Below are 72,089 nucleotides of genomic sequence, written 5' to 3'. Positions count from 1 at the left end.
GATTCATGTTTCAATTCATGATTCATGATTTATGATTCATGATTCATATCATGATTCATGATTCAATTCATGATTTATGATTCGATTCATGATTCTTGATTCATGATTCATGATTTAATTCATGATTCATAATTCATGATTCATGATTCAATTCAATATTCATGATTCATGATTCAATTCATGATTCATAATTCATGATTCATGAATATATTCATGATTCATAATTCATGATTCAATTCATTATTCATGATTCATGATTCATGATCAGATTCATGATTCATGATTCAATTCATGATTCATAATTCATGATTCATGATTCAATTCATGATTCATGATTCGATTCATGATTCGATTCATGATTCAATTCATGATTCAATTCATGATTCATGATTCATGATTCGATTCATGATTCATAATTCATGATTCATGATTCAATTCATGATTCATGATTCAATTAATGATTCATGATTCAATTAATGATTCATGATTCATGATTCATGATTCAATATATGATTCATGATTCAATATATGATTCATGATTCATGATTCAATTCATGATTCATAATTCATGATTCATGATTCAATTCATGATTCATGATTCATGATTCATGATTCAATATATGATTCATGATTCAATATATGATTCATGATTCATGATTCAATTCATGATTTATAATTCATGATTCATGATTCAATTCATGATTCATGATTCATGATTCAATTCATGATTCATGATTCATGATTCAATTAATGATTCAATTCATGATTCATGATTCAATTCATGATTCATGATTCGATTTATAATTCTTGATTCATGATTCGATTCATGATTCATGATTCATGTTTCAATTCATGATTCATGATTTATGATTCATGATTCATATCATGATTCATGATTCATGATTCATGATTCAATTCATGATTTATGATTCGATTCATGATTCTTGATTCATGATTCATGATTCAATTCATGAGTCATGATTCATGATTCAATTCATGATTCATGATTCATGATTCAATTTATGATTCATGATTCATGATTCGATTCATGATTCATGATTCAATTCATAATTCATGATTCAATTCATAATTCATGATTCATGATTCGATTTATGATTCATGATTCAATTCATGATTCAATTCATGATTCATGATTCAATTCATGATTCATGATTTATGATTCATGATTCAATTCATGATTCATGATTCAATTCATGATTCATGATTTATAATTCATGATTCAATTCATGATTCATGAATCATGATTCGATTCATGATTCATGATTCATGAATCATGATTCATTATTCATGATTCAATTCATGATTCATGATTTATGATTCATGATTCAATTCATAAATCATGAATCATGATTCGATTCATGATTCATGATTCATGAATCATGATTCATGATTCATGATTCAATTCATGATTCATGATTTATGATTCATGATTCAATTCATGATTCATGAATCATGATTGGATTCATGATTCATGATTCATGATTTAATTCATGATTCATGATTCATGATTTGATTCATGATTCATGAATCATGATTCTATTCATGATTTATGATTCATAAATCATGGTTCGATTCATGATTCATGATTCGATTCATGATTCAATTCATGATTCAATTCATGAATCAAGATTTGATTAATGATTCATAATTCATTTCATGATTCATGATTCAGTTCATGATTCAATTCATGATTTATGATTCAATTCATGATTCATGATTCAAATTATGATTCATGAATTATGATTCATGATTCAATTCATGATTCATGAATCATGATTCGATTCATGATTCATGATTCATAAATCATGATTCATGATTCATGATTCAATTCATGATTCATGATTTATGATTCATGATTCAATTCATGATTCATGAATCATGATTTGATTCATGAATCATGATTTGATTCATGATTCATGATTCATGATTTAATTCATGATTCATGATTCATGATTTGATTCATGATTCATGAATCATGATTTGATTCATGATTCATGATTCATAAATCATGGTTCGATTCATGATTCATGAATCATGATTCAATTCATGATTCATGATTCATGATTTAATTCATGATTCATGATTCAATTCATGATTCATGAATCAATTCATGATTCATGATTCAATTCATGATTCATGAATCAATTCATGATTCATGATTCAATTCATGATTCATGATTCATTTCATGATTCATGATTTATGATTCAATTCATGATTTATGATTCGATTCAAGATTCATGATTCATGATTCATGATTTGATTCATGATTCATGATTCATTATTCAATTAATGATTCAATTCATGATTCATGATTTAATTCATGATTCATGATTCAATTCATGATTCAATTCATGATTCATGATTCAATTCATGATTCATGATTCATGATTCAATTCATGATTCATGATTTATGATTTAATTCACGATTCAATTCATGATTCATGATTCAATTCATGATTCATGATTCATGATTCAATTCATGATTCATGATTTATGATTCAATTCATGACTCATGATTCATGATTCATGATTTAATTCATGATTCATGATTCACTTCATGATTCATTTCATGATTCATGATTTATGATTCAATTCATGATTTATGATTCGATTCAAGATTCATGATTCATGATTTGATTCATGATTCATGATTCATGAATCATGATTAAATTCATGATTCATGATTCATGATTCAATTCATGATTCAATTCATGATTCATGATTCAATTCATGATTCATGATTCATGATTCAATTCATGATTCATGATTCATGATTCAATTCATGATTCATGATTCAATTCATGATTCAATATATGATTTAATTCATGATTAATGACTCAATTCATGATTCATGATTCAATTCATGATTCATAAATTCAATATATGATTCAATTCATGATTCAAATCATGATTCATGATTTAATTCATGATTCATGATTTAATTCATGATTTATGATTCACTTCATGATTCATGATTCAATTCATGATTCATGATTCATGATTCATGATTCAATATATGATTCATGATTCAATATATGATTCATGATTCATGATTCAATTCATGATTCATAATTCATGATTCAATTCATGATTCATGATTCATGATTCATGATTCAATTCATGATTCATGATTCATGATTCAATTCATGATTCAATTCATGATTCATGATTCATGATTCAATTCATGATTCATGATTCGATTTATAATTCTTGATTCATGATTCGATTCATGATTCATGTTTCAATTCATGATTCATGATTTATGATTCATGATTCATATCATGATTCATGATTCAATTCATGATTTATGATTCGATTCATGATTCTTGATTCATGATTCATGATTTAATTCATGATTCATAATTCATGATTCATGATTCAATTCATAATTCATGATTCAATTCATGATTCATAATTCATGATTCATGAATATATTCATGATTCATAATTCATGATTCAATTCATTATTCATGATTCATGATTCATGATCAGATTCATGATTCATGATTCAATTCATGATTCATAATTCATGATTCATGATTCAATTCATGATTCATGATTCGATTCATGATTCGATTCATGATTCAATTCATGATTCAATTCATGATTCATAATTCATGATTCAATTCATGATTCATGATTCGATTCATGATTCATGATTCAATTCATGATTCATGATTCATGATTCAATTCATGATTCATGATTCATGATTCAATTAATGATTCATGATTCATGATTCATGATTCATGATTCAATATATGATTCATGATTCAATATATGATTCATGATTCATGATTCAATTCATGATTCATAATTCATGATTCATGATTCAATTCATGATTCATGATTCATGATTCATGATTCAATATATGATTCATGATTCAATATATGATTCATGATTCATGATTCAATATATGATTCATGATTCATGATTCAATTCATGATTCATAATTCATGATTCATGATTCAATTCATGATTCATGATTCATGATTCATGATTCAATTCATGATTCATGATTCATGATTCAATTAATGATTCAATTCATGATTCATGATTCAATTCATGATTCATGATTCGATTTATAATTCTTGATTCATGATTCGATTCATGTTTCAATTCATGATTCATGATTTATGATTCATGATTCATATCATGATTCATGATTCATGATTCATGATTCAATTCATGATTTATGATTCGATTCATGATTCTTGATTCATGATTCATGATTCAATTCATGAGTCATGATTCATGATTCAATTCATGATTCATGATTCATGATTCAATTTATGATTCATGATTCATGATTCGATTCATGATTCATGATTCAATTCATAATTCATGATTCAATTCATAATTCATGATTCATGATTCGATTTATGATTCATGATTCAATTCATGATTTATGATTCATGATTCAATTCATGATTCTTGATTCATGATTCAATTCATGATTCAATTCATGATTCATGATTCAATTCATGATTCATGATTCATGATTCGATTCATGATTCATAATTCATGATTCATGATTCAATTCATGATTCATGATTCAATTCATGATTCATGATTCATAATTCGATTCATGATTCATAATTCATGATTCATGATTCAATTCATGATTCATGATTCAATTCATGATTCATGATTCATGATTCAATTCATGATTCATGATTCATGATTCATGATTCAATATATGATTTATGATTCAATATATGATTCATGATTCATGATTCAATTCATGATTCATAATTCATGATTCATGATTCAATTCATGATTCATGATTCATGATTCATGATTCAGTTCATGATTCATGATTCATGATTCAATTCATGATTCAATTCATGATTCATGATTCATGATTCAATTCATGATTCATGATTCGATTTATAATTCTTGATTCATGATTCGATTCATGATTCATGATTCATGATTCAATTCATGATTCATGATTTATGATTCATGATTCATATCATGATTCATGATTCATGATTCATGATTCAATTCATGATTTATGATTCGATTCATGATTCTTGATTCATGATTCATGATTCAATTCATGATTCATGATTCATGATTCAATTCATGATTCAATTCATGAATCATGATTCATGATTCAATTCATGATTCATGATTCGATTTATAATTCTTGATTCATGATTCGATTCATGATTCTTGATTCATGATTCATGATTCAATTCATGATTCATGATTCATGATTCAATTCATGTTTCATGAATCATGTTTCGATTCATGATTCAATTCATGATTCATGATTCATGATTCGATTCATGATTCATGACTCAATTCATGATTCATGATTCAATTCATGATTCATGATTCATGATTCAATTCATGATTCAATTCATGATTCATGATTCATGATTCAATTTATGATTCATGATTCATGATTCAATTCATGATTCAATTCCTGATTCATGATTCATGATTCATGATTCAATTCATGATTCATGATTCATGATTCAATTCATGATTCAATTCACGATTCATGATTCATGATTCAATTCATGATTCATGATTCATGATTCATGATTTATAATTTAATTCATGATTCATGATTCATGATTCAATTCATGATTCAATTCACGATTCATGATTCATGATTCAATTCATGATTCAATTTATGATTCTTAATTCATGATTCAATTTGTGATTCATAATTCATGATTCATGATTCAATTCATGATTCATGATTCATGATTCATGATTCATGATTCATGATTTAATTCATGATTCATGATTCAATTCATGATTCGATTCATGATTCATGATTCAATTCATGATTCATGATTCATGATTCAATTTATGATTCAATTCATGATTCATGATCCATGATTCAATTTATGATTCATGATTCATGATTCAATTCATGATTCAATTTATGATTCATGATTCATGATTCAATTCATGATTCAATTTATGATTCTTAATTCATGATTCAATTTGTGATTCATAATTCATGATTCATGATTCAATTCATGATTCATGATTCATGATTCATGATTCATGATTCATGATTTAATTCATGATTCATGATTCAATTCATGTTTCGATTCATGATTCAATTCATGATTCGATTCATGATTCATGATTTATGATTCGATTCATGATCCATAATTCATGATTCATGATTCAATTCATGATTCATGATTCAATTCATGATTCATGATTCATGATTCAATTCATGATTCAATTCATGATTCATGATTCATGATTCATGATTCAATTCATGATTCATGATTCATGATTCAATTCATGATTCATAATTCATGATTCCTGATTCAATTCATAATTCATGATTCAAGATTCATGATTCAATTCACGATTCATGATTCTTGATTCAATTCATGATTCATGATTCATGATTCGATTCATGATTCATGTTTCAAATTATGATTCATGATTCATAATTCAATTCATGATTCATGATTCATGATTCAATTTATGATTCAATTCATGATTCATAATTCATGATTCATTTCATGATTCATGATCCATGATTCATGATTCAATTCATGATTTATGATTCATGATTCAATTCATGATTCAATTCATGATTCAATTCATGATTCATAATTTATGATTCAATTCATGATTCCTGATTCGATTCATAATTCTTGATTCATGATTCGATTCATGATTCATGATTCATGATTCAATTCATGATTCATGATTTATAATTCATGATTCAATTCATGATTCATGATTCATGATTCAATGCATGATTCATGATTCGATTCATGATTCTTGATTCATGAATCATGTTTCGATTCATGATTCATGATTCAATTAATGATTCATGATTCAATTCATGATTCATGAATCATGATTTGATTCATGATTCATGATTCAATTCATGATTCATGATTCAATTCATGATTCAATTCATGATTCATGATTCATGATTCATGATTAAATTCATGATTCATGATTCATGATTCAATTCATGATTCATAATTCATGATTCCTGATTCAATTCATGATTCATGATTCAAGATTCATGATTCATGATTCAATTCACGATTCATGATTCTTGATTCAATTCATGATTCATGATTCATGATTCATGATTCGATTCATGATTCATGATTCAATTCATGATTCATGATTCATGATTCATGATTCGATTCATGATTCATGATTCATGTTTCAAATTATGATTCATGATTCATGATTCGATTCATGATTCAATTTATGATTCATAATTCATGATTCATTTCATGATTCATGATCCATGATTCATGATTCAATTCATGATTCAATTCATGATTCATAATTCATGATTCATTTCATGATTCATGATCCATGATTCATGATTCAATTCATGATTTATGATTCATGATTCAATTCATGATTCAATTCATGATTCATGATTTATGATTCAATTCATGATTCCTGATTCGATTCATAATTCTTGATTCATGATTCGATTCATGATTCATGATTCATGATTCAATTCATGATTCATGATTTATGATTCATGATTCAATTCATGATTCATGATTCATAATTCATGATTCAATGAATGATTCATGATTCGATTCATGATTCTTGATTCATGAATCATGATTCGATTCATGATTCATGATTCAATTAATGATTCATGATTCAATTCATGATTCATGAATCATGATTTGATTCATGATTCATGATTAAATTCATGATTCATGATTCATGATTCGATTCATGATTCATGATTCAATTCATGATTCAATTCATGATTCATGATTCAATTTATGATTCTTGATTTATGATTCAATTCATGATTCAATTCATGATTCATGATTCATGATTCAATTCATGATTCATGATTCGATTCATAATTCTTGATTCCTGATTCGATTCATGATTCATGATTCAATTCATGATTCATGATTTATGATTCATGATTCAATTCATGATTCATGATTCATGATTCAATTCATGATTCATTATTTGATTCATGATTCTTGATTCATGATTCATGATTTGATTCATGATTCATGATTCAATTCATGATTCATGATTCATGATTCAATTTATGATTCATGATTCATGATTCAATTCATGATTCAATACATTATTCATGATTCAATTTATGATTCATGATTCATGATTCATGATTCATGATTCAATTCATGATTCATAATTGATGATTCATGATTCAATTCATGATTCATGATTCATGATTCAATTCATGATTCATGATTCGATTCATGATTCATGATTCATGATTCAATTCATGATTCAATTCATGATTCATAATTCATGATTCATGATTTAATTCATGATTCATAATTCATGATTCATGATTCAATTCATGATTCAATTCATGATTCATAATTCATGATTCATGAATATATTCATGATTCATAATTGATGATTCATGATTCAATTCATGATTCATGATTCATGATTCAATTCATGATTCATGATTCGATTCATGATTCATGATTCATGATTCAATTCATGATTCAATTCATGATTCATAATTCATGATTCATGATTTAATTCATGATTCATAATTCATGATTTATGATTCAATTCATGATTCATGATTCATAATTCATGATTCATGATTCAATTCATGATTCATAATTGATGATTCATGATTCAATTCATGATTCATGATTCATGATTCAATTCATGATTCATGATTCAATTCATGATTCATGATTCATGATTCAATTCATGATTCAATTCATGATTCATAATTCATGATTCATGATTTAATTCATGATTCATAATTCATGATTCATGATTCAATTCATGATTCAATTCATGATTCATAATTCATGATTCATGAATATATTCATGATTCATAATTCATGATTCAATTCATTATTCATGATTCATGATTCATGATCAGATTCATGATTCATGATTCAATTCATGATTCATGATTTATGATTCAATTCATGATTCAATTCATGATTCATGATTCATGATTCAATTCATGATTCATGATTCGATTCATAATTCTTGATTCCTGATTCGATTCATGATTCATGATTCAATTCATGATTCATGATTTATGATTCATGATTCAATTCATGATTCATGATTCATGATTCATGATTCAATTCATGATTCATTATTTGATTCATGATTCTTGATTCATGATTCATGATTCGATTCATGATTCATGATTCAATTCATGATTCATGATTCATGATTCAATTTATGATTCATGATTCATGATTCAATTCATGATTCAATACATGATTCATGATTCAATTTATGATTCATGATTCATGATTCATGATTCATGATTCAATTCATGATTCATGATTCATGATTCAATTCATGATTCAATTCATGATTCATGATTCATGATTCACGATTCATGATTCATGATTTATGATTCAATTCATGATTCATGATTCATAATTCATGATTCATGATTCATGATTCAATTCATGATTCATAATTGATGATTCATGATTCAATTCATGATTCATGATTCATGATTCAATTCATGATTCATGATTCGATTCATGATTTATGATTCATGATTCAATTCATGATTCAATTCATGATTCATAATTCATGATTCATGATTTAATTCATGATTCATAATTCATGATTCATGATTCAATTCATGATTCAATTCATGATTCATAATTCATGATTCATGAATATATTCATGATTCATAATTCATGATTCAATTCATTATTCATGATTCATGATTCATGATCAGATTCATGATTCATGATTCAATTCATGATTCATAATTCATGATTCATGATTCAATTCATGATTCATGATTCATGATTCAATTCATGATTCATGATTCGATTCATGATTCGATTCATGATTCAATTCATGATTCAATTCATGATTCATGATTCATGATTCAATTCATGATTCATGATTCGATTCATGATTCGATTCATGATTCAATTCATGATTTAATTCATGATTCATGATTCATGATTCGATTCATGATTCATAATTCATGATTCATGATTCAATTCATGATTCATGATTCAATTCATGATTCATGATTCATGATTCAATTCATGATTCATGATTCATGATTCATGATTCAATATATGATTCATGGTTCAATATATGATTCATGATTCATGATTCAATTCATGATTCATAATTCATGATTCATGATTCAATTCATGATTCATGATTCATGATTCATGATTCAATTCATGATTCATGATTCATGATTCAATTAATGATTCAATTCATGATTCATGATTCATGATTCAATTCATGATTCATGATTCGATTTATAATTCTTGATTCATGATTCGATTCATGATTCATGATTCATGTTTCAATTCATGATTCATGATTTATGATTCATGATTCATATCATGATTCATGATTCATGATTCATGATTCAATTCATGATTTATGATTCGATTCATGATTCTTGATTCATGATTCATGATTCAATACATGAGTCATGATTCATGATTCAATTCATGATTCATGATTCATGATTCATGATTCAATTCATGATTCATGATTCATGATTCGATTCATGATTCATGATTCAATTCATAATTCATGATTCAATTCATAATTCATGATTCATGATTCGATTCATGATTCATGATTCAATTCATGATTTATGATTCATGATTCAATTCATGATTCTTGATTCATGATTCAATTCATGATTCAATTCATGATTCATGATTCAATTCATGATTCATAAATCATGATTCGATTCATGATTCATAATTCATGATTCATGATTCAATTCATGATTCATGATTCAATTCATGATTCATGATTCATGATTCAATTCATGATTCATGATTCATGATTCATGATTCATGATTCAATTCATGATTCATGATTTATGATTTAATTCACGATTCAATTCATGATTCATGATTCAATTCATGATTCATGATTCATGATTCAATTCATGATTCATGATTTATGATTCAATTCATGACTCATGATTCATGATTCATGATTCATGATTTAATTCATGATTCATGATTCACTTCATGATTCATTTCATGATTCATGATTTATGATTCAATTCATGATTTATGATTTGATTCAAGATTCATGATTCATGATTCGATTCATGATTCATGATTCATGAATCATGATTAAATTCATGATTCATGATTCATGATTCAATTCATGATTCAATTCATAATTCATGATTCAATTCATTATTCATGATTCATGATTCATGATCAGATTCATGATTCATGATTCAATTCATGATTCATAATTCATGATTCATGATTCAATTCATGATTCATGATTCATGATTCAATTCATGATTCATGATTCGATTCATGATTCGATTCATGATTCAATTCATGATTCAATTCATGATTCATGATTCATGATTCAATTCATGATTCATGATTCGATTCATGATTCGATTCATGATTCAATTCATGATTTAATTCATGATTCATGATTCATGATTCGATTCATGATTCATAATTCATGATTCATGATTCAATTCATGATTCATGATTCAATTCATGATTCATGATTCATGATTCAATTCATGATTCATGATTCATGATTCATGATTCAATATATGATTCATGATTCAATATATGATTCATGATTCATGATTCAATTCATGATTCATAATTCATGATTCATGATTCAATTCATGATTCATGATTCATGATTCATGATTCAATTCATGATTCATGATTCATGATTCAATTAATGATTCAATTCATGATTCATGATTCATGATTCAATTCATGATTCATGATTCGATTTATAATTCTTGATTCATGATTCGATTCATGATTCATGATTCATGTTTCAATTCATGATTCATGATTTATGATTCATGATTCATATCATGATTCATGATTCATGATTCATGATTCAATTCATGATTTATGATTCGATTCATGATTCTTGATTCATGATTCATGATTCAATACATGAGTCATGATTCATGATTCAATTCATGATTCATGATTCATGATTCATGATTCAATTCATGATTCATGATTCATGATTCGATTCATGATTCATGATTCAATTCATAATTCATGATTCAATTCATAATTCATGATTCATGATTCGATTCATGATTCATGATTCAATTCATGATTTATGATTCATGATTCAATTCATGATTCTTGATTCATGATTCAATTCATGATTCAATTCATGATTCATGATTCAATTCATGATTCATAAATCATGATTCGATTCATGATTCATAATTCATGATTCATGATTCAATTCATGATTCATGATTCAATTCATGATTCATGATTCATGATTCAATTCATGATTCATGATTCATGATTCATGATTCAATTCATGATTCATGATTTATGATTTAATTCACGATTCAATTCATGATTCATAATTCAATTCATGATTCATGATTCATGATTCAATTCATGATTCATGATTTATGATTCAATTCATGACTCATGATTCATGATTCATGATTCATGATTTAATTCATGATTCATGATTCACTTCATGATTCATTTCATGATTCATGATTTATGATTCAATTCATGATTTATGATTCGATTCAAGATTCATGATTCATGATTTGATTCATGATTCATGATTCATGAATCATGATTAAATTCATGATTCATGATTCATGATTCAATTCATGATTCAATTCATGATTCATGATTCAATTCATGATTCATGATTCAATTCATGATTCATGATTCATGATTCAATTCATGATTCATGATTCAATTCATGATTCAATATATGATTTAATTCATGATTAATGACTCAATTCATGATTCATGATTCAATTCATGATTCATAAATTCAATATATGATTCAATTCATGATTCAAATCATGATTCATGATTTAATTCATGATTCATGATTTAATTCATGATTTATGATTCACTTCATGATTCATGATTCAATTCATGATTCATGATTCATGATTCAATATGTGATTCATGATTCAATATATGATTCATGATTCATGATTCAATTCATGATTCATAATTCATGATTCATGATTCAATTCATGATTCATGATTCATGATTCATGATTCAATTCATGATTCATGATTCATGATTCAATTCATGATTCAATTCATGATTCATGATTCATGATTCAATTCATGATTCATGATTCGATTTATAATTCTTGATTCATGATTCGATTCATGATTCATGATTCATGTTTCAATTCATGATTCATGATTTATGATTCATGATTCATATCATGATTCATGATTCAATTCATGATTTATGATTCGATTCATGATTCTTGATTCATGATTTATGATTTAATTCATGATTCATAATTCATGATTCATGATTCAATTCATAATTCATGATTCATGATTCAATTCATGATTCATAATTCATGATTCATGAATATATTCATGATTCATAATTCATGATTCAATTCATTATTCATGATTCATGATCAGATTCATGATTCATGATTCAATTCATGATTCATAATTCATGATTCATGATTCAATTCATGATTCATGATTCGATTCATGATTCGATTCATGATTCAATTCATGATTCAATTCATGATTCATGATTCATGATTCGATTCATGATTCATAATTCATGATTCATGATTCAATTCATGATTCATGATTCAATTAATGATTCATGATTCAATTAATGATTCATGATTCATGATTCATGATTCAATATATGATTCATGATTCAATATATGATTCATGATTCATGATTCAATTCATGATTCATAATTCATGATTCATGATTCAATTCATGATTAATGATTCATGATTCATGATTCAATATATGATTCATGATTCAATATATGATTCATGATTCATGATTCAATTCATGATTTATAATTCATGATTCATGATTCAATTCATGATTCATGATTCATGATTCATGATTCAATTCATGATTCATGATTCATGATTCAATTAATGATTCAATTCATGATTCATGATTCAATTCATGATTCATGATTCGATTTATAATTCTTGATTCATGATTCGATTCATGATTCATGATTCATGTTTCAATTCATGATTCATGATTTATGATTCATGATTCATATCATGATTCATGATTCATGATTCATGATTCAATTCATGATTTATGATTCGATTCATGATTCTTGATTCATGATTCATGATTCAATTCATGAGTCATGATTCATGATTCAATTCATGATTCATGATTCATGATTCAATTTATGATTCATGATTCATGATTCGATTCATGATTCATGATTCAATTCATAATTCATGATTCAATTCATAATTCATGATTCATGATTCGATTTATGATTCATGATTCAATTCATGATTTATGATTCATGATTCAATTCATGATTCTTGATTCATGATTCAATTCATGATTCATGATTCAATTCATGATTCATGATTCGATTCATGATTCATAATTCATGATTCATGATTCAATTCATGATTCATGATTCAATTCATGATTCATGATTCATAATTCGATTCATGATTCATAATTCATGATTCATGATTCAATTCATGATTCATGATTCAATTCATGATTCAATTCATGATTCATGATTCAATTCATGATTCATGATTTATGATTCATGATTCAATTCATGATTCATGATTCAATTCATGATTCATGATTTATGATTCATGATTCAATTCATGATTCATGAATCATGATTCGATTCATGATTCATGATTCATGAATCATGATTCATTATTCATGATTCAATTCATGATTCATGATTTATGATTCATGATTCAATTCATAAATCATGAATCATGATTCAATTCATGATTCATGATTTATGATTCATGATTCAATTCATGATTCATGAATCATGATTGGATTCATGATTCATGATTCATGATTTAATTCATGATTCATGATTCATGATTTGATTCATGATTCATGAATCATGATTCTATTCATGATTTATGATTCATAAATCATGGTTCGATTCATGATTCATGATTCGATTCATGATTCAATTCATGATTCAATTCATGAATCAAGATTTGATTAATGATTCATAATTCATTTCATGATTCATGATTCAGTTCATGATTCAATTCATGATTTATGATTCAATTCATGATTCATGATTCAAATTATGATTCATGAATTATGATTCATGATTCAATTCATGATTCATGAATCATGATTCGATTCATGATTCATGATTCATAAATCATGATTCATGATTCATGATTCAATTCATGATTCATGATTTATGATTCATGATTCAATTCATGATTCATGAATCATGATTTGATTCATGAATCATGATTTGATTCATGATTCATGATTCATGATTTAATTCATGATTCATGATTCATGATTTGATTCATGATTCATGAATCATGATTCGATTCATGATTCATGATTCATAAATCATGGTTCGATTCATGATTCATGAATCATGATTCAATTCATGATTCATGATTCATGATTTAATTCATGATTCATGATTCAATTCATGATTCATGAATCAATTCATGATTCATGATTCAATTCATGATTCATGAATCAATTCATGATTCATGATTCAATTCATGATTCATGATTCATTTCATGATTCATGATTTATGATTCAATTCATGATTTATGATTCGATTCAAGATTCATGATTCATGATTCATGATTTGATTCATGATTCATGATTCATTATTCAATTAATGATTCAATTCATGATTCATGATTTAATTCATGATTCATGATTCAATTCATGATTCAATTCATGATTCATGATTCAATTCATGATTCATGATTCATGATTCATGATTCAATTCATGATTCATGATTTATGATTTAATTCACGATTCAATTCATGATTCATGATTCAATTCATGATTCATGATTCATGATTCAATTCATGATTCATGATTTATGATTCAATTCATGACTCATGATTCATGATTTAATTCATGATTCATGATTCACTTCATGATTCATTTCATGATTCATGATTTATGATTCAATTCATGATTTATGATTCGATTCAAGATTCATGATTCATGATTCGATTCATGATTCATGATTCATGAATCATGATTAAATTCATGATTCATGATTCATGATTCAATTCATGATTCAATTCATGATTCATGATTCAATTCATGATTCATGATTCATGATTCAATTCATGATTCATGATTCATGATTCAATTCATGATTCATGATTCAATTCATGATTCAATATATGATTTAATTCATGATTAATGACTCAATTCATGATTCATGATTCAATTCATGATTCATAAATTCAATATATGATTCAATTCATGATTCAAATCATGATTCATGATTTAATTCATGATTCATGATTTAATTCATGATTTATGATTCATTTCATGATTCATGATTCAATTCATGATTCATGATTCATGATTCATGATTCAATATATGATTCATGATTCAATATATGATTCATGATTCATGATTCAATTCATGATTCATAATTCATGATTCAATTCATGATTCATGATTCATGATTCATGATTCAATTCATGATTCATGATTCAATTCATGATTCAATTCATGATTCATGATTCAATTCATGATTCATGATTTATGATTCATGATTCAATTCATGATTCATGATTCAATTCATGATTCATGATTTATGATTCATGATTCAATTCATGATTCATGAATCATGATTCGATTCATGATTCATGATTCATGAATCATGATTCATTATTCATGATTCAATTCATGATTCATGATTTATGATTCATGATTCAATTCATAAATCATGAATCATGATTCAATTCATGATTCATGATTTATGATTCATGATTCAATTCATGATTCATGAATCATGATTGGATTCATGATTCATGATTCATGATTTAATTCATGATTCATGATTCATGATTTGATTCATGATTCATGAATCATGATTCTATTCATGATTTATGATTCATAAATCATGGTTCGATTCATGATTCATGATTCGATTCATGATTCAATTCATGATTCAATTCATGAATCAAGATTTGATTAATGATTCATAATTCATTTCATGATTCATGATTCAGTTCATGATTCAATTCATGATTTATGATTCAATTCATGATTCATGATTCAAATTATGATTCATGAATTATGATTCATGATTCAATTCATGATTCATGAATCATGATTCGATTCATGATTCATGATTCATAAATCATGATTCATGATTCATGATTCAATTCATGATTCATGATTTATGATTCATGATTCAATTCATGATTCATGAATCATGATTTGATTCATGAATCATGATTTGATTCATGATTCATGATTCATGATTTAATTCATGATTCATGATTCATGATTTGATTCATGATTCATGAATCATGATTCGATTCATGATTCATGATTCATAAATCATGGTTCGATTCATGATTCATGAATCATGATTCAATTCATGATTCATGATTCATGATTTAATTCATGATTCATGATTCAATTCATGATTCATGAATCAATTCATGATTCATGATTCAATTCATGATTCATGAATCAATTCATGATTCATGATTCAATTCATGATTCATGATTCATTTCATGATTCATGATTTATGATTCAATTCATGATTTATGATTCGATTCAAGATTCATGATTCATGATTCATGATTTGATTCATGATTCATGATTCATTATTCAATTAATGATTCAATTCATGATTCATGATTTAATTCATGATTCATGATTCAATTCATGATTCAATTCATGATTCATGATTCAATTCATGATTCATGATTCATGATTCATGATTCAATTCATGATTCATGATTTATGATTTAATTCACGATTCAATTCATGATTCATGATTCAATTCATGATTCATGATTCATGATTCAATTCATGATTCATGATTTATGATTCAATTCATGACTCATGATTCATGATTTAATTCATGATTCATGATTCACTTCATGATTCATTTCATGATTCATGATTTATGATTCAATTCATGATTTATGATTCGATTCAAGATTCATGATTCATGATTCGATTCATGATTCATGATTCATGAATCATGATTAAATTCATGATTCATGATTCATGATTCAATTCATGATTCAATTCATGATTCATGATTCAATTCATGATTCATGATTCATGATTCAATTCATGATTCATGATTCATGATTCAATTCATGATTCATGATTCAATTCATGATTCAATATATGATTTAATTCATGATTAATGACTCAATTCATGATTCATGATTCAATTCATGATTCATAAATTCAATATATGATTCAATTCATGATTCAAATCATGATTCATGATTTAATTCATGATTCATGATTTAATTCATGATTTATGATTCATTTCATGATTCATGATTCAATTCATGATTCATGATTCATGATTCATGATTCAATATATGATTCATGATTCAATATATGATTCATGATTCATGATTCAATTCATGATTCATAATTCATGATTCAATTCATGATTCATGATTCATGATTCATGATTCAATTCATGATTCATGATTCATGATTCAATTCATGATTCAATTCATGATTCATGATTCATGATTCAATTCATGATTCATGATTCGATTTATAATTCTTGATTCATGATTCGATTCATGATTCATGTTTCAATTCATGATTCATGATTTATGATTCATGATTCATATCATGATTCATGATTCAATTCATGATTTATGATTCGATTCATGATTCTTGATTCATGATTCATGATTTAATTCATGATTCATAATTCATGATTCATGATTCAATTCATAATTCATGATTCAATTCATGATTCATAATTCATGATTCATGAATATATTCATGATTCATAATTCATGATTCAATTCATTATTCATGATTCATGATTCATGATCAGATTCATGATTCATGATTCAATTCATGATTCATAATTCATGATTCATGATTCAATTCATGATTCATGATTCGATTCATGATTCGATTCATGATTCAATTCATGATTCAATTCATGATTCATAATTCATGATTCAATTCATGATTCATGATTCGATTCATGATTCATGATTCAATTCATGATTCATGATTCATGATTCAATTCATGATTCATGATTCATGATTCAATTAATGATTCATGATTCATGATTCATGATTCATGATTCAATATATGATTCATGATTCAATATATGATTCATGATTCATGATTCAATTCATGATTCATAATTCATGATTCATGATTCAATTCATGATTCATGATTCATGATTCATGATTCAATATATGATTCATGATTCAATATATGATTCATGATTCATGATTCAATTCATGATTCATAATTCATGATTCATGATTCAATTCATGATTCATGATTCATGATTCATGATTCAATTCATGATTCATGATTCATGATTCAATTAATGATTCAATTCATGATTCATGATTCAATTCATGATTCATGATTCGATTTATAATTCTTGATTCATGATTCGATTCATGTTTCAATTCATGATTCATGATTTATGATTCATGATTCATATCATGATTCATGATTCATGATTCATGATTCAATTCATGATTTATGATTCGATTCATGATTCTTGATTCATGATTCATGATTCAATTCATGAGTCATGATTCATGATTCAATTCATGATTCATGATTCATGATTCAATTTATGATTCATGATTCATGATTCGATTCATGATTCATGATTCAATTCATAATTCATGATTCAATTCATAATTCATGATTCATGATTCGATTTATGATTCATGATTGAATTCATGATTTATGATTCATGATTCAATTCATGATTCTTGATTCATGATTCAATTCATGATTCAATTCATGATTCATGATTCAATTCATGATTCATGATTCGATTCATGATTCATAATTCATGATTCATGATTCAATTCATGATTCATGATTCAATTCATGATTCATGATTCATAATTCGATTCATGATTCATAATTCATGATTCATGATTCAATTCATGATTCATGATTCAATTCATGATTCATGATTCAATTCATGATTCATGATTCATGATTCATGATTCAATATATGATTTATGATTCAATATATGATTCATGATTCATGATTCAATTCATGATTCATAATTCATGATTCATGATTCAATTCATGATTCATGATTCATGATTCATGATTCAATTCATGATTCATGATTCATGATTCAATTCATGATTCAATTCATGATTCATGATTCATGATTCAATTCATGATTCATGATTCGATTTATAATTCTTGATTCATGATTCGATTCATGATTCATGATTCATGATTCAATTCATGATTCATGATTTATGATTCATGATTCATATCATGATTCATGATTCATGATTCATGATTCAATTCATGATTTATGATTCGATTCATGATTCTTGATTCATGATTCATGATTCAATTCATGATTCATGATTCATGATTCAATTCATGATTCAATTCATGAATCATGATTCATGATTCAATTCATGATTCATGATTCGATTTATAATTCTTGATTCATGATTCGATTCATGATTCTTGATTCATGATTCAATTCATGATTCATGATTCATGATTCAATTCATGTTTCATGAATCATGTTTCGATTCATGATTCAATTCATGATTCATGATTCATGATTCGATTCATGATTCATGACTCAATTCATGATTCATGATTCAATTCATGATTCATGATTCATGATTCAATTCATGATTCAATTCATGATTCATGATTCATGATTCAATTTATGATTCATGATTCATGATTCAATTCATGATTCAATTCCTGATTCATGATTCATGATTCATGATTCAATTCATGATTCATGATTCATGATTCAATTCATGATTCAATTCACGATTCATGATTCATGATTCAATTCATGATTCATGATTCATGATTCATGATTTATAATTTAATTCATGATTCATGATTCATGATTCAATTCATGATTCAATTCACGATTCATGATTCATGATTCAATTCATGATTCAATTTATGATTCTTAATTCATGATTCAATTTGTGATTCATAATTCATGATTCATGATTCAATTCATGATTCATGATTCATGATTCATGATTCATGATTTAATTCATGATTCATGATTCAATTCATGTGTCACTCACCGGACTGTGAGTGCTTCTTCCCGGACATTTAGGAACCGTGGCCGTCCTCCATCCTAGGGACTGCGCATGCGCAGCCCTTTCCAAACCTTCAGTGTATGTTCCTTTAACTTAATTGGCAGATCAGGCAACCTCCCTATATTAAGCACCTGTGGTCAACACCACGTTGCCTGATCTTGGAGTCTCATTCCCCATGAGTCTCTGAAGGTGTTCCTGTGTTTCCTCATTTATTCAGCCCAGCTGATTCCTGTGGTTTCCAAACCACTTCTACCTCTGTGGTTTCCAAACCACTTCTACTACTGTGGTTCCCATACCACTTCTACCATCTACTGTATCATCGTGACTGTGAGCTGATTCCTATCCGCTGCCTCCGTGCACTACAGTCTTCTAACCACTTCTACTCTACCATGTATTATTGGGACTGTTAGCTGATGCCTATCCGCTGCCTCCGTGCACTACAGTCTTTCATTCACTTCCATTCACCTGTTCATGATTGTGACTGCCAGCTGATTCCTACCCGCTGCCTCCGTGCACTACAGTCTGCAATCTGCAACTCGTCTGTGTTTCATCATCGTGACTGCTAGCTGATTCCTATCCGCTGCCTCCGTGCACTACAGTCTTCAACCTGCAACTCGTCTGTGTTTCATCATCGTGACTGCTAGCTGATTCCTATCCGCTGCCTCCGTGCACTACAGTCTTCAACCTGCAACTCGTCTGTGTTTCATCATCGTGACTGCTAGCTGATTCCTATCCGCTGCCTCCGTGCACTACAGTCTTCAACCTGCAACCCGTCTGTGTTTCATCGTGACTGTTTGGCTGATTCCTATCCGCTGCCTCTGTGCGCTTCAGTCTTCAGTCCTTGTCAACGCTCCCGTGTTTCCTTGAGTCTGCCTCCACTATTGCTACCCGCTATTCTCCGTGATCAACAGTGCCAGTTCAACTCTGCTCTCCCGTGTCCCATCGTTACTGCACCTGCTGGTTGCTATTGGCTACCTCCGTGTTCCCGCAGAGACCCGCTGCTGCTACTCCTCAGCACTACTCATCCATCTACTGCTGATCCGCTCTCCACGCTTTCCTGTGTTCCCTGCTGGTCTACCTACCTGTGCGCTGCACCTACTAGACCACCGCTTCACCCATCCAGGGACTTCGCATCCTGCCGGCCTCCTGCCGTTCAGGTATCTCTGCACTCCTGTCTGACTGCCTCCTGAACCACGGTATGCATACTTCTCATTGACTGTGCTGTGTATTGCATACCTTGCTGGACTGTGTTGGTTCTCCTCTGGAGTGTGCTATCCGCTGAGTCTATTGCCATCATTGACTGTGTTATCTTATGCTGGACTACTTCAAGAGACTTTCCATATTGGCAGTGTTGTTCAGTCATCTATACATTTATATTGTGCATATTACTGTGGTTCAAAGTCAAGGTGCCCGTGTATATCTTGTGTTGCAGTCTCTCCCCGTGCACCTCCTCACATATATATTCAGTGGTACAACTTGCTGAAGGCAGACCACTGATCCCTGTTTCCTGTATCACCTGTTCCAGTATCCTCTCACATAGCAGTGGTACAACTTGCTATCGCAGACCACTGACTACCCGGATACCTCCACTTGGATTCCATTCCTTCACTCAGACAGCGGTACAACTTGCTATCTGCAGACCGCTGACACTCATCACCCCCTCGTTTCTGTTGGACATTCCTCCTCACTATAGCAGTGGTACAACTTGCTACCGCAGACCACTGACTACCTTCACGTGTCCTTTGTCCATACAGTTCCTCGTGTATTACTACCTCCATATTGCCAGTGCTGCTAGTCATAGACTTTCCTAAGCATCTCATCATCTGCTATTTCCTGTTCCGTGATCACCCTGCTACCAGAGTACCATATTACCACCTATACTGCTCTGGTAAGCCTATCACCTGGTGATCCCTGGGTAAAGACTCCTAGTGCCCGTGACATCATGATTCGATTCATGATTCATGATTCAATTCATGATTCATGATTCATGATTCAATTTATGATTCAATTCATGATTCATGATCCATGATTCAATTTATGATTCATGATTCATGATTCAATTCATGATTCAATTTATGATTCATGATTCATGATTCAATTCATGATTCAATTTATGATTCTTAATTCATGATTCAATTTGTGATTCATAATTCATGATTCATGATTCAATTCATGATTCATGATTCATGATTCATGATTCATGATTCATGATTTAATTCATGATTCATGATTCAATTCATGTTTCGATTCATGATTCAATTCATGATTCGATTCATGATTCATGATTTATGATTCGATTCATGATCCATAATTCATGATTCATGATTCAATTCATGATTCATGATTCAATTCATGATTCATGATTCATGATTCAATTCATGATTCAATTCATGATTCATGATTCATGATTCAATTCATGATTCATGATTCATGATTCAATTCATGATTCATAATTCATGATTCCTGATTCAATTCATAATTCATGATTCAAGATTCATGATTCATGATTCAATTCACGATTCATGATTCTTGATTCAATTCATGATTCATGATTCGATTCATGATTCATGTTTCAAATTATGATTCATGATTCATAATTCAATTCATGATTCATGATTCATGATTCAATTTATGATTCAATTCATGATTCATAATTCATGATTCATTTCATGATTCATGATCCATGATTCATGATTCAATTCATGATTTATGATTCATGATTCAATTCATGATTCAATTCATGATTCAATTCATGATTCATAATTTATGATTCAATTCATGATTCCTGATTCGATTCATAATTCTTGATTCATGATTCGATTCATGATTCATGATTCATGATTCAATTCATGATTCATGATTTATAATTCATGATTCAATTCATGATTCATGATTCATGATTCATGATTCAATGCATGATTCATGATTCGATTCATGATTCTTGATTCATGAATCATGTTTCGATTCATGATTCATGATTCAATTAATGATTCATGATTCAATTCATGATTCATGAATCATGATTTGATTCATGATTCATGATTCAATTCATGATTCATGATTCAATTCATGATTCATGATTCATGATTCAATTCATGATTCATAATTCATGATTCCTGATTCAATTCATGATTCATGATTCAAGATTCATGATTCATGATTCAATTCACGATTCATGATTCTTGATTCAATTCATGATTCATGATTCATGATTCGATTCATGATTCATGATTCAATTCATGATTCATGATTCATGATTCATGATTCGATTCATGATTCATGATTCATGTTTCAAATTATGATTCATGATTCATGATTCGATTCATGATTCAATTTATGATTCATAATTCATGATTCATTTCATGATTCATGATCCATGATTCATGATTCAATTCATGATTCAATTCATGATTCATAATTCATGATTCATTTCATGATTCATGATCCATGATTCATGATTCAATTCATGATTTATGATTCATGATTCAATTCATGATTCAATTCATGATTCATGATTTATGATTCAATTCATGATTCCTGATTCGATTCATAATTCTTGATTCATGATTCGATTCATGATTCATGATTCATGATTCAATTCATGATTCATGATTTATGATTCATGATTCAATTCATGATTCATGATTCATAATTCATGATTCAATGAATGATTCATGATTCGATTCATGATTCTTGATTCATGAATCATGATTCGATTCATGATTCATGATTCAATTAATGATTCATGATTCAATTCATGATTCATGAATCATGATTTGATTCATGATTCATGATTAAATTCATGATTCATGATTCATGATTCGATTCATGATTCATGATTCAATTCATGATTCATGATTCATGATTCAATTTATGATTCAATTCATGATTCATGATCCATGATTCAATTTATGATTCATGATTCATGATTCAATTCATGATTCAATTTATGATTCATGATTCATGATTCAATTCATGATTCAATTTATGATTCTTAATTCATGATTCAATTTGTGATTCATAATTCATGATTCATGATTCAATTCATGATTCATGATTCATGATTCATGATTCATGATTTAATTCATGATTCATGATTCAATTCATGTTTCGATTCATGATTCAATTCATGATTCGATTCATGATTCATGATTTATGATTCGATTCATGATCCATAATTCATGATTCATGATTCAATTCATGATTCATGATTCAATTCATGATTCATGATTCATGATTCAATTCATGATTCAATTCATGATTCATGATTCATGATTCAATTCATGATTCATGATTCATGATTCAATTCATGATTCATAATTCATGATTCCTGATTCAATTCATAATTCATGATTCAAGATTCATGATTCATGATTCAATTCACGATTCATGATTCTTGATTCAATTCATGATTCATGATTCATGAGTCATGATTCGATTCATGATTCATGTTTCAAATTATGATTCATGATTCATAATTCAATTCATGATTCATGATTCATGATTCAATTTATGATTCAATTCATGATTCATAATTCATGATTCATTTCATGATTCATGATCCATGATTCATGATTCAATTCATGATTTATGATTCATGATTCAATTCATGATTCAATTCATGATTCATAATTTATGATTCAATTCATGATTCCTGATTCGATTCATAATTCTTGATTCATGATTCGATTCATGATTCATGATTCATGATTCAATTCATGATTCATGATTTATAATTCATGATTCAATTCATGATTCATGATTCATGATTCATGATTCAATGCATGATTCATGATTCGATTCATGATTCTTGATTCATGAATCATGTTTCGATTCATGATTCATGATTCAATTAATGATTCATGATTCAATTCATGATTCATGAATCATGATTTGATTCATGATTCATGATTCAATTCATGATTCATGATTCAATTCATGATTCATGATTCATGATTCAATTCATGATTCATAATTCATGATTCCTGATTCAATTCATGATTCATGATTCAAGATTCATGATTCATGATTCAATTCACGATTCATGATTCTTGATTCAATTCATGATTCATGATTCATGATTCGATTCATGATTCATGATTCAATTCATGATTCATGATTCATGATTCATGATTCGATTCATGATTCATGATTCATGTTTCAAATTATGATTCATGATTCATGATTCGATTCATGATTCAATTTATGATTCATAATTCATGATTCATTTCATGATTCATGATCCATGATTCATGATTCAATTCATGATTCAATTCATGATTCATAATTCATGATTCATTTCATGATTCATGATCCATGATTCATGATTCAATTCATGATTTATGATTCATGATTCAATTCATGATTCAATTCATGATTCATGATTTATGATTCAATTCATGATTCCTGATTCGATTCATAATTCTTGATTCATGATTCGATTCATGATTCATGATTCATGATTCAATTCATGATTCATGATTTATGATTCATGATTCAATTCATGATTCATGATTCATAATTCATGATTCAATGAATGATTCATGATTCGATTCATGATTCTTGATTCATGAATCATGATTCGATTCATGATTCATGATTCAATTAATGATTCATGATTCAATTCATGATTCATGAATCATGATTTGATTCATGATTCATGATTAAATTCATGATTCATGATTCATGATTCGATTCATGATTCATGATTCAATTCATGATTCAATTCATGATTCATGATTCAATTTATGATTCTTGATTCATGATTCATGATTCAATTCATGATTCATGATTCATGATTCAATTCATGATTCATAATTCATGATTCATGATTCAATTCATGATTCACGATCCATGATTCATGATTCAATTCATGATTCATGATTTATGATTCAATTCATGATTCAATTCATGATTCATGATTCATGATTCAATTCATGATTCATGATTCGATTCATAATTCTTGATTCCTGATTCGATTCATGATTCATGATTCAATTCATGATTCATGATTTATGATTCATGATTCAATTCATGATTCATAATTCATGATTCAATTCATGATTCATTATTTGATTCATGATTCTTGATTCATGATTCATGATTTGATTCATGATTCATGATTCAATTCATGATTCATGATTCATGATTCAATTTATGATTCATGATTCATGATTCAATTCATGATTCAATACATTATTCATGATTCAATTTATGATTCATGATTCATGATTCATGATTCAATTCATGATTCATGATTCATGATTCAATTCATGATTCAATTCATGATTCATGATTCATGATTCATGATTCACGATTCATGATTCATGATTTATGATTCAATTCATGATTCATGATTCATAATTCATGATTCATGATTCAATTCATGATTCATAATTGATGATTCATGATTCAATTCATGATTCATGATTCATGATTCAATTCATGATTCATTATTTGATTCATGATTCTTGATTCATGATTCATGATTTGATTCATGATTCATGATTCAATTCATGATTCATGATTCATGATTCAATTTATGATTCATGATTCATGATTCAATTCATGATTCAATACATTATTCATGATTCAATTTATGATTCATGATTCATGATTCATGATTCATGATTCAATTCATGATTCATGATTCATGATTCAATTCATGATTCAATTCATGATTCATGATTCATGATTCACGATTCATGATTCATGATTTATGATTCAATTCATGATTCATGATTCATAATTCATGATTCATGATTCAATTCATGATTCATAATTGATGATTCATGATTCAATTCATGATTCATGATTCAATTCATGATTCAATTCATGATTCATGATTCATGATTCATGATTAAATTCATGATTCATGATTCATGATTCAATTCATGATTCATAATTCATGATTCCTGATTCAATTCATGATTCATGATTCAAGATTCATGATTCATGATTCAATTCACGATTCATGATTCTTGATTCAATTCATGATTCATGATTCATGATTCATGATTCGATTCATGATTCATGATTCAATTCATGATTCATGATTCATGATTCATGATTCAATTCATGATTCATGATTCATGTTTCAAATTATGATTCATGATTCATGATTCGATTCATGATTCAATTTATGATTCATAATTCATGATTCATTTCATGATTCATGATCCATGATTCATGATTCAATTCATGATTCAATTCATGATTCATAATTCATGATTCATTTCATGATTCATGATCCATGATTCATGATTCAATTCATGATTTATGATTCATGATTCAATTCATGATTCAATTCATGATTCATGATTTATGATTCAATTCATGATTCCTGATTCGATTCATAATTCTTGATTCATGATTCGATTCATGATTCATGATTCAATTCATGATTCATGATTTATGATTCATGATTCAATTCATGATTCATGATTCATAATTCATGATTCAATGAATGATTCATGATTCGATTCATGATTCTTGATTCATGAATCATGATTCGATTCATGATTCATGATTCAATTAATGATTCATGATTCAATTCATGATTCATGAATCATGATTTGATTCATGATTCATGATTAAATTCATGATTCATGATTCATGATTCGATTCATGATTCATGATTCAATTCATAATTCAATTCATGATTCATGATTCAATTTATGATTCTTGATTCATGATTCATGATTCAATTCATGATTCATGATTCATGATTCAATTCATGATTCATAATTCATGATTCATGATTCAATTCATGATTCACGATCCATGATTCATGATTCAATTCATGATTCATGATTTATGATTCAATTCATGATTCATGATTCATGATTCAATTCATGATTCATGATTCGATTCATAATTCTTGATTCCTGATTCGATTCATGATTCATGATTCAATTCATGATTCATGATTTATGATTCATGATTCAATTCATGATTCATGATTCATGATTCAATTCATGATTCATTATTTGATTCATGATTCTTGATTCATGATTTATGATTTGATTCATGATTCATGATTCAATTCATGATTCATGATTCATGATTCAATTTATGATTCATGATTCATGATTCAATTCATGATTCAATACATTATTCATGATTCAATTTATGATTCATGATTCATGATTCATGATTCATGATTCAATTCATGATTCATGATTCATGATTCAATTCATGATTCAATTCATGATTCATGATTCATGATTCATGATTCACGATTCATGATTCATGATTTATGATTCAATTCATGATTCATGATTCATAATTCATGATTCATGATTCAATTCATGATTCATAATTGATGATTCATGATTCAATTCATGATTCATGATTCATGATTCAATTCATGATTCATGATTCGATTCATGATTCATGATTCATGATTCAATTCATGATTCAATTCATGATTAATAATTCATGATTCATGATTTAATTCATGATTCATAATTCATGATTCATGATTCAATTCATGATTCAATTCATGATTCATAATTCATGATTCATGAATATATTCATGATTCATAATTCATGATTCAATTCATTATTCATGATTCATGATTCATGATCAGATTCATGATTCATGATTCAATTCATGATTCATGATTTATGATTCAATTCATGATTCAATTCATGATTCATGATTCATGATTCAATTCATGATTCATGATTCGATTCATAATTCTTGATTCCTGATTCGATTCATGATTCATGATTCAATTCATGATTCATGATTTATGATTCATGATTCAATTCATGATTCATGATTCATGATTCATGATTCAATTCATGATTCATTATTTGATTCATGATTCTTGATTCATGATTCATGATTCGATTCATGATTCATGATTCAATTCATGATTCATGATTCATGATTCAATTTATGATTCATGATTCATGATTCAATTCATGATTCAATACATGATTCATGATTCAATTTATGATTCATGATTCATGATTCATGATTCAATTTATGATTCATGATTCATGATTCAATTCATGATTCAATTCATGATTCATGATTCATGATTCACGATTCATGATTCATGATTTATGATTCAATTCATGATTCATGATTCATAATTCATGATTCATGATTCAATTCATGATTCATAATTGATGATTCATGATTCAATTCATGATTCATGATTCATGATTCAATTCATGATTCATGATTCGATTCATGATTTATGATTCATGATTCAATTCATGATTCAATTCATGATTCATAATTCATGATTCATGATTTAATTCATGATTCATAATTCATGATTCATGATTCAATTCATGATTCAATTCATGATTCATAATTCATGATTCATGAATATATTCATGATTCATAATTCATGATTCAATTCATTATTCATGATTCATGATTCATGATCAGATTCATGATTCATGATTCAATTCATGATTCATAATTCATGATTCATGATTCAATTCATGATTCATGATTCATGATTCAATTCATGATTCATGATTCATGATTCAATTCATGATTCATGATTCGATTCATAATTCTTGATTCCTGATTCGATTCATGATTCATGATTCAATTCATGATTCATGATTTATGATTCATGATTCAATTCATGATTCATGATTCATGATTCAATTCATGATTCATTATTTGATTCATGATTCTTGATTCATGATTTATGATTTGATTCATGATTCATGATTCAATTCATGATTCATGATTCATGATTCAATTTATGATTCATGATTCATGATTCAATTCATGATTCAATACATTATTCATGATTCAATTTATGATTCATGATTCATGATTCATGATTCAATTCATGATTCATGATTCATGATTCAATTCATGATTCAATTCATGATTCATGATTCATGATTCATGATTCACGATTCATGATTCATGATTTATGATTCAATTCATGATTCATGATTCATAATTCATGATTCATGATTCAATTCATGATTCATAATTGATGATTCATGATTCAATTCATGATTCATGATTCATGATTCAATTCATGATTCATGATTCGATTCATGATTCATGATTCATGATTCAATTCATGATTCAATTCATGATTCATAATTCATGATTCATGATTTAATTCATGATTCATAATTCATGATTCATGATTCAATTCATGATTCAATTCATGATTCATAATTCATGATTCATGAATATATTCATGATTCATAATTCATGATTCAATTCATTATTCATGATTCATGATTCATGATCAGATTCATGATTCATGATTCAATTCATGATTCATGATTTATGATTCAATTCATGATTCAATTCATGATTCATGATTCATGATTCAATTCATGATTCATGATTCGATTCATAATTCTTGATTCCTGATTCGATTCATGATTCATGATTCAATTCATGATTCATGATTTATGATTCATGATTCAATTCATGATTCATGATTCATGATTCATGATTCAATTCATGATTCATTATTTGATTCATGATTCTTGATTCATGATTCATGATTCGATTCATGATTCATGATTCAATTCATGATTCATGATTCATGATTCAATTTATGATTCATGATTCATGATTCAATTCATGATTCAATACATGATTCATGATTCAATTTATGATTCATGATTCATGATTCATGATTCAATTTATGATTCATGATTCATGATTCAATTCATGATTCAATTCATGATTCATGATTCATGATTCACGATTCATGATTCATGATTTATGATTCAATTCATGATTCATGATTCATAATTCATGATTCATGATTCAATTCATGATTCATAATTGATGATTCATGATTCAATTCATGATTCATGATTCATGATTCAATTCATGATTCATGATTCGATTCATGATTTATGATTCATGATTCAATTCATGATTCAATTCATGATTCATAATTCATGATTCATGATTTAATTCATGATTCATAATTCATGATTCATGATTCAATTCATGATTCAATTCATGATTCATAATTCATGATTCATGAATATATTCATGATTCATAATTCATGATTCAATTCATTATTCATGATTCATGATTCATGATCAGATTCATGATTCATGATTCAATTCATGATTCATAATTCATGATTCATGATTCAATTCATGATTCATGATTCATGATTCAATTCATGATTCATGATTCGATTCATGATTCGATTCATGATTCAATTCATGATTCAATTCATGATTCATGATTCATGATTCAATTCATGATTCATGATTCGATTCATGATTCGATTCATGATTCAATTCAATTCATGATTCATGATTCATGATTCGATTCATGATTCATAATTCATGATTCATGATTCAATTCATGATTCATGATTCAATTCATGATTCATGATTCATGATTCAATTCATGATTCATGATTCATGATTCATGATTCAATATATGATTCATGATTCAATATATGATTCATGATTCATGATTCATAATTCATGATTCATGATTCAATTCATGATTCATGATTCATGATTCATGATTCAATTCATGATTCATGATTCATGATTCAATTAATGATTCAATTCATGATTCATGATTCAATTCATGATTCATGATTCGATTTATAATTCTTGATTCATGATTCGATTCATGATTCATGATTCATGTTTCAATTCATGATTCATGATTTATGATTCATGATTCATATCATGATTCATGATTCATGATTCATGATTCAATTCATGATTTATGATTCGATTCATGATTCTTGATTCATGATTCATGATTCAATTCATGATTTATGATTCGATTCATGATTCATAATTCATGATTCATGATTCAATTCATGATTCATGATTCAATTCATGATTCATGATTCATGATTCAATTCATGATTCATGATTCATGATTCATGATTCAATATATGATTCATGATTCAATATATGATTCATGATTCATGATTCAATTCATGATTCATAATTCATGATTCATGATTCAATTCATGATTCATGATTCATGATTCATAATTTAATTCATGATTCACGATTCATGATTCAATTCATGATTCAATTCATGATTCATGATTCATGATTCAATTCATGATTCATGATTCGATTTATAATTCTTGATTCATGATTCGATTCATGATTCATGATTCATGTTTCAATTCATGATTTATGATTCGATTCATGATTCTTGATTCATGATTCATGATTCTATTCATGATTCATGATTCATGATTCAATTCATGATTCAATTCATGATTCATGATTCATGATTCAATTCATGATTCATGATTCGATTTATAATTCTTGATTCATGATTCGATTCATGATTCATGATTCATGTTTCAATTCATGATTCATGATTTATGATTCATGATTCATATCATGATTCATGATTCATGATTCATAATTCAATTCATGATTTATGATTTGATTCATGATTCTTGATTCATGATTCATGATTCAATTCATGAGTCATGATTCATGATTCAATTCATGATTCATGATTCATGATTCATGATTCAATTTATGATTCATGATTCATGATTTGATTCATGATTCATGATTCAATTCATAATTCATGATTCAATTCATAATTCATGATTCATGATTCGATTCATGATTCAATTCATGATTCAATTCATGATTCATGATTCAATTTATGATTCATGATTCATGATTCATGATTCATAATTCATGAATCAATTCGTGATTCATGATACATGATTCAATTCATGATTCATGACTCAATTCATGATTTGATTAATGATTCAATTCATGATTCATAATTCATGATTCATGAATCAATTCGTGATTCATGATACATGATTCATGATTCAATTCATGATTCATGACTCAATTCATGATTTGATTCATGATTCAATTCATGATTCATGAATCAATTCAAGATTCATGATACATGATTCATGATTCAATTCATAATTCATGATTGAATTCATGATTGAATTCATGATTCATGATTCAATTCATGATTCATGATTCGATTCATAATTCTTGATTCATGATTCGATTCATGATTCATGATTCATGATTCAATTCATGATTCATGATTCGATTTATAATTCTTGATTCATGATTCGATTCATGATTCTTGATTCATAATTCATGATTCGATTCATGATTCATGATTCATGATTCAATTCATGATTCATGATTCATGATTCAATTCATGTTTCATGAATCATGTTTCGATTCATGATTCAATTCATGATTCATGATTCATGATTCGATTCATGATTCATGACTCAATTCATGATTCATGAATCAATTCATGATTCATGATTCATGATTCAATTCATGATTCAATTCATGATTCATGACTCATGATTCAATTTATGATTCATGATTCATGATTCAATTCATGATTCAATTACTGATTCATGATTCATGATTCAATTTATGATTCATGATTCATGATTCATGATTCATGATTCAATTCATGATTCATGATTCAATTCATGATTCAATTCACGATTCATGAATTATGATTCATGATTTATAATTCAATTCATGATTCAATTCACGATTCATGATTCATGATTCAATTCATGATTCATGATTAATGATTCATGATTTATGATTCAATTCATGATTTATGATTCATGATTCATGATTCTTGATTCAATTCATGATTCATATTTCATGATTCATGAATATAATCATGATTCATAATTCATGATTCATGAATATAATCATGATTCATAATTCATGATTCAATTCATTATTCATGATTCATGATTAGATTCATGATTCATGATTTATGATTCAATTCATGATTCAATTCATGATTCATGATTCAATTCATGATTCATGATTTATGATTCATGATTCAATTCATGATTCATGATTCATGATTCATGATTCAATTCATGATTCATTATTCGATTCTTGATTCTTGATTAATGATTCATGATTCGATTCATGATTCATGATTCATGATTCATGATTCAATTCATGATTCATGATTCATGATTCAATTTATGATTCATGATTCATGATTCAATTCATGATTCAATACATGATTCATGATTCAATTTATGATTCATGATTCATGATTCATGATTCATGATTCAATTCATGATTCATGATTCATGATTCAATTCATGATTCAATTCATGATTCATGATTCATGATTCACGATTCATGATTCATGATTTATGATTCAATTCATGATTCATGATTCATAATTCATGATTCATGATTCAATTCATGATTCATAATTGATGATTCATGATTCAATTCATGATTCATGATTCATGATTCAATTCATGATTCATGATTCATGATTCATGATTCAATTCATGATTCATAATTCATGATTCATGATTTAATTCATGATTCATAATTCATGATTCATGATTCAATTCATGATTCAATTCATGATTCATAATTCATGATTCATGAATATATTCATGATTCATAATTCATGATTCAATTCATTATTCATGATTCATGATCAGATTCATGATTCAATTCATGATTCATGATTCGATTCATGATTCGATTCATGATACAATTCATGATTCAATTCATGATTCATGATTCATGATTCAATTCATGATTCATGATTCGATTCATGATTCATAATTCATGATTCATGATTCAATTCATGATTCATGATTCAATTCATGATTCATGATTCAATTCATGATTCATGATTCATGATTCATGATTCAATATATGATTCATGATTCAATATATGATTCATGATTCATGATTCATGATTCATGATTCAATTCATGATTCATGATTCATGATTCAATTCATGATTCATGATTCATGATTCAATTAATGATTCAATTCATGATTCATGATTCATGATTCAATTCATGATTCATGATTCGATTTATAATTCTTGATTCATGATTCGATTCATGATTCATGATTCATGTTTCAATTCATGATTCATGATTTATGATTCATGATTCATATCATGATTCATGATTCATGATTCAATTCATGATTTATGATTCGATTCATGATTCTTGATTCATGATTCATGATTCAATACATGAGTCATGATTCATGATTCAATTCATGATTCATGATTCATGATTCATGATTCAATTCATGATTCATGATTCATGATTCGATTCATGATTCATGATTCAATTCATAATTCATGATTCAATTCATAATTCATGATTCATGATTCGATTCATGATTCATGATTCAATTCATGATTTATGATTCATGATTCAATTCATGATTCTTGATTCATGATTCAATTCATGATTCAATTCATGATTCATGATTCAATTCATGATTCATGATTCATGATTCGATTCATGATTCATAATTCATGATTTATGATTCAATTCATGATTCATGATTCAATTCATGATTCATGATTCATGATTCAATTCATGATTCATGATTCATGATTCATGATTCAATATATGATTCATGATTCAATATATGATTCATGATTCATGATTCAATTCTTGATTCATAATTCATGATTCATGATTCAATTCATGATTCATGATTCATGATTCATAATTTAATTCATGATTCACGATTCATGATTCAATTCATGATTCAATTCATGATTCATGATTCATGATTCAATTCATGATTCATGATTCGATTTATAATTCTTGATTCATGATTCGATTCATGATTCATGATTCATGTTTCAATTCATGATTCATGATTTATGATTCATGATTCATATCATGATTCATGATTCATGATTCATAATTCAATTCATGATTTATGATTCGATTCATGATTCTTGATTCATGATTCATGATTCAATTCATGATTCATGATTCATGATTCAATTCATGATTCAATTCATGATTCATGATTCATGATTCAATTCATGATTCATGATTCGATTTATAATTCTTGATTCATGATTCGATTCATGATTCATGATTCATGTTTCAATTCATGATTCATGATTTATGATTCATGATTCATATCATGATTCATGATTCATGATTCATAATTCAATTCATGATTTATGATTTGATTTATGATTCTTGATTCATGATTCATGATTCAATTCATGAGTCATGATTCATGATTCAATTTATGATTCATGATTCATGATTTGATTCATGATTCATGATTCAATTCATAATTCATGATTCAATTCATAATTCATGATTCATGATTCGATTCATGATTCATGATTTAATTCATGATTCAATTCATGATTCATGATTCAATTTATGATTCATGATTCATGATTCATGATTCATAATTCATGAATCAATTCGTGATTCATGATACATGATTCATGATTCAATTCATGATTCATGACTCAATTCATGATTTGATTAATGATTCAATTCATGATTCATAATTCATGATTCATGAATCAATTCGTGATTCATGATACATGATTCATGATTCAATTCATGATTCATGACTCAATTCATGATTTGATTCATGATTCAATTCATGATTCATGAATCAATTCGTGATTCATGATAAATGATTCATGATTCAATTCATAATTCATGATTGAATTCATGATTGAATTTATGATTCATGATTGAATTCATGATTCAATTCATGATTCATGATTCAATTCATGATTCATGATTCGATTCATAATTCTTGATTCATGATTCGATTCATGATTCATGATTCATGATTCAATTCATGATTCATGATTCGATTCATAATTCTTGATTCATGATTCGATTCATGATTCTTGATTCATAATTCATGATTCGATTCATGATTCATGATTCATGATTCAATTCATGATTCATGATTCATGATTCAATTCATGTTTCATGAATCATGTTTCGATTCATGATTCAATTCATGATTCATGATTCATGATTCGATTCATGATTCATGACTCAATTCATGATTCATGAATCAATTCATGATTCATGATTCATGATTCAATTCATGATTCAATTCATGATTCATGATTCATGATTCAATTTATGATTCATGATTCATGATTCAATTCATGATTCAATTACTGATTCATGATTCATGATTCAATTTATGATTCATGATTCATGATTCATGATTCAATTCATGATTCATGATTCAATTCATGATTCAATTCATGATTCATGATTCAATTCATGATTCAATTCACGATTCATGATTCATGATTCATGATTTATAATTCAATTCATGATTCAATTCACGATTCATGATTCATGATTCAATTCATGATTCATGATTAATGATTCATGATTTATGATTCAATTCATGATTTATGATTCATGATTCATGATTCTTGATTCAATTCATGATTCATATTTCATGATTCGTGAATATAATCATGATTCATAATTCATGATTCATGAATATAATCATGATTCATAATTCATGATTCAATTCATTATTCATGATTCATGATTAGATTCATGATTCATGATTTATGATTCAATTCATGATTTATGATTCATAATTCATGATTCATGATTCAATTCATGATTCATGATTCAATTCATGATTCATAGTTCATGATTCATGATTCAATTCATGATTCATGATTCATGATTCATGATTCAATTCATGATTCATGATTCAATTCATGATTCATAATTCATGATTCATGAATCAATTCGTGATTCATGATACATGATTCATGATTCAATTCATGATTCATGACTCAATTCATGATTTGATTCATGATTCAATTCATGATTCATGAATCAATTCGTGATTCATGATACATGATTCATGATTCAATTCATGATTCATGATTCATTATTCAATTCATAATTCATGATTGAATTCATGATTGAATTCATGATTCATGATTGAATTCATGATTCAATTCATGATTCATGATTCAATTCATGATTCATGATTCGATTCATAATTCTTGATTCATGATTCGATTCATGATTCATGATTCATGATTCAATTCATGATTCATGATTCGATTCATAATTCTTGATTCATGATTCGATTCATGATTCTTGATTCATGATTCATGATTCGATTCATGATTCATGATTCATGATTCAATTCATGATTCATGACTCAATTCATGATTCAATTCATGATTCATGATTCATGATTCAATTCATATTTCATGAATCATGTTTCGATTCATGATTCAATTCATGATTCATGATTCATGATTCGATTCATGATTCATGACTCAATTCATGATTCAATTCATGATTCATGATTCATGATTCAATTCATGATTCAATTCATGATTCATGATTCATGATTCAATTTATGATTCATGATTCATGATTCAATTCATGATTCAATTCCTGATTCATGATTCATGATTCAATTTATGATTCATGATTCATGATTCATGATTCAATTCATGATTCATGATTCATGATTCAATTCATGATTCATGATTCATGATTCATGATTCAATTCATGATTCATGATTCATGATTCATGATTCATGATTTATAATTCAATTCATGATTCAATTCACAATTCATGATTCATGATTCAATTCATGATTCATGATTCATGATTTATGATTCAATTCATGATTTATGATTCATGATTCATGATTCAATTCATGATTCATAATTCATGATTCATGAATATAATCATGATTCATAATTCAAGATTCATGAATATAATCATGATTCATAATTCATGATTCAATTCATTATTCATGATTCATGATTAGATTCATGATTCATGATTTATGATTCAATTCATTATTCATGATTCATAATTCATGATTCATGATTCAATTCATGATTCATGATTCAATTCATGATTCATAATTCATGATTCATGATTCAATTCATGATTCATGATTCAATTCATGATTCATGATTCATGATTCAATTCATGATTCATGATTCATGATTCATGATTTATGATTCGATTCATGATTCATGATTCATGATTCAATTCATGATTCGATTCATGGTTCATGATTCAATTCATGATTCATGATTCATGATTCAATTCATGATTTATGATTCATGATTCATGATTCAATTCATGATTCATGATTCATGATTCAATTCATGATTCAATTCATGATTCATGATCCATGATTCAATTTATGATTCATGATTCATGATTCATGATTCAATTCATGATTTAATTTATGATTCATGATTCATGATTCAATTCATGATTAAATTTATGATTCTTAATTCATGATTCAATTTGTGATTCATAATTCATGATTCATGATTCATGATTTAATTCATGATTCATGATTCAATTCATGATTTGATTCATGATTCAATTCATGATTCGATTCATGATTCATGATCCATGATTCGATTCATGATCCATAATTCATGATTCATGATTCAATTCATGATTCATGATTCAATTCATGATTCATGATTCATGATTCAATTCATGATTCAATTCATGATTCATGATTCATGATTCATGATTCAATTCATGATTCATGATTTATGATTCAATTCATGATTCATATTTCATGATTCCTGATTCAATTCATGATTCATGATTCAAGATTCATGATTCATGATTCAATTCACGATTCATGATTCTTGATTAAATTCATGATTCATGATTCATGATTCGATTCATGATTCATGATTCATGTTTCAATTCATGATTCATGATTTATGATTCATGATTCATATCATGATTCATGATTCATGATTCAATTCATGATTTATGATTCGATTCATGATTCTTGATTCATGATTCATGATTCAATTCATGAGTCATGATTCATGATTCAATTTATGATTCATGATTCATGATTCGATTCATGATTCATGATTCAATTCATAATTCATGATTCATGATTCGATTCATGATTCATGATTCAATTCATGATTTATGATTCATGATTCAATTCATGATTCTTGATTCATGATTCAATTCATGATTCATGATTCAATTTATGATTCATGATTCATGATTCATGATTCAATTCATGATTCATGATTTATGATTCAATCCATGATTCAATTCATGATTCAATTCATGATTCATAATTCATGATTCATGAATCAATTCGTGATTCATGATACATGATTCATGATTCAATTCATGATTCATGACTCAATTCATAATTTGATTCATGATTCAATTCATTATTCATGAATCAATTCGTGATTCATGATACATGATTCATGATTCAATTCATGATTCATGATTCATTATTCAATTCATAATTCATGATTGAATTCATGATTGAATTCATGATTCATGATTGAATTCATGATTCAATTCATGATTCATGATTCAATTCATGATTCATGATTCGATTCATAATTCTTGATTCATGATTCGATTCATGATTCATGATTCAATTCATGATTCATGATTCGATTCATAATTCTTGATTCATGATTCGATTCATGATTCTTGATTCATGATTCATGATTCGATTCATGATTCATGATTCATGATTCAATTCATGATTCATGATTCATGATTCAATTCATATTTCATGAATCATGTTTCGATTCATGATTCAATTCATGATTCATGATTCATGATTCGATTCATGATTCATGACTCAATTCATGATTCAATTCATGATTCATGATTCAATTCATGATTCAATTCATGATTCATGATTCATGATTCAATTTATGATTCATGATTCATGATTCAATTCATGATTCAATTCCTGATTCATGATTCATGATTCAATTTATGATTCATGATTCATGATTCATGATTCAATTCATGATTCATGATTCATGATTCAATTCATGATTCATGATTCATGATTCATGATTCAATTCATGATTCATGATTCATGATTCATGATTCATGATTTATAATTCAATTCATGATTCAATTCACAATTCATGATTCATGATTCAATTCATGATTCATGATTCATGATTTATGATTCAATTCATGATTTATGATTCATGATTCATGATTCATGATTCAATTCATGATTCATAATTCATGATTCATGAATATAATCATGATTCATAATTCAAGATTCATGAATATAATCATGATTCATAATTCATGATTCAATTCATTATTCATGATTCATGATTAGATTCATGATTCATGATTTATGATTCAATTCATTATTCATGATTCATAATTCATGATTCATGATTCAATTCATGATTCATGATTCAATTCATGATTCATAATTCATGATTCATGATTCAATTCATGATTCATGATTCAATTCATGATTCATGATTCAATTCATGATTCATGATTCATGATTCATGATTCATGATTCGATTCATGATTCATGATTCATGATTCAATTCATGATTCGATTCATGGTTCATGATTCAATTCATGATTCATGATTCATGATTCAATTCATGATTTATGATTCATGATTCATGATTCAATTCATGATTCATGATTCATGATTCAATTCATGATTCAATTCATGATTCATGATCCATGATTCAATTTATGATTCATGATTCATGATTCATGATTCAATTCATGATTTAATTTATGATTCATGATTCATGATTCAATTCATGATTAAATTTATGATTCTTAATTCATGATTCAATTTGTGATTCATAATTCATGATTCATGATTCATGATTCATGATTCATGATTCATGATTTAATTCATGATTCATGATTCAATTCATGATTTGATTCATGATTCAATTCATGATTCGATTCATGATTCATGATCCATGATTCGATTCATGATCCATAATTCATGATTCATGATTCAATTCATGATTCATGATTCAATTCATGATTCATGATTCATGATTCAATTCATGATTCAATTCATGATTCATGATTCATGATTCATGATTCAATTCATGATTCATGATTTATGATTCAATTCATGATTCATATTTCATGATTCCTGATTCAATTCATGATTCATGATTCAAGATTCATGATTCATGATTCAATTCACGATTCATGATTCTTGATTAAATTCATGATTCATGATTCATGATTCGATTCATGATTCATGATTCATGTTTCAATTCATGATTCATGATTTATGATTCATGATTCATATCATGATTCATGATTCATGATTCAATTCATGATTTATGATTCGATTCATGATTCTTGATTCATGATTCATGATTCAATTCATGAGTCATGATTCATGATTCAATTTATGATTCATGATTCATGATTCGATTCATGATTCATGATTCAATTCATAATTCATGATTCATGATTCGATTCATGATTCATGATTCAATTCATGATTTATGATTCATGATTCAATTCATGATTCTTGATTCATGATTCAATTCATGATTCATGATTCAATTTATGATTCATGATTCATGATTCATGATTCAATTCATGATTCATGATTTATGATTCAATCCATGATTCAATTCATGATTCAATTCATGATTCATAATTCATGATTCATGAATCAATTCGTGATTCATGATACATGATTCATGATTCAATTCATGATTCATGACTCAATTCATAATTTGATTCATGATTCAATTCATTATTCATGAATCAATTCGTGATTCATGATACATGATTCATGATTCAATTCATGATTCATGATTCATTATTCAATTCATAACTCATGATTGAATTCATGATTGAATTCATGATTCATGATTGAATTCATGATTCATGATTGAATTCATGATTCAATTCATGATTCATGATTCATGATTCGATTCATGATTCATGATTTATGATTCATGATTCAATTCATGATTCGATTCATGATTATTGATTCATGATTCATGATTCGATTCATGATTCATGATTCATGATTCAATTCATGTTTCATGAATCATGTTTCGATTCATGATTCAATTCATGATTCATGATTCATGATTCAATTTATGATTCATGATTCATGATTCAATTCATGATTCAATTACTGATTCATGATTCATGATTCAATTTATGATTCATGATTCATGATTCATGATTCAATTCATGATTCATGATTCAATTCATGATTCAATTCACGATTCATGATTCATGATTCATGATTTATAATTCAATTCATGATTCAATTCACGATTCATGATTCATGATTCAATTCATGATTCATGATTAATGATTCATGATTTATGATTCAATTCATGATTTATGATTCATGATTCATGATTCTTGATTCAATTCATGATTCATATTTCATGATTCGTGAATATAATCATGATTCATAATTCATGATTCATGAATATAATCATGATTCATAATTCATGATTCAATTCATTATTCATGATTCATGATTAGATTCATGATTCATGATTTATGATTCAATTCATGATTTATGATTCATAATTCATGATTCATGATTCAATTCATGATTCATGATTCAATTCATGATTCATAGTTCATGATTCATGATTCAATTCATGATTCATGATTCATGATTCATGATTCAATTCATGATTCATGATTCAATTCATGATTCATAATTCATGATTCATGAATCAATTCGTGATTCATGATACATGATTCATGATTCAATTCATGATTCATGACTCAATTCATGATTTGATTCATGATTCAATTCATGATTCATGAATCAATTCGTGATTCATGATACATGATTCATGATTCAATTCATGATTCATGATTCATTATTCAATTCATAATTCATGATTGAATTCATGATTGAATTCATGATTCATGATTGAATTCATGATTCAATTCATGATTCATGATTCAATTCATGATTCATGATTCGATTCATAATTCTTGATTCATGATTCGATTCATGATTCATGATTCATGATTCAATTCATGATTCATGATTCGATTCATAATTCTTGATTCATGATTCGATTCATGATTCTTGATTCATGATTCATGATTCGATTCATGATTCATGATTCATGATTCAATTCATGATTCATGATTCATGATTCAATTCATATTTCATGAATCATGTTTCGATTCATGATTCAATTCATGATTCATGATTCATGATTCGATTCATGATTCATGACTCAATTCATGATTCAATTCATGATTCATGATTCATGATTCAATTCATGATTCAATTCATGATTCATGATTCATGATTCAATTTATGATTCATGATTCATGATTCAATTCATGATTCAATTCCTGATTCATGATTCATGATTCAATTTATGATTCATGATTCATGATTCATGATTCAATTCATGATTCATGATTCATGATTCAATTCATGATTCATGATTCATGATTCATGATTCAATTCATGATTCATGATTCATGATTCATGATTCATGATTTATAATTCAATTCATGATTCAATTCACAATTCATGATTCATGATTCAATTCATGATTCATGATTCATGATTTATGATTCAATTCATGATTTATGATTCATGATTCATGATTCATGATTCAATTCATGATTCATAATTCATGATTCATGAATATAATCATGATTCATAATTCAAGATTCATGAATATAATCATGATTCATAATTCATGATTCAATTCATTATTCATGATTCATGATTAGATTCATGATTCATGATTTATGATTCAATTCATTATTCATGATTCATAATTCATGATTCATGATTCAATTCATGATTCATGATTCAATTCATGATTCATAATTCATGATTCATGATTCAATTCATGATTCATGATTCAATTCATGATTCATGATTCAATTCATGATTCATGATTCATGATTCATGATTCATGATTCGATTCATGATTCATGATTCATGATTCAATTCATGATTCGATTCATGGTTCATGATTCAATTCATGATTCATGATTCATGATTCAATTCATGATTTATGATTCATGATTCATGATTCATGATTCAATTCATGATTCATGATTCATGATTCAATTCATGATTCAATTCATGATTCATGATCCATGATTCAATTTATGATTCATGATTCATGATTCATGATTCAATTCATGATTTAATTTATGATTCATGATTCATGATTCAATTCATGATTAAATTTATGATTCTTAATTCATGATTCAATTTGTGATTCATAATTCATGATTCATGATTCATGATTCATGATTCATGATTTAATTCATGATTCATGATTCAATTCATGATTTGATTCATGATTCAATTCATGATTCGATTCATGATTCATGATCCATGATTCGATTCATGATCCATAATTCATGATTCATGATTCAATTCATGATTCATGATTCAATTCATGATTCATGATTCATGATTCAATTCATGATTCAATTCATGATTCATGATTCATGATTCATGATTCATGATTCAATTCATGATTCATGATTTATGATTCAATTCATGATTCATATTTCATGATTCCTGATTCAATTCATGATTCATGATTCAAGATTCATGATTCATGATTCAATTCACGATTCATGATTCTTGATTAAATTCATGATTCATGATTCATGATTCGATTCATGATTCATGATTCATGTTTCAATTCATGATTCATGATTTATGATTCATGATTCATATCATGATTCATGATTCATGATTCAATTCATGATTTATGATTCGATTCATGATTCTTGATTCATGATTCATGATTCAATTCATGAGTCATGATTCATGATTCAATTTATGATTCATGATTCATGATTCGATTCATGATTCATGATTCAATTCATAATTCATGATTCATGATTCGATTCATGATTCATGATTCAATTCATGATTTATGATTCATGATTCAATTCATGATTCTTGATTCATGATTCAATTCATGATTCATGATTCAATTTATGATTCATGATTCATGATTCAATTCATGATTCATGATTTATGATTCAATCCATGATTCAATTCATGATTCAATTCATGATTCATAATTCATGATTCATGAATCAATTCGTGATTCATGATACATGATTCATGATTCAATTCATGATTCATGACTCAATTCATGATTTGATTCATGATTCAATTCATTATTCATGAATCAATTCGTGATTCATGATACATGATTCATGATTCAATTCATGATTCATGATTCATTATTCAATTCATAACTCATGATTGAATTCATGATTGAATTCATGATTCATGATTGAATTCATGATTCATGATTGAATTCATGATTCAATTCATGATTCATGATTCATGATTCGATTCATGATTCATGATTTATGATTCATGATTCAATTCATGATTCGATTCATGATTATTGATTCATGATTCATGATTCGATTCATGATTCATGATTCATGATTCAATTCATGTTTCATGAATCATGTTTCGATTCATGATTCAATTCATGATTCATGATTCATGATTCGATTCATGACTCAATTCATGATTCATGATTCAATTCATGATTCATGATTCATGATTCAATTCATGATTCAATTCATGATTCATGATTCATGATTCAATTTATGATTCATGATTCAATTCATGATTCAATTCCTGATTCATGATTCATGATTCAATTTATGATTCATGATTCATGATTCATGATTCATGATTCAATTCATGATTCATGATTCATGATTCAATTCATGATTCAATTCACGATTCATAATTCATGATTCATGATTCAATTCATGATTCATGATTCAATTCATGATTCATGATTCATGATTCAATTCATGATTCATGATTCATGATTCATGATTCAATATATGATTCATGATTCAATATATGATTCATGATTCATGATTCAATTCATGATTCATAATTCATGATTCATGATTCAATTCATGATTCATGATTCATGATTCAATTCATGATTCATGATTCATGATTCAATTCATGATTCATGATTCATGATTCATGATTCGATTTATAATTCTTGATTCATGATTTGATTCATGATTCATGATTCATGTTTCAATTCATGATTCATGATTTATGATTCATGATTCATATCATGATTCATGATTCATGATTCAATTCATGATTTATGATTCGATTCATGATTCTTGATTCATGATTCATGATTCAATTCATGATTCATGATTCATGATTCAATTCATGATTCAATTCATGATTCATGATTCATGATTCAATTCATATTTCATGAATCATGTTTCGATTCATGATTCAATTCATGATTCATGATTCATGATTCGATTCATGATTCATGACTCAATTCATGATTCAATTCATGATTCATGATTCATGATTCAATTCATGATTCAATTCATGATTCATGATTCATGATTCAATTTATGATTCATGATTCATGATTCAATTCATGATTCAATTCCTGATTCATGATTCATGATTCAATTTATGATTCATGATTCATGATTCATGATTCAATTCATGATTCATGATTCATGATTCAATTCATGATTCATGATTCATGATTCATGATTCAATTCATGATTCATGATTCATGATTCATGATTCATGATTTATAATTCAATTCATGATTCAATTCACAATTCATGATTCATGATTCAATTCATGATTCATGATTCATGATTTATGATTCAATTCATGATTTATGATTCATGATTCATGATTCATGATTCAATTCATGATTCATAATTCATGATTCATGAATATAATCATGATTCATAATTCAAGATTCATGAATATAATCATGATTCATAATTCATGATTCAATTCATTATTCATGATTCATGATTAGATTCATGATTCATGATTTATGATTCAATTCATTATTCATGATTCATAATTCATGATTCATGATTCAATTCATGATTCATGATTCAATTCATGATTCATAATTCATGATTCATGATTCAATTCATGATTCATGATTCAATTCATGATTCATGATTCATGATTCAATTCATGATTCATGATTCATGATTCATGATTCATGATTCGATTCATGATTCATGATTCATGATTCAATTCATGATTCGATTCATGGTTCATGATTCAATTCATGATTCATGATTCATGATTCAATTCATGATTTATGATTCATGATTCATGATTCATGATTCAATTCATGATTCATGATTCATGATTCAATTCATGATTCAATTCATGATTCATGATCCATGATTCAATTTATGATTCATGATTCATGATTCATGATTCAATTCATGATTTAATTTATGATTCATGATTCATGATTCAATTCATGATTAAATTTATGATTCTTAATTCATGATTCAATTTGTGATTCATAATTCATGATTCATGATTCATGATTCATGATTCATGATTTAATTCATGATTCATGATTCAATTCATGATTTGATTCATGATTCAATTCATGATTCGATTCATGATTCATGATCCATGATTCGATTCATGATCCATAATTCATGATTCATGATTCAATTCATGATTCATGATTCAATTCATGATTCATGATTCATGATTCAATTCATGATTCAATTCATGATTCATGATTCATGATTCATGATTCAATTCATGATTCATGATTTATGATTCAATTCATGATTCATATTTCATGATTCCTGATTCAATTCATGATTCATGATTCAAGATTCATGATTCATGATTCAATTCACGATTCATGATTCTTGATTAAATTCATGATTCATGATTCATGATTCGATTCATGATTCATGATTCATGTTTCAATTCATGATTCATGATTTATGATTCATGATTCATATCATGATTCATGATTCATGATTCAATTCATGATTTATGATTCGATTCATGATTCTTGATTCATGATTCATGATTCAATTCATGAGTCATGATTCATGATTCAATTTATGATTCATGATTCATGATTCGATTCATGATTCATGATTCAATTCATAATTCATGATTCATGATTCGATTCATGATTCATGATTCAATTCATGATTTATGATTCATGATTCAATTCATGATTCTTGATTCATGATTCAATTCATGATTCATGATTCAATTTATGATTCATGATTCATGATTCATGATTCAATTCATGATTCATGATTTATGATTCAATCCATGATTCAATTCATGATTCAATTCATGATTCATAATTCATGATTCATGAATCAATTCGTGATTCATGATACATGATTCATGATTCAATTCATGATTCATGACTCAATTCATGATTTGATTCATGATTCAATTCATTATTCATGAATCAATTCGTGATTCATGATACATGATTCATGATTCAATTCATGATTCATGATTCATTATTCAATTCATAACTCATGATTGAATTCATGATTGAATTCATGATTCATGATTGAATTCATGATTCATGATTGAATTCATGATTCAATTCATGATTCATGATTCATGATTCGATTCATGATTCATGATTTATGATTCATGATTCAATTCATGATTCGATTCATGATTATTGATTCATGATTCATGATTCGATTCATGATTCATGATTCATGATTCAATTCATGTTTCATGAATCATGTTTCGATTCATGATTCAATTCATGATTCATGATTCATGATTCGATTCATGACTCAATTCATGATTCATGATTCAATTCATGATTCATGATTCATGATTCAATTCATGATTCAATTCATGATTCATGATTCATGATTCAATTTATGATTCATGATTCAATTCATGATTCAATTCCTGATTCATGATTCATGATTCAATTTATGATTCATGATTCATGATTCATGATTCATGATTCAATTCATGATTCATGATTCATGATTCAATTCATGATTCAATTCACGATTCATAATTCATGATTCATGATTCAATTCATGATTCATGATTCAATTCATGATTCATGATTCATGATTCAATTCATGATTCATGATTCATGATTCATGATTCAATATATGATTCATGATTCAATATATGATTCATGATTCATGATTCAATTCATGATTCATAATTCATGATTCATGATTCAATTCATGATTCATGATTCATGATTCAATTCATGATTCATGATTCATGATTCAATTCATGATTCATGATTCATGATTCATGATTCGATTTATAATTCTTGATTCATGATTTGATTCATGATTCATGTTTCAATTCATGATTCATGATTTATGATTCATGATTCATATCATGATTCATGATTCATGATTCAATTCATGATTTATGATTCGATTCATGATTCTTGATTCATGATTCATGATTCAATTCATGATTCATGATTCATGATTCAATTCATGATTCAATTCATGATTCATGATTCATGATTCAATTCATGATTCATGATTCGATTTATAATTCTTGATTCATGATTCGATTCATGATTCATGATTCATGTTTCAATTCATGATTCATGATTCATGATTCATGATTCAATTTATGATTCATGATTCATGATTCGATTCATGATTCATAATTCAATTCATAATTCATGATTCAATTCATAATTCATGATTCATGATTCGATTCATGATTCATGATTCAATTCATGATTTATGATTCATGATTCAATTCATGATTCTTGATTCATGATTCAATTCATGATTCAATTCATGATTCATGATTCATGTATACGCATCAAGCTTTGATGCATAGAAACAAACAAATACTGAAAAAGCTAACACTGAAAATGAACTTTATAAAAACATCCCTACAAAGGCAATTGTACACAACCATAAGCAAAGCACACAAAGCTAAATCAATTTTTTTTATCCGCCACATATATAAAGGAAATGTAATAGCACAATTTTAAATTTGTAAAAAAATCTTAGAACATCTATATAATAGAAAGACATCACATAGCAAATCCAACTTAACCATACTTGCCAACTCTCCCTGAATGTCAGGGAGACTCCCTGAAACAGGGGTGATCTCCCTCACTCCTTGAAGAACCTGGCATTCTCCCTGATGCTGAGCCAGTACAAGACGTGGTTGGCCTTGCTATCTGTGGCATGATGACACAGTTAAGAAATTGTATCCTATGTCCATGTATTGATGGCTATGGAGGTGGCCATTTTCATTGAGACCAAGATTTAATTAAAGACTGACAGGTAAGACAACATGACTTCAGTAATAGAAACAGAAATGTAAAAGACACTTCAGTCTCTAGAGATTCAGTCTCTAGCTGCTTTTCTTTAACGCATAGTTGCCTACTCTCCTGGAATGTCTGGTAGACTCCCGCATTTCTGGGAGACCTCCCAGGCTCCCTGAGAGCAAGGCAACCTCCCGGTTCCCACCCCCGCAATAGATAAGTGGCGGGGGTGGGGCTTAAGGACTCAAATGGCATGTCATCTTAGCCCCGCCCCCTGCTGTAATTGGCCAAAGGTGTGACAATCCATTAGGGGGCAGTGCCAAAATGATGTGAATCATCAAGCCCTAGCCCCCGCAAGCCCACCTCGCCCGGGAACTCCCTGAAGCCAACGAGGGAAAGTTGGCAAGTATGAACTTAACCAATGAAGAATGCTAATCAAAACACGAAGGGTGGAACAAAAGCGTAAGTGTAACTTGCAATTGAAAAAGTAGCACGCAAGTGTATGTGTATGTATGCCATATTCACAGTTATAGATACGTTTAGGTCTGAATGAGTAGCAGTTGCGCCCGCTTGACTACAGAGACACCCCACAAACAATTTGCAAATATGTACAAAAACCTGTTATTATATATGTTGGTAATGCAATTGCTAATACAGCAGGAATAAGTTCCTGATGAGAATTTTTTTTATATATAAATATAATTGCGACAACATGCTTGGCAATCCTAATCTATAGTTGAACGAATCATTCACAAATCTCATCATCCGCTACTTCCACCTGACCTTGATCACCCGCAAATAAAACCATTTTCTTTCCAGTACATTGCCTACGTTAGAACACCCCTTCCATCCCCCATCATGCCTCTTTAAGCATAAGCAGCCGTAAGTGACAAACAGTTGCAAGTCTGAATATCCACAGTTGTGTAAGTTTACTTTCTGAGTTTGCGCAGTTCCAAATATCTCATTCTGAATCAGGCTCTAAATGTCTTCAAAAAAGACAATGAAAAAATAATAACACCAGCAAATAAAAGAGGATGTATGTAGTCATTATGGACATAATCAAATATATAGAGGAAGCTAGAAGATGCCTATCTGACTCCCACACATACAAAAAATTAATGTATGACCAAACTAGCAATTTCATTTCAAAACTAAGTAAAATGCAGGAAGGAGAACTAGCAGACAACATTCTTAACCAACAAGAATCCAGTACCTACAAACCAAACAGCCCCCTGATAACACTGCAATGAATATTATGGACAGATCCTTCTGCTGCTGTTCTTCTGCAGATGATTGCATAATAACAATCTCTACACTGGATGGAAGTGAGTCCGTGAGAGTGAATTTTATAGTAGCATTGCAATGCAAGGAAGGCCTTCCCCTGTCATGGATTGCAACTACAATACTCAAGTCTTTAACTTGCAAAGCATCCATTTTTCTGGTTAATGATAATTCACCGGTCACTCTGTTTATAGCAAAAAGTCTCTGGGTGTCTTGTACTATAGAGTAAAATAGTTGGGCATTCAGCCCTTCGTCATTATCTACGCCTGTAATCTGTGAAACTAGATAATTTTGTGGAGCATTGATTGGCAGCATAATTTCAGTGAAGCCATTATCCAGCAAGGGAAATGTTATTACAGGTGCATTGTCATTTTCATCAATTATTTTGATTTTTATCTGTGTACGAGTTGAAAGTTGTGGAACACCATTGTCAGCAGCCTCTACTTCAAGGTCTAGTTGTTTAATCTTTTCATAATCCAAAGATCTCACAGCACGTAGTACACCTGACTCTGGATTAATAGCAACAAATGTAGTCAAGGACTGTCCCATTACTTTTGCAGCAACCAGTCGGTAAGATATTTTGGCATTGAGTCCAAAATCAGGGTCTTTTGCAATCACAGTAGTGATGTAAGCCCCAGCAGAATTATTTTCCAGAACAGACACTTCATATATTTGCTTTGTAAATACAGGAGCATTGTCATTTTCATCACTTACCCTGATAGTATACTGCTTTATTGTTTTCAGTGAAGAAAATCCTAGATCCTCAGCCACCAGTGTCAGGTTGTATTCTACTATCCTTTCCCGATCTAGAGGTGAGGTAGTGACTATCATGAAGCTGTCCTCATAGGCTTGCTGCAGCTTGAAATGCTGGTGCCCATAGAGTGTGCACTGAACTTGGCCATTTGGACCAGAGTCTCTATCTGAGGTGCTGATCAGTGCTACAAAGCTGTCTTTAGCAGTTGTCTCAGTTATGTAGGCTATTCCCTTGTTCACAGAAGTCAGGGGGGTGATGGTTATAGCTGGGGCATTATCATTTACATCTATGACATGAACAGTTATTTTACAGGTAGCTGTTAAGGGGTTAGAACTCAAATCCTGCGCTTGTACATCAAATTCATAGGTTTGTTTAGTTTCATAATCAACTTTACCTGCAAGAATTACACTGCCTGATTTGGGATTGATATTAAAGAGCTGACATACCTCTGGAGAGACTTGAGGGCTGAAGCTATAAATAATTTCTCCATTTGCCCCTTCATCAGGGTCGGCTGCATTCAGGTCCATTAGTAGGTATCCTACAGGAGCATCCTCCATTATGTCCACTGTGACAGCACTTTTCTCAAAAACTGGGCTGTTATCATTAAAGTCCAGGACACGAACATTAACCACTGCACTGCCAGAAAGTGATGGACTTCCTCCATCCATAGCCACTAATTCTAAGGAGTATGCAGACTGACTTTCTCTATCCAGCTCTTTCATGAGTACCAAATCTGTATATTTTACCCCATCTGCTCTGGTCTGCACATCAATACTGAATTGACTATTAGCTGAGATTTCATAGTTCATTATAGAATTTGTTCCAATATCTTCATCAATTGCTATTTGTAAAGGAATCCTGGTACCCACTGGTGAATTTTCAGATATATTCACATGTATCTCAGAGCTGGTGAAGTGAGGTCTGTTATCATTAATGTCTCTTACCTCCAATTTCACATTAATCAGCTTTAGCTGACCCTTGGAAAAACTGACCACGTCCAGTGCCAGGATACAGTTTAGAGACTGCTTGCATATATGTTCTCGGTCTATCCTCTCCACAATACTCAGCTGTCCATCACTCTCCTGGATATGTACAAGGGAGCTGTTAAACTGTTTCATGAGGTGGAAATTGCTTGCAGGTCTGTCTGTGGAGTTAAACATAGAGTGCTCTGACAAAACTGCAATTACTGTTCCTGGGGCTTCTTCCTCATAGATGTAGTAATGAGCAATTTCTCCAAAAGAAAGTGAAGACATCACACCCAGCAAAAGTACTGGAAGGAATCTTAAAAGGTTCAGCATTTTCAGTCCTTCTTTTAGGATTTACACCTATTTAAACAGCAAAGTTAAAAGTCTTAGTGGTGTATCCTGCAAAGGAAAAAAAGTAGCATCAACGAAGCCCACCAGCTGTGAAATCACTCAGCACAATCCTGTTAAGTGGCTCCTATGTTCAGGACTGGAGAGTGTGGATAACTGCCTGTCCCCATCTCTTTCCTCAGGTTATATGCTCAAGGTTATGCAAATTAACCCCCTCCTTCACCAGGCTCTTGTCTCCAAGACAAATGGTCACTGAGGCTGAGCAAATGAGGTTGTCATTAACAGAGATCTCAGTTGGAGGCCAACTAATATACAGTTATATTTTGTGACATCTCAACAAACCCATGTTCTCCTAGAATACAAGTAGTCTGAAAATGTCAAATGAAAAAGAACGCATAGGAAACTGAATAAACCTATGCAATGAAACGTGATTAAATTAAGGTTGCGTTTGATTGTAAATAATGTTACTGAAAAAATAATCAATGTTTAAATCACAGTTATGTACTTTGTCTATAGCGCTATAAAATAAAAAACAAGCTCTATTTCAGTTTTTTGTATGTAATTTTTTCAGTTATAAATGCACAAATACACTTATATTTATATAAACACACAACACACATATACAATGTTATAATAATCACTTACTATTTTATTTTAATATAATTTATCTGTATTTTATATAATAGTTAACATACACTGCACACTAAAGAATTATGAATGTATAACTCATATATGTAATGTTATTAGTCCTTATTTGTATAGCACCGTTAGAGCTCAAATTTTACATTTCCAAACACACAAATGCACTTTTTTCAAAAATTCAATTAACCTACCAGTAAGTTTTTCTAACATTTACACAGGGAGAACATATACATTACACACAAATAGTTTCCTGATTGAAATTGAGCCCATGGCCCCAGTGATATGTGAAACAATGCAATGCCTTTGTGCCACTCTGTGCCCCCCATACTTACGATATTTTTAATAACATAATATAATTGTATAAAGTTGTATTTATTGTGTTATCTTTATCAAGGTCATTTATAGAAGCTCCTACATTAATTAATTATCTAGATCACTCCCTCCAGGCAGCGTTTTCCCCACTAGATAAAGTAGATTGCATCATTACATATTTTGCATACTATGTAAACAGACTTAGCTTACTCTTATCTCCTGAGAGAACTAAATGCGAAACACGTGTTGGGATCAGGCTGGGATTTTTAACGATATAGATAACTAATATATGACATATATGATTGTTAATTATGTGAAAATTGATTTCTATAATCAAGATTGTGTGTGGATTAAACTGGTTATGAATGAATATTTAAATGTCACCAAGTTTAATAGAATTAATATATGATACATTTTATATTTATAACAATAAACTGAATATCTTTATTGCATTCATTTTCTGATTATCATGTGATTTAAGTGCTATATGGTAATAAATGTTTATTGTGTAATATCTAATCATGATTTTGTATATAATGATGTTTGCCTAATAATTGATTTGGCAATTATTAGTAGGTCAATTTTCCAGTAAGATTTGTTATATCCTTCTGAATTTATATTTCACTATTTATTGGTATCAATATTTACATATTAGTGTCAGAATTGATGAATTACCTAGCCCCACATTTTATCTTACAATTGTTTTCAAACTTGAGAATTACGTTATTGTCTTGCATTTACTCCAAAAACATACTGGTAAGTTAATTGGCTGGTATCAAATTGCCCCTAGTCTCTCTGTCTGTCGGTGTGTATGTTAGGGAATTTAGACTGTAAGCTTCAATGGGGAAGGGACTGATGTGAGTGTGTTCTCTGTACAGCACTGTGGAACTAGTGGTACTATATAAATAGCTGATGATGATGATGATGATGATTAAGATTTATAATCATGTAATCAAATAAAATATTTGCATATATTTTGTGTGCTCCTTTACTATTTAATTTTCTTTAGAGTGTTTAAGTATACTGGCTGTTGGAATACTCCCTCTATAGTGGTAATACTTTATTTTATAGTGGAGTAATTCATAATAAAAAAGTACATTTGCTATCGCCGGCCCGTTTAGTACGTATACACACAGATACAGCAAATGGATCAGTTAAATTGTAGTTTATTATGTTCAGACATATTATAATTAATTTATTTATCAATTTATTTTGCATTTAACTTTTTATTTTATGTTTACTGTATAGTTTGCTAGTAATATTTTAACAGAGGTTGCATATTTAAACAGGGTGTTGTATACAATTAAATCCTATTATTTAGAAGGACATGTATGAGATGTTGTGGATAAGGGGCCTCATGTAGCGTAGAGTTGCAAGAGTAAATTGCATCCGAAAAAAAGACACATTCTACATAGTATGCTGAGTGGGACACATCTCAAGTAATCGTCATCATTATTAGTTTGCAGCTTACACCAGGGGTAGAGCTACAAATGTCCCTGATAGGAGTTGCTGCGTCTGCGTCCAGGTCTACATTGTTTACATTTACTTGAAGATGCCCCTATTGTACATTTCCTCGCCTGCACACACCTTGCCTCTCTCAATCCAACTCTATATGCATGTGACCAGGTGTGTGACACTCAATCTTCAGACCCTAAAGAGACATATATGAGGGACTGCGCAGAAGAACGGTACATATGTAAATAAGCCATGTGTATGCTTTCAGTTCTGTTACTATAAGCCTAAACAGGGTTTTATTGTGCATGCGCTGGTCCCTGGACATGCTCAGAGGAGGTGAGCAGGAGCATGTGTAGTAGATGGAACAGCATACTGCTCCAGCAGTAGTTCTGACACTGCATGTGACCAAGCTTTTGTTATCATTAGCACTGTTTTCTCCAGTGCTATTAGTTGCATGCAATTTTAATCATGCAACTATTATTTACTCTTGTAGCACCAACTATAGGACTGATCAACAGAAGCAGGAAACTTGCATTGTTTTCTAAATTAAATATATTGTGAATATTCCACCGGTTAAATACAACTGATAAGTCATCTATTGTTCCCCATGCCATGCATATGTACCTGGTAAACAATAAGTCATCATCATTAGCGTGTAATGTACATGCCTTGTAGCAGGCGCATAAAATACACCTCCTTACAGACGTATATACATATTTCTACAGGTCTTCTAGTTCTGCATTTATGTAAAAACGCCTTTACTGCATTTGACCTACATTAAAATGCAAGAATAGCGTAAACCTGCATGGGTGCTTATGTGTGCGCCCACTGTGGGCATGTGCAGAGTGATTTCACACAAGATACGGCATATGTCCCATTCTGCCTCAGTCCCAAAGTGAGTATTCTGCTCATGTGGATGTGCTCCAAGGGTTGGTGCTGGCAATCATCTGCTCTAAATCTCTGAATTTGGTTTTGCAATTTCTACAGCAATCAGTTGGTAATACCATGCGCCTTTAGGGTGATGTATACATTTGTTGTCATTAATTGCGTGTTCTACCTCCTCTATCCCAAACTGTAAGGCTGGTGTTACATGGGTGTTTTTGAACACTGTTCTTAAGCCCTTGTAGGCATACACAGCAGTGGAAATACGCAAATTAGTCCTATATACCAAAAAGAGAAAAAGTTGAATATGCACTTAAAATTTTTTGAAATTTGAATACATGATCAAATATCCATAATATAGATAAAATGTATAATGATAGGCAAATTAGCAGCTTTACATGATAGTACAAGTACATAGTTGCAGCTGCAATGGGCTGATGGTCTTACATACCGCTACTTCTGCAACAGCTTTGATTGTAAAACTATTAGATTGTAACTATGTTCATTCACTTACATTTTCCATATCGCCACTTCTAAATTTCCACTTTGACCACTTGTCACAGCATATAAGTATAACGACCCTTTCACATGGGTGAATGAGTATCACGGCCCGTGTGAAGTGTGAGCAGGTATAACACCTGAATGGGTGTGGAGTGAGTGTTCACGGGACACAAGTATTTAAAAAAAATGTCTTGGAAAAAAATACAAGAAGTATTTACTATAAAAACAGCAGATATATTATTATTATTATTATTATTATTAATAATATTAATAATAGTAATAATAATAATAATAATAATTATAGCACTAAACATATATATATATATATATATATATATATATATATATATATCACATATATTATACACAGAGGCTGTTGCTAAAGGGTTATATGCAATTATAATAAATAGTACAAAAAGAAACAAGTACCGTCAAACCTGTTAGCAATAAAAAAGGTAATACGATTTAAAATTGATTGATGTATACATAAAAGGTAATAATAATAATAAGGTGCCAAATATTTTAAATAACAGACCTTTATTACGGATAAACAAATAATAGTTTTGCAAATATTACATAAGGTAAAAGCAAAGATAATCAATATAGTGCAATACAGTATGTATCAATAGCCCATAGAATTGTACAATAAGGACCTCATTTACAGTTGGATGCAAAGTCCGTTTTTGGTGCATCCAACAAAAAAATACTATCACGCATGTACAGAAAGCACCATATCCGCCTGTATCTTGGACGCAATTAACATTTGCGACAACTTGTGGCTCACTACGAGAGAATGGGCGGAACGCGTAATTGTGAAGGCGTGACCATGTAAATAAATCCTAGTCGCAGTGAGGCGCAGACGCAACACACATCAAAACAAGGCCAAAGTTGTGCGGCAGAAATTATGTGGTGCAAAGGTTAGGTAGCTGCAGGAACTGCTCGCCGCTCGATAGGGTATTAAGAGTGGGACGCAACTGGGGTTGCTTGCCACTCGTAATACCCTACCAAGCTGCGGCACACTCCCACTCCTACACTTCTTAAACGGACTATGCGTCCGACTCTAAATGAAGTCCTAAATGTACCCTCTATTTAGGAATCCTTGCTCCTATTTAAGAAATAATGTTCCCTATGTATATCTGTAGGTTTAAATTAGTCTGTATATTGTAAGTGTATTGTTAAATCAATTCTTAAAGCACAGTTTGAATAATGAAATTATATTACAATAGCATGATACTTTTACTCTATAGTACATAGCCAGATGCAGTTATCTGACGTTTTAGAGTTCAATAAAGCAAAGCCTTTGAACTTCAATAATTAGTCCTACCTTTATTATAAAAAGTCATTAAAGCAGATAGTGTTTACAGACAATCATAGTACAGACCTGTGTGTATATATGTGTAGGTGTATGTTTGTGCATGTAGGTGAATGTTATTTAGACCATAATTCTTATACATACAGACAAAAGACTCATTACAAGTTTAATTCATGGTGAGGATGGAGGGATGTTGGCCGCTAAACTTTATAATAATTTGTCCTTCACTTTTCTCTGTCGTTCTCCTATTCCCACCCCAAACTCACCTTGTCTCAAACAACTGTCTCCTTCTCCTGTCCTTTGACTTTATATGACATGTGTGACTGATCCCCGGTAACATTTAGTACACGAGTGTTCTGGGCAGAGAACGCTGATGCTTCAGGAAAGGGAGAAACCAGACGCAGCGTTTGGGTACAGAATATAATGCTGTGAATTGCCGTGAGGAACTAAGAAACGTTTTCCAGTGGGTATAAGGTAGTGACTTCTGGGGGAGAATGAGCGGATCATGTAAAATGCAAAATATCCCAAAAGCAAAGTTTAAGATGTCAAACTTCATGTTTAAGCTTCTATACTACAGATATTGGTATTCTATAAAGTAACATGTGGAATTGGCACAGTTTTGTCAAAATATATTATTATAATAAAGTAGGTGGTATTTTAAGACTACGTTATCTTAATGCATATCCTTCGCTCACGGAGCTGCAAGCAAAATTCAGTGTTGAAATGACCGTAGTAAGGGTAAAAATGCAGCTATTCCCGTAGTAAAGGAATAGAATCTGCCCCATAAAGAACATAGGAAATCAACATTAATGCTGAAGGAAGTAAAGGATGTATTACACGCAAATAATCTTTGAACCTGATTCATCAGAGTACGCATCATGTGCACAATGTGCGTTTGTTTAAAAAAAAAAAAAAAAGCGTTTAAATCAGCTCTGCGTACTTCAACAAGGCACAGATCTGAAGATACGTGCACTGATGAATTATACATTCTCAAAAGAATGCACAGAAATAAAAAAAAAATGAATTAATGTCACCTGTTAATAATATAGGCGTTAATGATAAAACAGATACTAATAAAAAAAAGTTTTGTTTTAAAAATAAAATAAAAAAATTCCTCCATGAAATACATTTATTAAGATGTTGTCTACTGAGCATAAAATACATTATTACAGTTGCTGGTGATTGCAAACACATGTTATAGCATGCATAGGAGCCTGTCACCACTACTGATCAGGACTTAGACTAGTCCTGTAGCTGGAGCAAGAGAAACGGCAGAAAAACAAGTAACTTTGTGATGCTCATAGCTTGATTCGGACGTGGCTGCGTGTGGTTGAGTTTGGCATGCCCTTACTGTACATTGACTACGGCCAAACGCTCCGTCCCTGCCCCAGTCCCTTCCCGAAATCATAGGCTGTAGTAAATGTACGTTGCATGTGAAGACAGAATGGACATGGCTGTGTTTACTGGCGTGCGGTCCGGATCTGGGTGTGCGCAGAGTGATTTTGCGTACGATACAGGCGTATACGTGCTTTGTTGAATCAGGCCCTATGTGAGTAAAATGAAGAACAGAAATGGTTGCATTACTATTTTTAGTGCTTCAGAAGCTCTTATTTTCTGGGCAGTGTGATTTGTGGTTTTATTTAAGACCCATTTCGGGTTTTCCAACAAGCCAGCAAACTGCTAGTAATAAGGAATTGCACATGATGAGGTACTGCTAAAAGGCTGCTAGACAGTTCATTCATTCTCTCAATACCTGGGGAGGAGGTCAGGTGACTCCTGAGAGAAACTGCAATTTGTGATCTGAAAGTTCGATTGTTTTGTGTGCATGTGTGTCTGGGACACTAGGCCCCTCACTTTAGACTGATACACCACACTTGCTTGTGATTTGAAGGGTATATATATATACACAAGTTAACCCGTGCATGATACTCATGCATTCTAGTCAAATCAAGCTACTTAAGGTGTTAAAAAGGTTCTTGTCATGCATTTGTGCCTAGCCCAGGCCTCCTCAGGGGAAGAGCGTTACTTCCCGATGCAAGCGCCCTTTTTTAACGTGGTTTTGTCCACATGTCACTATCTCATCATTTTTCTCCATCACATCATCCTTCATCTTCATCGCCACATCCTTCATCAAGCTACTTAAGGTGTTAAAAACTCCCCACTGTCACCCCCGGCAACCACCAACCACTCCCAACTGTCACTTCTCCTTCAAGAAATATATAGGTCAGTGTATAACTCTGCCCAGCAGGTGGCGCGGCAGCTTGGTTTTTTTTTTTTTCACACACGCCACTAGGCATTTATATAGTAGAAGATATATAGATATATATATATATATATGGACTCTCACTGTTTTGAGTTAGGACCACACTATTAGCAGAAGCACCTTGACTTATCATGAGTTGTTCATTTATTTTATAAAATATTTTTTTTGCATGCGTTCTGATGAGCCTTTATATTGCACATATGTTTGATAGTGTCCTGCTCTGTGTTTTGGTCTACGTACAGTAAGTAACATTTAGGCAGAGAGTACTTACACCCAGATTAAAAAGGAAACTTAACTCAAGAATTACGCTCAAGTTCTGTGATTGTTTTTCAACCGTAAGTTTCGTTCTGACTTAATTCCGGCCCATTATGTCGTTTTTTTGTTTTTTTTTTTAAAGGCAGTAACCCTAGAGAGTTTACCCCAAGGGGTTGCGACAATTAAACGGACTGGGTGTGATCAGTAACCTGACTGAGTGTTCTAGTTACAGCGATCAATGACAGTAAATGACAATTGGTGCATTCTGGGCAAATGGTTTTTATGTTGCCACAAGCAGAAAGTTAAATTTAGTGGTATTTGCCCTGATTCTTCTGGGTTCTATGGATTATCTCACCAAAACATAACAATAAATGGACCAGGTCAGCTCTGTTGGACTCCTGCAATTATATAACAACAACTATATATATTGGCAAACATGAAGCTCCTATAATAAGACAATATTTTTATATAATGGTGCCCTGGAGCACTGAGGTCCTTTGTTACACTCTACCCCCTCCTGTCTATAGACTGGTTGAGGCGTAGAGGATATACAGTTATTATCTATGTTTAGGCAGAGACTTAATAGCTTCCATGAATTCTTTTCTGCAGATAAAAATGATGTGTGGAACGATAGAATTGGACCTACCCAACGTGACGTACCCACTAGACTGGATCATAGTATAGTAATGCATTAAAGAAAAAAACACAACAAAAAATAGATGTTCCACAGAACACAAACAAAAACAACAAAAGCGCTGACAATTCTACATACTATACACGTCGTCAGTCTTGCCTGCAGCTTTTTAAGGCAAAGAGATGCATTTGTTGGTTTACCGTTCTTTTGTATTCCGTGTTTTAGACTTCGCAGCCGCAGGACAGTTTTGAACATCAAAAGATTAAACTATTGTGCAAAAGTGGGAAACAGAATCACTCATGATATAAACGCTGTATATGAAGTTTACATCAAAGCATAGAGCAGTTGCATTAAAGTAAAATATACTCATCGCTCGTACGGTGGAGTAAACATTCTGTAGCCTATAAATTCACTAGGAGCTAGTGACATCACCGGATGCAGAAATATGGCCTTATAGGTGTATCTAGAAGAGGGTGTACCCAGCAACAACCCCGATTGTGGAGGCTGAACAGAGTCAGGGCCACTAGAGTTAATGGAGGTTTGTTTGTGCGAGGAAACAGAAATGTTGAAGTGAGAGAGGAGCTTAGAGAAATGCACAAATAGAAGATATATTTTAGCATTACCTAAGAACAGAACTTATGTACATTGGTAGGATCCCTTAACTAGATCGGCATTCAACGATCAGAACCTCTAGTCTCCCTCTTATGATGTAACTCAGTTTGGCTGCGTGTCCTGAAGAGGGTGTTTAATTATTAAGACGATTGTAAGACAAATTTATTGAGCTCTAGACAACAACCACTTTCTAGATTCTATAGATTTGGTAATATATATGTTTATAAGACACAGCCTACAGCGCGACAGACTCGTTATTTACAGTTACTTAAAGATTTGTGTCCATAGACCAGGTGATTCCAGATAATAGTTTGCTATAAGTCTCTTTTGGAGACGTTGTAGAAAATGTTACATTTAGACATCAATCAGTGGTGATAAAGGATACATGTAATAGTAACCTTTATATTCGGGATCAATTTAAAACTAGGTCGAAGTAAATTATATAAAAACAGAACATTGGTTTTCCCAATAGCAAAAAGAGATGAGATTTAAGATAGAGCATTAGTTATCCCAAACTGAGTGCCCGGGCTATCCAGGATAGTTTTCTCTGAACCTTCTGTTATTTATTCCAAATGTAAAACTGATAAAAGGACCAGTACATACATATGAAATAAATATGACTTCCCCCTTCTCTATGAGTGATACTTGGCTGCACGGAGGATAACTGATGGACAAATTCGGGTGCCCATAATAAAGGCGAGGACATCAATGTTTATACGGCTGACACAGTGTGAAATATTCCTCTTCCTCCCAGTTTCATGTCCAGAACCCTCCTTGGACACGTTCTGTCGCTCAAGAAGCCTTTTCCGATACGGTTCTATTCCAAACCATGAAACAGTTATGGCCGTAATTAGGGGCCTCTTTATTAATTAACAGGAGTTTACCCCGTTAATTTTCATCTACTGTCGCTAATTAATTTATTAAAAAATCATCCCTGGAGAGCGCATCTGATAGGTGGCTGTATCGACGATTACTTTACTTAACCTTTCAACTCTGGTTACTATCGCAAAATGGCTTTTCACATCCTAGGGTCACTTTGCGATAGTAACCGGAGGGGAGAGCAGGTTAACTGCGGTGCAGGATTTGAAGATCCCTCTACCGCAAAGCTCTCCTCATAGGATTCAATGGATAACTCCATCTTTAGAGATCTTTGGCCATCAGGGACAAGTTCTGAAAAGCTAAGCTTTTCAGAGCTTGATAAAATTGCCCAGACCACACACTCATTATTGTTAATATACCATATATACTCGAGTATAAGCCGACTTTTTCAGCACATTTTTTATGCTGAAAAAGCCCCCCCTCGGCTTATACTCGAGTGAGTCCCGTTCTCTCAGCTCTTAACTTCCGCAGTGAAACGCATGTGCGTTCCACTGACAGGAAGTTCGGCATTTGCGTTCCGAATGCCGAACTTCCTGTTAGTGGAACGCACATGCGTTCAACTGCGGAAGTTAAGTGCTGAAGAAAATCCCTCCCTCCCTAACAGGCACAGAGGAGAGTAAACACAGGGGGACACATCCAGAGCTCCTCGTCAATGAGACAGAGATGCAGGATGTGTGTACTGTCCTAAAGTCAGCCTAATAGGAGACGGGCGCAGTACCTGGGGTGAGCAGTTTATCTAGTAATTATTAATGACAAACATATCCTCTCCAATATTTTCCAAATTGTGGCATCTGCTCTCCCATGTGAACGCTATATACACTATATATATATATATATATACACCTTACCAATACGGTTGCTGATTATTTGGTACATTTGGAGACATTTTGGGAGCCTGAGCTAATTAAAAGCAAGTAATTTCCCATCCTAGGCTTATACTGGAGTCAATAAGTTTTCCCAGTTTTTTTTGGTAAAATTAGGTGCCTCGGCTTATATTCGGGTCGGCTTATACTCGAGTATATACGGTAATAAATATGTGGTTAATGCAGTACTTTGCCTATTGCAGGAGATGTCAGTGATATCTCCTGCGTTAGGCTTTCAGTAAACGAACATTTTACTTAAAAATGCCTAAACCAAGCGGAAAAAGCAGGTTCTAGGGCTTCATAAACAGACCCCTTAGACTTTACATTTTGTTGTGTTTGGAGGGAACAAAAATGAGTAATTCCACACCTCACATAAAGGGGGCTCTCTGTCTAACACTACCTCCATTCCTTCTTAAAAAAGGAATTGGTTGGTATGAACCAAATACCGAAAAAAGGTATTCATACAGAAAGAACGTAAATAAAATTGGTATGATTTTACTTGTCCTCGAGATGTGAATTCCCAGAGCAAGCGTCCAGTTTACCTTTATAGTAAATAAGACCTTGGCTATTGTAGAGATGCAGGACCACATTATAGTGTTTCTGAAACACTTGTCAGATATCTGAGGTAATATTTGTATCGCAGCTGTAACAGAGAACTCCAGCTGAAATAGCATGCTAATAGAAAGTATCATATCCCAATACTAGTAAATGTCAAAGATCCTAAGAGGGAGTTCTCAACAATCCTCAAATCCACCCACCATGTTTCTGCGCCCTCCTTTTCTCCACGGGTCCGTTCCTGGAGAACTATGAAGCTTTGGGCCTGAGCCATTAAAAAGAGCAAAGCATAAGAAAGGAGTAACTTTGCACCTGGGCAAAACCATGTTGCATTTTAGGGGGAGGTAAATTTAAAATGTGGGGAACGATTTATAGTTGGGGTAGGGCATGTCCTAGATCAACTTTAAAGTTCAGTGTAAAAATAAAGTTATCAAGTATTTGTGTGCTACATGAAAAAACAGCCAGTATTTAACTTATGTGCAAAATATTGAACTAATTTGCACCCCTTGCAGTATAGCGTGGTATGTCCCAGAGAATATTTACTTGCCTTACTCTCTTTCATGACTCAGGCTCTAAGAGTGTCAGATAAGCTGATTGGACACACACGCTGTAACTGTATAACAGTATTTGTCACCCCCCCATATTATACAGTGACCTACAATGTTTGGTGTTCTTTATATAAATGATTAATTACTTTTCATAATTTCCTTAATTATGGAAAATTGAACACATGTAAAAATGTTTCTTAAAGAGCGAGTAAACCCAGTGGGCTTTACTTGCTCTTTAAGAAACATTTGTACAGATGTTTAATTTCCCATAATTGACACTAATATATCACAAGGATGTATAATACTAACCTGCATCATGTACCGGAATAACTGGGGTGTGTATACTTAATTAAATATGTTCTCAATGCTCTCTTTCACTCCTCTGCTCCTGATTGCCACAGTAAGAGGAAGTGATTGGCAGCACACAGTACCAGACAGTTGGCTGGTGAATAAAATCCAGGGATGCATAAAATGGGATAAATGCACCTTATGCAAACATTGTATTACCATCATCATCATCACCATTTATTTATATAGCGCCACTTATTCCGCAGCGCTGTACAGAGAACTTACTCACATTAGTCCCTGCTCCATTGGAGCTTACAGTCTAAATTCCCTAATACACACACAGACCAAGACTAGGGCCAATTTGTTAGCAGCCAATTAACCTACCAGTATGTTTTTGTTGGAGTGTGGGAGGAAACCGGAGCACCCGGAGGAAACCCAAGCAAACACGAGGAGAACATACAAACTCCTCACAGATAAGGCCATGGTCGGGAATTGAACTCATGACCCCAGTGCTGTAAGGCAGAAATGCTAACCACTTAGCCACCGTGCTGCCCCATATTACCAATGTATAAGTCACTAGTAAGACCACATCTTGAATATGGAGCACAATATCGGGCATCTCACTGTAAGGTGTGTTTACTAAATTGGCACCTGTCACATTAGAGGTTGTGTTTTGCCTTTCTCTAGATACACAGTTGGAAGGTATGAAAGGTTGAACTTGAGGACCTGTGTCTTTTGCCAACTTTACTAACTGTGTAATCGCGCTGCACCCATCATTAAATGAATGAAGTGTACACGGGAGGTAGATTTTATTGGATCTTCCCCATTCCTGGTGCAAGATTAACATTGACCAACACATCGACTAACACTGATGTCCATTTGCCATAGCCATCATGCTTTACTTGGACTAAAAAGTGGTCATCTTTATAGTAGAGGAATGTACTATATCTATTACTTATGAAAAAAGTTTGGAGGATAAAAAATAAAAATATTTAGAATAGGATGCAAAAACTATGCTTTGCCCGAATATTAAAGGATTGAGAGACATATTTTTAATTAAATCAATCCAAATATTGGGATTATTGACTGGTGAATAATAGGTGGATATATACATCCACCCCCACATATTCACAGTCATCTTATTCTACAATATGAGGATGCCTGGTTACAGCCGTATACCTGGGCGGTTGCTGCAATCCTCTGCAGATGAAGGGTTGTTCTGCAGTGTTGGACAAGGGGGTAAATAGGACATATGAAAAAACAGGGACATACAAAGCAGACAAAATAAAAGCAGATATGAAAACAAAGGATAGGGCTTGCCCTGCTCCTAAGAGAGCTTACATTCTAATTGGAAGAGGGCCCAGCTAAAACAAGAAAAGTGAGTGTGGCTCAGAGTGGAGACTAGAACATTTGTGAGGGTGCATTAGTGTGGGTAATGTAGGTAGGAGTAAGCTATCCATTTCAGGTTATTCAGTACCTGTAAATTATTACTCAGAGGATGATACCAGTTTACATAAACTATTAAATAAAATTTAAATGCCCATCACCTACACGGGGTGGAGGCAGCCATTTTGTCAGCTGAGCCAGTAATCAAGCGCTACGGAATATGTTGGCGCTATATAAATAAATGATGATGATGACGATAATCATGGGAATGCAACCTGTTAATTTACTGGGAATTCATGGACTAAGCCAGGAGGCCCTTTGTGATGTCACTAGATCCTATCCTACCGGCTCCACAGTGATCATGACTTTCTGTCTTCTTCCTATTAAGATGCCTAATTTTTTTTGTCCAGAATATTAACCAATCAAGTATTTTGTTAAACTGACAATTTAAAAGTTTATGTTGCATTGTTTAAAAGCAAAATTCTTAATCGAAGTCAATAGAGCGCATAATAAATATTGGTTTAATTACTTTCCTAGGGAGGGATACCCTGTATTATTACAGCGCTTGAGTTTTGGGAGAGAGCGTGGTCCTAGCATTGTTAACTTTTACCTGCAGTAATCAATTGTTAATATTCTTTGTATACTCTGTAAAGTTTACTCTGTTTCTCTCTTTCCGTCAGATCATCATTGTTTGACCATGTAGACCTGGCAGAGTATTTAATATCAATGGTAAATATAGTTTTTAATCATTGTAGAAACTGTTTAAATGTTGGTATGGCAACTGCTCAAAAAATGTTAATAAGTAGCTTGATTTTACTACAGTAAATTGCCAGGATCAATTTGCCAAACAACAAGACATGGGTTATTAATGTTATTAATATAGCTTAATATATTAAACCCTTTAAGGGAACTAAAGCTGTCATTTTAAATATTATAGATGATGCATTCACATTTCTCAATATTTTTTATATGAACAGGTCTGTTCTCTCAGGGAATGTTTTTGTCTCATATACGTGTTATAATGTTTTATCTTGTTCTTTAAGGCCTATTTATAACATTGAAATCCCGTTTATTATTTAAATAAAATAAAGTCAAAGGAGACACTGTGATAACAACAAGATATTTAAATTAAGGGTTATATTTAAACTGCAGGTTTGAAAAAGTGGAGATGTTCCCTATAGCAGCCAATCAGATTCTAGCTGTCATTCTGTAGTATATGCTTTATAAATGACAGCTTGAATCTGATTGATTGTTATAGGCAACATCATCACTTTTTCAAACCAGCAGTTTAGTAAATATAACCCTAAGACTGGGTCAATGACCACAAATATCCTAGGTCCTCACAGAGGTTGATTAAGTGTTCTCTGGAGGAAGCAAACAATCCTCTCTAAAGGAGAATATACTTGAGGGTAATGTAATTTACAGTGCTGGCTTTGGAGTGAATGTGTTACTCACTAGGATACTAGAGCATGTTACCGACCAGTACTGAGACAGAATCTCATCAACAGACAGGTTGTCTTTCTCTGTTTGGGGTTCATCGGTTTAGGATGTGGCAATAGAATATAATCTCCAATGGGGCAGGGGGTAATGTGAATGACTACATTTTCTCTTTACAGTGCTGCGTAATATCACTGGCACTATATAGACAATAATGATACTATAAAATACTTGATCCATAATATCCACAAATAGTAAAAGTTTTATGGATTGTTAATCTGGCAAATTAACAACTGCTACCTACCAAATGTAATCTTGACACTGCTTGAAAAGGACACAAAGTTAATACATATGTGTAATTTGGTTTATGAAAGCTCTAAAGCTTGCAATATAACAGCATTTCAAAGTTTATGACATAGCGAATCGAAGACTGATACCAATATTGCAAGTGTGGGAGAGGGGTGAAAATTGAACCCAGCTGAGTAAATCTGACAGTGGTTTTGTAATTTCATGTATGTCATTCACCCTCTCCACCAGGGATGGTCTGTACTTTCAATGGGACGCATTTTGCACTCGACAGACAAATTTTATTTACAGGAAAGCATAGTATTATGTGCAGCTAAAGCAATGTAATAAAAATCTTAACATGTACAAATGTGACATCTGTAATGAAACAGCCCCATTGTCCCCTAACAATGAATTACAAAAGTTGTAATTAAGGGAACAATGTAAATGGGGGTTGTGTGTATTCTTCTAAAGTGATTGCAGACCGCCAAGCAAGAGATGAAGTGTTCGGGCTAGAATAACATATGGGCAAGTAAAGCTTTCACATTTTAACAGGGCTACAGAGAATGTCAGCTCAGCCAAATCCTGTATGGCCATTAGGTTTGAATGGGGAAGGTCCTAGGCCAATGTGTAGTAAAATTGATCATCCAACCCTTAGTAACAGCAAAGATCTGATGTGAGGTTTCTGTCAATGTCGTTTGGGAAGATTGTTATGTGAAATCTATTACAACTTTTTCAAATGAAGTTCACACTTTCAACTTGCCAACATTCTCTACATATTGCAGTTTTTTCCTGCTATGCTGGTTCTATAACCTTGGGCAGTAGACTGGGGTCCAATGTAATAAGGCAGCCCAGATTGTACACAATCAAATTCAATGGTACAAGAGAAAAAAATGTCCTTGAAGTGCTCGCTGCATACTCCAGTGACCTGTAGAGGGTCTCGCTGCTTCTTGTAATTACTAGGAATATGAAGCTAGAGATTAGAGTGCTTCTGTGAGTGTCCAGGCACTGGCCTGACAACATACAGTTTTCATGGTAGTTTTAATTTACTGCTGTTAACTACCACTCTATATTATTCAAACTCCAATGTGGCTGCATTATTTCCATAAGTGATAACTGATCAGGTATTACTTTTATGTTAAGTAGTTCTGGCTGTATTAGGTGTCCATATTTCCCTGTGAATCTTATTAATATTTTGCATTGTTCATATTTGCCATGCAAATTTTTATATTTTCATTTGACATGCAAGAATCATTCAACAGCACCTAGTGTACAGCTGCCATTTGCAAAATGTTTTACCTGCCCCAGCTTCATAAAATGACAAAGAGGATTACAGGAAAGTACCAGCATATTAACTCTCTATTCCATCTTCTCTAATGGAGAAGGCAGATTTATTGCACTAAATGTGAACTTATCTTAAGTAAAATTAAATAACTTATTTGTTTTTTTATATTTTGTTAGACTAAACTATGTGAAAGTGCCTCATATCAATGTCAGCAATGTTACCAGTATTTAGTGAACTAAGAGTTTGAATATTGGTTCAGCCCATAAAATGGTTGCATGTCACTCTTACCTGCACACCTATGCAGTAGCTTACAATACTCGAATTTCTCAACCAAATATGGACTTAATGGTGAAATAATATTAAGCATTGTCTCATTCCATTTTCTAACACCCAATCCTTTATAAGATGTACTCATTGGCTGCACACAGTGGATGAGAATGTAGCCTATGATATGACTAGGAACTGATGGCATCATCGAGCTTGCCTTGATTGGTTGTTATGGCCTTCTGCAAATTTATACTTTTGCAGCTATGTTAGTAAACATCTCTAATTAATTATTTTCATTTTTCCAGATAAA

The 72,089-nt window shown here is 30.0% G+C and overlaps 1 protein-coding gene across 1 annotated transcript; it reads right to left on the bottom strand.

Annotated features, from left to right (window-relative positions):
* Positions 1-52,961: 52,961 nt before the first annotated feature.
* LOC142131525 (protocadherin-8-like) lies at positions 52,962-55,180 on the bottom strand. Its single transcript, XM_075194398.1, has one exon. It carries the CDS (start codon positions 55,101-55,103, stop codon positions 52,962-52,964), a length of 2,142 nt encoding a protein of 713 aa, XP_075050499.1. The 5' UTR covers positions 55,104-55,180.
* Between the last annotated feature and the right edge of the window lie 16,909 nt (positions 55,181-72,089).

This window comes from Mixophyes fleayi, unplaced genomic scaffold (genome assembly GCF_038048845.1).
Source record: "Mixophyes fleayi isolate aMixFle1 unplaced genomic scaffold, aMixFle1.hap1 Scaffold_35, whole genome shotgun sequence".
NCBI lineage: Eukaryota > Metazoa > Chordata > Amphibia > Anura > Limnodynastidae > Mixophyes > Mixophyes fleayi.
Note: the sequence above shows the minus strand (reverse complement) of the source record. Positions and strands in the feature narration are given on the sequence as shown.

Bases quoted from the DNA above. Each gene is read 5' to 3' on its own strand.
- LOC142131525 (XM_075194398.1), bottom strand. From the start codon at position 55,103: ATGCTGAACCTTTTAAGATTCCTTCCAGTACTTTTGCTGGGTGTGATG.